The sequence below is a fragment of the Papaver somniferum genome, chromosome 7, assembly GCF_003573695.1.
Source record: "Papaver somniferum cultivar HN1 chromosome 7, ASM357369v1, whole genome shotgun sequence".
NCBI lineage: Eukaryota > Viridiplantae > Streptophyta > Magnoliopsida > Ranunculales > Papaveraceae > Papaver > Papaver somniferum.
Window position 1 is genome coordinate 32,417,532 of NC_039364.1, and position 72,089 is coordinate 32,489,620.

At 37.2% G+C, this 72,089-nt stretch overlaps 2 protein-coding genes and 1 long non-coding RNA gene across 3 annotated transcripts; 2 read left to right on the plus strand and 1 right to left on the minus strand.

Annotated features, from left to right (window-relative positions):
• The first annotated feature begins 25,879 nt into the window (after positions 1-25,879).
• Positions 25,880-31,433, plus strand: LOC113296896 (methyltransferase-like protein 6). The gene is made up of 7 exons (XM_026545257.1): positions 25,880-26,150; positions 26,260-26,369; positions 28,141-28,352; positions 28,495-28,586; positions 30,024-30,126; positions 30,304-30,446; positions 30,921-31,433. The coding sequence occupies exons 1-7, from the start codon at positions 25,959-25,961 to the stop codon at positions 31,017-31,019; spliced, it is 951 nt and encodes a 316-aa protein (XP_026401042.1). The 5' UTR covers positions 25,880-25,958; the 3' UTR covers positions 31,020-31,433.
• Positions 31,434-31,443: 10 nt separating this feature from the next.
• LOC113296895 (protein unc-13 homolog) lies at positions 31,444-35,131 on the minus strand. Its single transcript, XM_026545256.1, has 5 exons — positions 34,387-35,131; positions 33,421-34,284; positions 32,882-33,337; positions 32,613-32,799; positions 31,444-32,528 (listed from the first exon to the last, which is right to left on the minus strand). Exons 1-5 carry the CDS (start codon positions 34,963-34,965, stop codon positions 31,549-31,551), a joined length of 3,066 nt encoding a protein of 1,021 aa, XP_026401041.1. The 5' UTR covers positions 34,966-35,131; the 3' UTR covers positions 31,444-31,548.
• An 832-nt stretch (positions 35,132-35,963) lies between these two features.
• LOC113293534 lies at positions 35,964-37,194 on the plus strand. Its single transcript, XR_003332351.1, has 3 exons — positions 35,964-36,013; positions 36,700-36,820; positions 36,912-37,194. It is a non-coding gene; the product is annotated as an uncharacterized LOC113293534 (long non-coding RNA).
• The last annotated feature ends 34,895 nt before the right edge of the window (positions 37,195-72,089 follow it).

Genomic DNA, 72,089 nt, shown 5'->3' on the forward strand with positions numbered 1-72,089 from the left:
TTATCTTTCTTGTATTTAATCGAGACTCGCAGATTGCTTGAGTAAGATTTAAATCAAAAGATAGAGATATTAACTCGTTGATATACTTGTTATTAACATTGAGTCAGACTGTCTAGTTGATTCTCTTAAAAGTATATTAGAGTTAGTCCATACAGATTGTTAATCGAAATATTGGGTGAGGTTGTTAGACCCCCGCATTTTCACTACAGTAGAACCTCTGTAAATTAATACTCGCTAAAATAATAATCTCGCTAAAATAATAAAATTTCTTGGTCCCATCTTGGGCCTATAATACTAAAATAATAATTTAGATAATATAATAACTTAATACGTTTCAAAAATCTCCCTTAACTATTTATAGGTCCCAAATATTATATAAATTAATAATTACTAATAAGAAAATTGAAAAGTTTTTTATACACATCAAACTTTATGAAAATACGAATCAATAGTTGCTTGTTTTTCTTTGAAGTTCAAATCTAATTGTATTTCATCCTTAATTACGGTGATTGACCGACCAACAATTTAAATGGTTTAATTATGGTTATTGACCGACAATTTCCAATGGATGAATATCTAATTTTCTGTAGTCAATAATCAATAGTAGAATACTTCAAATTCCAAATCGTTCAGATTAAATAAGTCAAATTCAATTTATTGACGTTATCAATAGGAAATATTCTCTAAATTAATATATTATTAATTTATCTTTAAAATAATAAATTATTAATTTATCAATAATTTAATATATCTTTAAATTAATAAAATCTAGTGGTCCCAAAGCTATTAAATTATAGAGGTTTAACTGTATCTGCTTCACCCTCCCCAACCACCTTTTTTTTATTTTCTCCCCAACCGCCTCTTTATTTTAAGAAGTGAGCAAAATTGTATTGTATAAAACTTTTTTTTCTCTAGTTTCTGCAGTTCAATATGAAGAAACGAGGGACAAATAAATCTAGCATTTTCGGGTCTCGTCTATCTCTGATCCTATCTCTGTTTAATCTTTAGATCCTTTTTGATGGCCTTAAATACCTTCTCCCTCATTTTTCTCTAGTTGTTTTAAGTCTTTATCTTAAATGCTCCTCAATCTGCTTCACCATCCCCAACCACCTCTTTATTTTCGACGAAACCGCCTTTTTGTTTTAGTAAGTGAGCAAAACTGTGTTGTATAAGACTTTGTTTCTCTAGTTTCTGCAGTTCAATATGAAAAAACAAGGGACACCGAAATCTAGCATTTTCGGATCTCGTCTAACTCTGGGCATATCTATGTTTATTCTCTCATATCCTTTTTGTTGGACTTAAATACCTTCTCCCCCATTTTTCCGTAGTTGTTTTAAATATTTAACTTAAATACACCTCTATCTGCTTCACCCTCCCCAAGCACCTCTTTATTTTCTCCCCAACCTCCTGTTCATTTTAAGAAGTGAGCAAAACTGTGTTGTATAAGACTTTGTTTCTCTAGTTTATGCAGTTCAACATGAATAAACGAGGGACACCAAAATCTAGCATTTTCGGGTCTCGTCTAGCTCTAATCATTTCTTTGTTTATTATTTAGATCCTTTTTGCTGGCCTTAAATACATTCTTCCAATTTTTTTCTCTAGTTGTTTAAATCTTTATCCTAAATGCTCCTTTGCCTGATTCACCCTCCCTAACCACCTCTTTATTTTCTCCCCAGTCGCCTCTTTATTTGAAGAAGTGAGCAAAACTGTGTTGTGTAAGACTTTGTTTCTCTAGTTTCTGCAGTTCAATATGATGAAACAAGGGACACCAAAATCTAGCATTTTCGGGTCTCGTCTAGCTCTGAACATACCTCTGTTTATTCTCTCAGATCATTTTTGCTGGCCTTAAAAACCTTCTCCCCCGTTTTTTCTCTAGTTGTTTCAAATATTTATCTTAAATATAATGCTCCTCTATCTGCTTCACCCTCCCTAACTACCTCTTTATTTTCTCTCCAACCGTCTCTTTATTTTAAGAAGTGATCAAAATTGTGTTGTATACTTTGTTTCTCTAGCTTTTCTGCAGTTCAATATGAACAAATAAGGGACACCGAAATCTAGCATTGTCATATCTCGTCTAGCTCTGATCATATCTCTTTTTGTTCTCTAGATCCTTTTTGCTGGCCATAAATACCATCTCCCCCGTTATTTCTATAGTTGTTTTAAATATTTATCTTAAATGCTCCTGTATCTGCTTCACCCTCCCCAACCACCTCTTTATTTTCTAACCAACTGCCTTTTAATTTCAAGAAGTGAGCAAAACTGTGTTATATAAGTCTTTGTTTCTCTGGGTTATGCAGTTCAATATGAAGAAACGAGGGATACCGAAATCTAGCATTTTTGGGTCTCGTCTAACTCTGAGCATATCTTTGTTTATTCTCTTAGAACCTTTTTGCTAGCGATAAATACCTTCTCCCCCGTTTTTTCTCTAGTTGTTTTAAATCTTTATCTTAAATGCTCCTCAATTTGGTTCACCATCCCCAACCACCTCTTTATTTACTACCAAACTGCCTCTTTATTTCAAGAAGTGAGCAAAACTGTGTTGTATAAGACTTTGTTTCTCTAGTTTCTGCAGTTCAATATGAAAAAACGAGGGACACCGAAATCTAGCATTTTCGGTCTCGTCTAGCTCTGAGCATATCTATGTTTATCGTCTCATATCCTTTTTGCTGGACTTAAATACCTTCTCCCCCGTTTTTCCGAAGTTGTTTTAAATATTTAAATTAATTACACCTCTAACTGCTTCACCCTCCCCAAGCACCTCTTTATTTTCTCCCCAACCTCCTCTTTATTTTAAGAAGTGAACAAAACTGTGTTGTATAAGAGTTTGTTTCTCTAGTTTCTGCAGTTCAATATGAAGAAGTGAGGGACACCGAGATCTAGCATTTTCGGGTCTCATCTAGCTCTAATCATATCTCTGTTTATTCTTTAGATCCTTTTTGTTGGCCTTAAATACCTTCTTCCCTGTTTTTTCTCTAGTTGTTTTAAATCTTTATCCAAGATGCTCCTCTATCTGATGCACCCACCCCAACCACCTCTTTATTTTCTCCCCAACCGCTTCTTTATTTTATGAAGTGAGCAAAACTGTGTTGTATAAGACTTTCTTTCTCTATTTTCTGCAGTTCAATATGATGAAACAAGGGACACTGAAATCTAGCATTTTCGGGTCTCGTCTAACTCTGATCATATCTCTTTTTGTTCTCTAGATCCTTTTTGCTGGCTTTACATACCTTCTCCCCCGTTTTTTTCTCTAGTTGTTTTAAATCTTTATCAATGCTCCTCTATCTGCTTCTCCCTCCCCAACCACCTATTTATTTTCTCCCTAACTGCCTCTTTATTTTAAAAAGTGGGAAAAACTATGTTGTATAAGACTTTGTTTCTCTAGTTTATGCAGTTCAATATGAAGAAAATGAGGGTCACCGAAATCTAGCATTTTCGGGTCTCGTCTATCTCTGGACATACCTCTGTTTATTATGTCATATCCTTTTTGCTGCCCTTAAATACCTTCTCCCCTGTTTTTTTTCTCTAGTTGTTTTAATTCTTTATCTTAAATACTCGTCTATCTGCTTCACCCTCCCTAACCACCTCTTTATTTTCCCCTCAACCTCCTCTTTATTTCAAGAAGTGAGCAAAACTTTGTTGTATAAGACTTTGTTTCTCTAATTTCTGCAGTTCAATATGAAGAAACCAGGGACACCGAAATCTATCATTTTCGGGTCTCGTCTAACTCTGAGCATATCTATGTTTATTATCTCAGATCCTTTTTGCTAGCCTTAAATACCTTTTCCCCCATTTTTTCTCTAGTTATTTTAATTCTTTATCTTAAATACACCTCAATCTGCTTCATCTTCTCCAACCACCTCTTTATTTTCTACCCAACCGCCTCTTTATTTCAAGAAGTGAGCAAAATTGTGTTGTATAAGACTTTGTTTCTCTAGATTCTGCAGTTAAATATGAAGAAACGAGGGACACTGAAATCTAGCATTTTCGGGTCTCTTCTAACTCTGAACATATGTATGTTTATTCTTTCAGATCATTTTTGCTTGCCTTAAATACCTTCTCACCCGTTTTTTCTCTAGTTGTTTTAAATATTTATCTTAAATGCACCTCAATCTACTTCACCATCCCCAACCACCTCTTTATTTTCTACCCAACCGCCTATTTATTTCAAGAAGTGAGAAAAACTGTGTTGTATAAGACTTTGTTTCTCTAGTTTCTGCAGTTCAATATGAAGAAATGAGGGACACCGAAATCTGGCATTTTCGGGTCTCGTCTAGCTCTGATCATATTTATTTTTGTTCTCTAGATCTTTTTTCCTGGTCTTAAATACGTTCTCCCTCGTTTTTTCTCTAGTTGTTTTAATTTTTTATCTTAATGCTCCTCTATCTGCTTCACCCTCCCCAACCACCTCTTTATTTTTTACCCGACCGCCTCTTTATTTCAAGAAGTGAGAAAAACTATGTTGTATAAGACTTTGTTTCTCTAGTTTTTGCAGGTCAATATGAAGAAACGAGGGACACCGAAATCTAGCATTTTCGGGTCTCGTCTAGCTCTAAGCATATCTATGTGTTCTCTCAGATACTTTTTGCTGGCCTTAAATATATTCTCACCCGTTTTTTCTCTAGTTGTTTTTAATCTTTATCTTAAATATACCTCTATCTGCTTCACCCTCCCCAACCGCCTGTTTTTTTTTAAGAAGTGAGCAAAACTGTGTTTTATAAGACTTTGTTTCTCTATTTTCCGCAGTTCAATATGATGAAACAAGGGACACCGAAATCTAACATTTTTCGGTCTCGTCTAGCTCTGAAAATATATCTGTTTATTCTCTCAGATCCTTTTTGGCAGCCTTAAATACCTTATCCCCCGTTTTTTCTCTAGTTGTTTTAATGCTTTATATTAAATGCCCCTCTATCTGCTTCACCTTTCCTAACCACCTATGTATTTTCTCGCCAACCGCCTCTTTATTTTAAGAAGTGAGAAAAACTGTATTGTATATGACTTTGTTGCTCTGGTTTTTGCAGTTCAATATGAAGAAACGAGGGACACCGAAAATGAATAAGATTATACTAACTAGGTATATAAGGAGCAAAGTATAGAGGAATACTTTTTTCTTCTTCAAAATTTAGCTTTTCAAATATTTTAGTTAAAAATCTTGTTTGAGGGTAAAAACTGATTCTGTTGTTTTTGGTAAACTTGGGTGTGTTTATGAGAAACGAATTCAAACCCTAAACAATGCATTGCACGGGAGTACTTTTAGATTCGAGAGATCAATCGGTAAGACTCTGGCCTAAACCAAGAAATGGCCGTTTCAGATTCAATTCGGTCACAAGATGAAGGAAAAAGATTGATCTTAGGGAGGGAAGCAAAGAAGGTGTTTGAGATTATGAAGGTGTTGGCTGTTTATGACTTGCTATCAGAAAATGGTTTCTAGCTACTTGTGTTGATAACACTTGTCCCCCGTGTTGAATATGTTGAAAATCTATTTATACAAGTCATTGAGCGCACCCTGATCTCTTAGGAAGTGGAGGAAGTGAAGTAGTGGAGAAGTGGGTTTTGTACGGAAGGTAGTGATCGTCGTGTCTCGTTATGAAGGATGACTGATCACACGTTCTCCCACTAATCTCATTACTGATAACCGTCTGCCTTTCCTGATATGTTCTCGTAATGGACGCGTTGCACGCCGCACGCTGTAAACCGCCAGACCAATACCCCAGTAAGCATCCCCTAGTTTGTGACATGTTTGATGTCTCGAATAAGTGGGTCGTGGGACCCACCGCAGAGAATATCATGGTGATATTAGGTGAAACAACTAAGTTGTTTATGAGGCCAATATAAAATATTGTATGTATTCGATGCATGTGAAGCATCGCAATTAAGCAGCTCAAGCTAATCGATGTGTATGAAGACTCATTGTTTTAGAGCCTGATTGCATAAGTCGCGGATTGGCGTCTTAAAGGAGGCATGATCGACCACCTTTGGGTGATCGTTTGAGGACCTTACAGTCAAGTCATCACTTGGTCGATCGCCTCATGTGAAATAAGGATGGCCGGTCTTCACAATGTTGCTTTGCTTGTTTTCTAAAAATAAATCTATACCATCCAACTAGGCTGGCGAAGTTGGATGGTCGTGATCATTTGTGGCAGTTCCAAACTGCCATTGACGTAACTTTAGGGTTTAGGGGGACGCGCGGCCAACCCTCTTTGGGCGAGCGATTTCGAGGCTTCGATCGTCAGTTCGAGCAGGTCGGTCGGTCATACGTGAAGGTGGGCCGACAGTGATCACGTTGATGTCTTCGAGGCCGCTTGAGGTTAAATCTAAGCCACTCAAATCAGCTGGCGAAGATGAGTGGTCGAGATCGATTTGCGGCAGTAATGTATTGCCGCAAAGTAATTTTAGGTTTTTTGAAACAGTGAGTTCACGCTTCTTTGGGCTGGCGTTTTGATGCGCTTTAGTCTTTCTATGAGCAAGTCGATCGACCACGTGTGGAGTAGGTTCGACATTGAACGCGTTGGCATCTCCTTGATAATTTGAAACACGATGTAAGCCGTCCAATTAGGCTGGCGAAGTTGGACGGATACGATTGATTAGTGGCAGTTGTGTTACGATGCTTATTAAATTTAAGGTTTTAAAGGATGCGCGATCACCCTCCTTGGGGCCGGCGTTTTAATGTGTTTTGGTCCCGTTGGGGATAGGTCGATCGACCAAGGGAGAGCTTGGGCCGATGGTGAACACATCGACATCTCTTTGATTACTCGAGATGCGATCCAAGCCGTCCAACTAGGCCGGCTAAGTTGGATGGACGTGATGCGTTTTGAGACAGTTTTTGCAGGTCTCAATTCGTTTTAGTTATGTTATGCAGCGTGAATGCCCATGTTTGGATCAGTGTTCGAAGCACTTGTGAACAAGCTACATAGGGATCGATCGACTAAGGCATTAGTGGGCCCGTCAGTGGTTATTAAGGTGATTACCTAGTTCTGTTAGGAGTAATCCAAGCTTGTTAAAACGCGCGGACAAATTGTGTTGCCGCGATTATTTTTGAGACTGATATTAACAGTCTAGATTCTATTTAGGGAATAAACATGCGTTCGATCGCACTATCTTTGACTAAAAGGGCGTCAATACGAGATCTCTTTGTCAGAGAACAATGCAGCATGTGTGAGTACTTTCATGCAGACTTCAATACTGACACTTCGGGAGATTCAAGCTACTCTTGTGAGAGTAAACATTAATCTTCATGTCATGCCAACATTGAGGGTTCTCTTGCGGAACATAGCGTAGGAAAATACAAGGCACACAATGCATTAAATGGATAATGCTACTAGGAAAATTCATAGAATATTCGGGATTGTTGCACCATTCTGAATGAATTCCATACATATTCAATTGCTCAATGAGTAAAGAGGTTTTTTGCACTCATCTCTTCTTAAATGACTTTATACCCTTGCAGGGCGTTACAGGGTTTTACAATTTTAGCCCTATTCTAAAAACCACCATCAACATTAAGTCCCCTGCTTAGCACGTAACAGTGACATTGTTGCGGGGTAAGAAATGGATGGTGACAGTTAAATATAAAACTTATAAGGCAAGGTAAACAGATGTTACCAAGATAGAGGCCGGCTAGGTCTTTGAGCAAGATACGCTTAACAAAGTATCAAGGCTTGCAGTGATCGTCCTCCTATCATACGTCAATTGCCTCCAGGTAGATTTCGAAATTTGCTAAACTCCATTGCGCTCGATTGCGAGAGGCCTTGAATTAAGTTGCTTGGAGTCCGGACTGCTGAGTCGCAACGAAAATCTTCTTTAAACTCCTGAACATTGACTGTAATAAAATTGCGTTCATTCTGACCCTTTATCTCATAGGCTCATTCTTTCCCTTCTGATTGCGATGGTGAAATGCTTGGAATGCTTGTATCGACAAAATCTTCCGGAGTCTTTGAGTGAAGTAAACGAGCTGAGAGGCGTTCTGTTGCCGACGTGCTGCTATCAAGTCTTCAAGGACTTTGTTCTAAGCAACATCCTTCTTTGAACCATCCTATGAATCTTGGATGGTTGTATGGAATGGGATACGATGATCAGTCCCCAGTTACACTTCATATTCGATGGCGTGGCTGGACACGTGAAAATATCTCCGATTTGTACTTTAGAGTCTTTGATGCACATACACATGTACGTCTTCATGTTGAGAATTTTCCGCGGCTCGTAAAGCTTCAACAATGATGATGCTGATATTAGAAATAAACCGGTTGAGGGACGTGAAGGCATCCAAGCAGTCCCCAGGTGTAATTATCCCAAGCTTATTTTCTCTGGAAAGACGTACTTCCATTGCATTTGATGGAAAGGTGTTGAAGCAGCTTCAGCCTTTGAAGAGAGCGCTAAAGTGGCTTCGAGAAATAGTTCTGACACGGCTTCGAGAGAGAGCATTGAAATGGCTTCTTCTGGAGAGAGCGTTGAAGCGTCTTCAGGAGAGAGCGTGCGTTAAAGCGGCTTCTGGAGCGTGCGTTAAAGCGGCTTCTGGAGCGTGCGTTGAAGCGGCTTCAGGAGAGAGTGTGCGTTGAAGTGGCTTCTGGATCATGCGTTGAAGCGGATTCTTCTGGAGAGAGCGTTGAAGCGTCTTCAGGAGAGAGCGTGCGTTGAAGCGGCTTCTGGAGCGTGCGTTCAAACAGCTTCAAGAGAGAGCGTTGAAGCACCTTCTTATGGAGAGAGCATTGAAAAAGCTCCAGGAGAGCGTCCGTTGAAGCGGCTTCTTCTGGAGAGATCCTTGAAGCGGCTCCTCCTGGAAAGAGCGTTGAAGCGGCTTCTCCTGGAGAGAGCATTCAGTTTGATTTTCCCTTGCAAATTACATGCTTCTTGATTGACCGTCTCTCTTGTGTTGAAGAAATCCTTGACTGATGGTGAAGGAATTTCATGTTGAGTCTCAGTCTCCAAGCGTGAGTTACATGACTCTATCTCTGTCCGTAGTGGTTTTTGCTATGGTAAAGCTCTGGCGAGCAACAACGATTCTTGGCAGCAGTTATGATCAGAAGAGACTGGCAGGAAGAGGCATGGTAGCTACTTGCACGAACTTGGCAGTCTTCATATATGAGATTTCAACTTGATAGATGTTGTCACGCTGGGTCTCTGAAGAAATAATTTGGGAGAGAGTTGGAGTTGAACCCAATGTTGATGAGGAGAGTACGAGTTGCTGATCATGAGGTCGTCTTTGCGTCTACATTGCGTTTTATAGACATCCAGGCATATCGTTGGTCTTTAAACAATAGATATGCTCCCTCGAATACATCTACGTCTTTGGGAATCTTGGAATCATAATGACAGCGGGCTTGCGTCTCTCCAAATTCAGCATCTTTGAGTGGGTAGTGCTAAGCAGTCTCCAGTGACGCTCCTTTTCCTTTATCATCTTTGGATCGTGTCTTTGAGGAGTAGGGAAGTCCCCTCATGCGAATGACTTAACTAATAGGTTCTGCAAATATGATGAAGCTCTTGACATGGGGAGTCTGCGTGTACCTTTTAAGTTCCAGGCGCAACCTCCTCTGGTGACGCAACTACTTCTTCTAAGGGAGACGAAATTCTGAAAGCATCCCTCATAGATGTTTCTGCGGTCGAGCCAGATATGGAATATCTTGGACGTTGTTTTTTTATCATTATGATAGTCGTGCATGTGGTACTGAGGTTGGAGTTGGTGGTTTTGGACGCGCATGATATTGTATCTCGGTGGTTTTTCTCTTGCTCAGTGAAACCGCTTACATAAGGTTTGAAGGTTGTATTGCCTGTTGGTCCGACGTGTCGAAGAAGCTTTATCCTCCATTCATGTCATGAGCAGCGTGACTGGGTGCACTGAGGAGGTGGTTTCAAACTGGGAGTTCCACTGAGATGTGTTTATGAAGTTTGAATTCAATTCTTCCTGGTTCTATGAAGGGTTTTCTAAAATCCAGAAGTTGCAAGATGAAACAAATGAAGTTCCCTTCGTGGACTTCATTTCTCGGCAAGAGGAGGGGATCGAGAGGCTATCCTTGGAATTGAAGATGAAGCAGGTTGTTCTCCGCAAAAAGAATGAGTTGTTGCTTAAAGACTTCCCTTGAATACTTGCGCATTTTCTTTTATATTTCCCTTTTAGGTGTCTTGAGTGATGTAAGGAATTCCTTTCACAATTTGATTTTCTTGTTTTGAACTAGTAGGTGACTGAATTTTTTGAATTGGCTTATTTTTGAGATGATTTTATGAATGACTTTCTGAAAGGAATTATGTTTGAATCGGCTGAAAGTCGTCATTCTGGTTTTGAATTCGATCATTCTAAGTATCTCTTGAAAATTAAAAAGGGAAACATGTAAAAGGAAGATAATGTGGTATCTAAGAACAACTACATCATTGACTTCCTTCCTCGATGTGGGACGCATGCGTCAAGTTCCCAACAGGCTTTTTAAATGTAAAATTGTTTAAAGAAACTTACTTGTTCACAAGATCTCAGTTGAACGAGACTTGAATTCTCCAAGGGTGATCGCTTCGAATCCAAGTTGTTATGGCGCGCCTCAAGAAACCCGTAGTTGGTTCGATCACTTCGATGAAACTGCGCACGTTAATCTTCGGAGAAAGAGGGTAACTCTCCTGAGTTAATTTTTCTTTGGAGAATATGCTTCAGGCCGTTGCATTCACTGGTAAAGCGATGAATGAATCTGCGACAGTGGAAGTTCCTCGGGTCCGTCATCTCTTGATCATTTGGATGTTCGTTGTTTCGCTGAAACATTCTTCCTAACAGAGTGATTCGCCCAAACTACGGATTCTTTGTCGACATGATGACGCGGGCATCATTATCTTCTTGAGGCTGCTCTCTTGAGGTGTCGGCTCCAGTAGACCTGAAGATGTCCCGGGATCACTCCTATCCGGGTTGACATAATAGGCGAACCCTTTATGATGATTTGAAGATGTGTCAAGACTCCTTTGTTACTGTAGATGTACGAATTCTTGGAATTACACCATATTCTGAATCTACACGTTTTGTTGATGAAGTGATAGCGGGTACTCCTGATCTTAAATTGGTAGCAGTGGTGGAATAGAGATAGACCTTTTCTTTTGAGACCTCTGCAGGTGTCTTCCCAGGACTCCACTGGTGTTGAATTTGTTGTCGACTATCTCCATACTGAAACAACAGCTACGCGAATCTTCACTTCGTCTTTCTGGGTGTGGACCCTTTGAGGCATTTCTGGCTTGCTCCATACAACACTTGTGGTGTTGCAGAAAAGGTGATTCCTCCATCCGGATCTCGAGACAAGTCGTTGCGTTCTTCTAAGTAGTAGTTGCGTCTTGTGTATCCACGCGGCTTTCCGGTCCTTTCATCTAGGAGATTTTTACTGGTACTCAGCTATCCAAGGTATTTCCAGTAGCATTGCTTGAAAAAGCGTTTTTGTGAAGCTTCTTAGTGAATGGAACACCGGAATTGAAATTGGTTGTTGAACCTAAATTGAATTTAATGATTGAATTGAATCTAAGATCTACCCTTTTGAAATTGAGAAAATTGGAATGAATCTTGAGAAACTGATTTTGCAACTGAGAGATCAATCTCCCACTGTGGTTGCCAATTGTTTGAGGGTAAAAACTGATTCTGTTGTTTTTGGTAAACTTGGGTGTGTTTATGAGAAACGAATTCAAACCCTAAACAATGCACTGCATGGGAGTACTTTTAGATTCGAGAGATCAATCTGTAAGACTCTGGCCTAAACCAAGAAATGGTCGTTTCAGATTCAATTCGGTCACAAGGTGAAGGAGAAGGGTTGATCTTAGGGAGGGAAGCGAAGAAGGTGTTTGAGATTATGAAGGTGTTGGTTGTTTATGACTTGCGTATCAGAAAATGGTTTCTAGCTACTTGTGTTGATAACACTTGTCCCCTGTGTTGAATAGGTTGAAAACCTATTTATACAAGTCATTGAGCGCACCCTGATCTCTTAGGAAGTGGAGGAAGTGAAGTAGTGGAGAAGTGGGTTTTGTACGGAAGGTAGTGATCATCGTGTCTCGTTATGAAGGATGACTGATCACACGTTCTCCCACTACTCTCATTACTGATAACCGTATGTCTTTCTTGATACGTTCTCGTAATGGACGCGTTGCACGCCGCACGCTGTAAACCGCCAGACCAATACCCCAGTAAGCATCCCCTAGTTTGTGACATGTTTGATGTCTCAAATAAGTGGGTTGTGGGACCCTCCGCGGAGAATAGCATTGTGCTATTAGGTGAAACAACTAAATTGTTTATGAGGCCAATATAAAATATTGTATGTATTTGATACATGTGAAGCATCGAAATTAAGCAGCTCAAAGTAATCGATGTGTATGAAGCATCATTGTTTTAGATCCTGATTGCATAAGTCGCGGATTGGCGTCTTAAAGGAGGCATGATCGACCACCTTTGGTTGATCGTTTGAGGAACTTACGGTCAATTCATCACTTGGTCGATCGCCTCATGTGGAAGAAGGATGGTCGGTCTTCACAATGTTGCTTTGCTTGTTTTCTAAAAATAAATCTATACCATCCAACTAGGCTGGCGAAGTTGGATGGTCGTGATCGTTTGCGGAAGTTCCAAACTGCCATTGACGCGACTTTAGGGTTTAGGGGGCCGCGCGGCCAACCCTCTTTGGGCGAGCGATTTCGAGGCTTCGATCGTCAGCACGAGCAGGTTGGTTGGTCATACGTGAAGGTGGGCCGACAATGATCACGTTGATGTCTTCGAGGCCGTTTGAGGTTAAATCTAAGCCACACAAATCAGCTAGCGAAGATGAGTGGTCGATATAGATATGCGGCAGTAATGTATTGCCGCAAAGTAATTTTAGGTTTTTTGAAACAGTGTGTCCACGCTTCTTTGGGCTGGCGTTTTGATGCGCTTTAGTCTTGCTATGAGCAAGTCGATCGACCACGTGTGGAGTTGGTTCGACATTGAAAGCGTTGGCATATCCTTGATCATTTGAAACACGATCTAAGCCGTCCAATTAGGCTGGCGAAGTTGGACGTATATGATTGATTAGCGGCAGTTGTGTAACACTGCTTATTCAATTTAAGGTTTTAAAGGCTGCGCGATCACCCTCCTTGGGGTCGGCGTTTTAATGTGCTTTGGTCCCGTTGGGGACAGGTCGATCGACCAAGGGAGAGCTTGGGCCGATGGTGAAAACATCGGCATCTCTTTGATTGCTCGAGATGCGATCCAAGCCGTCCAACTAGGCCGGCTAAGTTGGACGGACGTGATGCATTTTGAGACCATTTTTGCCAGTCTCAATTCGTTTGAGTTATGTTATGCAGCGTGAATTCCCATGTTTGGGTCAGTGTTCGAAGCACTTGTGAACGAGCTACATAGGGCTCGATCGACTAGGGATTAGCGGGCTCGTCGGTGGTTATTAAGGTGATTACCTAGTTCTGTTAGGAGTAATCCAAGCTTGTTAAATCGCGTGGTCAAATTGTGTGGCCGCGATTATTTTTGAGACTGATATTAACAGTCTAGATTCTATTTAGGGAATAAACATGCGTTCGATCGCGCTATCTTTGATTAAAAGGGCGTCAATACGAGATCTCTTTGTCAGAGAACGATGCAGCCTGTGTGAGTACTTTCATGCAGACTTCAATACTGACACTTCGGGAGATTCATGCTACTCTGCTGAGAGTGAACATTAATCTTCATGTCATTCCAACATTGAGGGTTCTCTTGCGGAACATAGCGTAGGAAAATACAAGGTACACAATGCATTAAATGGATAATTCTACTAGGAAAATTCATAGAATATTCGGATTGTTGCACCATTCTGAATGAATTCCATGCATATTGAATTGCTCAATGAGTGAAGAGGTTTTTTGCACTCATCTCTTCTTAAATGGCTTTATACCCTTGCAGGACGTCAGCGCATTAAATACAGGGTTTTACAATTTTAGCCCTATTCGAAAACCAGCATCAACAAATCCACAATGCAAATAATTTTTATTTAAATACATTGTTAGGTATTTATTTATTTACCCCAATCCCAAAATTAACCGATGTTAAATAAATGTGAAACTCTACTGAATTAAGATAAAACCGATAGTAAAATACAACGATTAGAAGTTGATAATAATTATGACAATGAAATCATCGTGCGGCTTTTTTTTTTTTTTGTAAAATAAACTTTCGAAAACTGTTCTCGAAATGTTGGTCAATAAAGCGTATCGGGTCGTAATCGTATGGTTACAGGAAAAAAAGAAGACATTGTTATGTTCAAAAGAAGAGCGAAAGACCATATCTTGGTAGAGAGCATGTTGAACATTAACAACAACTACTAAGCTCCAGACCAGTTTCTGACCGGCACAAAATAACACCCTGGCCCGGTTGCTTTTGAATTATGCCCTGATTATCTCTGCTATAGCGGTGAAGCCCACATCATTAGCATATAAGGTAAGCAACTCATAAAACCCATTATCTCAGTGGCGATAAGAGAAATAAAAAATAAGTAAAAATTTCTAAATGAGCTACCTCAAAAGAGAGCTCGACAAATTAAGGAATAAAAATGAGCTGCAAAGTAGACGAGGCTGATTAAGCTAATTATGCATATATATATAATCTAGATGTAAAGCCGCCAAAAAAAAGCAAAGCTGATTAAGCTAACTAAAGCCATAAGGATACAGACAAAAACGAGCGGCACGATAGCTAGAGCTGGCAAAGCTAATCAAGCCACATAAAAATAAGATGGTCCAACAACTAAATGACCTGAGAATATTAAGGCCCAAAAAATATGTAAGACTTAAAAAGTCAAGAAGATAAAAAAGCTCGACCTCAACAATACAGGCTGTGAGCAAAAACTAGAAAATAAGAGTAAAATAAAATAGAGTGAAACACCATGAATTGAAAAACTGAGCCAACCGAAACCTGGGTTAAGAAAATAAGAGTTGAGGTCAAAAGACCCAAAAGTCAAACAATGTATATTGAAAGACTTAAAGAAGAAAATTTTTAAAACAGGTCGACGTTCCCAAAGAAAAAATAACAAAATACGAGCTCGAATAAGATCTGAAGTCAGGATGAGTGCCACATCAAATTTTATCCCCTTGATCCCTTCAATTGAGATTAGTAAGGGCACTTTTGTGTGGCATTAGACCACCATCTCCATGACACCTGGTGGTGGAAAATTGTGGGGAAAAATTAATGGCTGAAGTGTAACACTGATCATGACGTTGATCTGGTCTTGTTCGAAGATACTACGTACCCCCATAATGTCTCCCTCACTTTCTCCCCCAATAGGTGGCATCATCTCCCGCTATTGATTTAGCAGGGGGGATTATAATGTGAATGTGAGTATGGGAAAATTAATTGGGGGAGGGATTTTGGGGGATATCTAGCATTTTCGGGTCTCGTCTAGCTCCGAGCATATATATGTTTATTCTGTCAGATCCTTTTTGCTGGCCTTAAATATCTTCTCCCCCGTTTTTTTTCTAGTTGTTTTAAATCTTTATCTTTAATGCTCCTTTATGTGCTTCACCCTCCCCAACGACCTCTTTATTTTCTCCCCAACCGCCTTTTTATTTTAAGAAATGAGCAAAACTGTGTTGTATAAGACTTTGTTTCTCTAGTTTCTGCAGTTCAATATGAAGAAACAAGGGACAAAGAAATCTAGCATTTACGGGTCTCGTCTAGCCTCTGATCATATCTCTCTTTAATCTCTAAATCCTTTTTGCTGTCCTTAAATACGTTTTCCCCTGTTTTTTTCTCTAGTTGTTTTAAATCTTTATCTTAAATAAACCTCTATCTGCTTCACCCTCCCCAACCTCCTCTTTATTTTCTTCCCAACCTCCTATTTATTTCAAGAAGTGAGCAAAACTGTGTTGTATAAGACTTTGTTTATCTAGTTTCTGCAGTTAAATATGAAGAAACGAGGGACACCGAAATCTAGCATTTTCGGGTCTCGTCTATCTATGAGCATATATCTATGTTTATTATCTCAGATCTTTTTTTTTGGCCTTAAATACCTTCTCCCCCGTGTTTTCTCTACTTGTTTTTAATATTTATCTTAAATAAACCTCTATCTGTTTTACCCTCCCCAACCACCTCTTTATTTTCTCCCCAACCATCTGTTTATTTTAAGAAGTGAGAAAAATTATGTTGTATAAGACTTTGTTTATGTAGTTCAATATAAAGAAACGAGGGACACCAAAATCTAGATTTTCGGGTCTCGTCTAGCTCTGAACATATCTCTGTTTATTCTCTCAGATCCTTTTTGTTGGCCTTAAATACCTTCTCCCCCGTTTTTTCTCTAGTTGTTTTAAATCTTTATCTTAAATGCTCCTCTATCTGATTCACCCTCCCCAACCACCTCTTTATTTTCTCCCCAACTGCCTCTTTATTTTAAGAAGTGAGCAAAACTGTGTTGTATAAGACTTTGTTTCTCTAGTTTCTGCAGTTCAATATGATGAAATGAAGTACACAGAAAATGAATAAGATTATACTCACTAGGTATATAGGAAACAAAATAAAGAGGAATACTTTTTTTTTTCAAAATTTAGCTTGTTAAATATTTTAGTTAAAAATACACAAGGCAAACAATTATTATTTAAATACATTGATAGGTATTTTATTTATTTGCCCAATCCCAAAATTAGCCGATGTTAAATAAAAGTGAAACTCTACTGAATTAAGATAATACCGATAGGAAAATACAACGATAAGAAATCGAAAATAATTATGACAATGAAATCATCATGCCTGTTGGTCATTAAAGCGTACCGAGTCATTAAGAAGTCGAAAACAAACTTTCAAAAATTGTTTCTCGAAATGTTGGTCATAAAAGCGTACCGGGTCGTAGTCATATGGTTACATGGAAACAATGACATTTTTATGTTAAAAAGAAGGGAAAAATACCATATCTTGATAGAGAGCATGTCGAACATTAAGACCAACTACTAAGCTCCGGACCAGTATCTGACTGGCATAAAATAACATACTGGCCCGATAGCTTTGGAAATATGACCCGTGGTGAAGCCCACATCATTACCAGATAAAGTAAGAAACTCATAAAATTCACTATTTCAGCAGCGATAACATAAACAAAAGATAAGCGAAAAATTCTGAATAAGCGACCTCAAAAGAGAGCTCGACAAATTAAGAAATAAAAATAAGTTGCAAGGTAGGCGAGGATGATTAACCTAATTATGTATCGCTATACATATATACATATATAGCGAGTTGCAAAGCAGCCAAAGAAGGAAAAGCTGGTTGAGCTAACTAAAGCCATAAGGAAACAGACAAAAACGAGTTGCATGATAGCCAGAGCTGGAAAAACTAATTAAGCCATATAAAAACAAGATGGTCGAACAACTAAACGACCCGAGAATATTTAAGGTCGAAAAATGGTCACAAAAATATATAAGACTTAAAAAGTTAAGAAGATAAAAAAGTTCGACCTCAACAATACAGGTCGTGAGAAAAAACACTCAAACAAGAGTAAAATAAAATAGAGGCAAACACCATGGACTGAAAGACTGACCCAACGCCAACCTGGGTTAAGAAAATAAGAATTGAGGTCAAAAGACCCAGAAGTCAAACAACGTAGATTGGAAGACTAGAAGAAGAAAATTTCCAAAAGAGGTCGACGTGCCAAAGGGAAAAATAACAAAATAAGAGATATAATAAGTTTTGAAACCAAATAAAAATTGACTAAAAATAAAATAAGAGCACGAATAAGCTTTAAAGTCAGGCTGAATCCTGCATCAAATTTTAACCCTTTGATCCCTTCGATTGAGATTAGCATGGGCTCTTTTGTGTGACATTAGACCGCTATCTCCATGACACCTCGTGGTGGAAAATTGTGGGGGAAATTTAGTGGGAAAAGTGTAGCACTTGTTAGAGCATTGCTCGGTCGAACTCGCAAGCTTGATATATGAAGCTTGTTTGTCAAGTTTAGTTGATCAAAACTATAAGTCTTGATTTCTAGTCTACTTATACCTATGTCTCGGATTAGGACAAAATGTGTAGTTAAGCTTTAGACTTCACGACGTTCATCGATTGAAGACGAAGATCTACTGAGGATAGCTTGGAGGAACTTTATCAACAAAAGGTATGTGGAGACTAAAACTTATCTATCACTCAGAAGTCTATTCCATTTTATCTCCTAATGAGACTAAGTCGTAAACTATATAGACTTTTATATTATGCACATTTGATATTTTGTTCTGAGTTTAACTCGGTTATCTATTTATCAAAATATATATTGGAAGCTTTTTTCTTTAGATACGTTCATCATATTCTTGACGACTTTAGTTGGAAAGTAAATAATAAGCCATGTGAAAATTGCCTTGAAGCATCTTATATGATTTGTATGAGACAATCATTTGATATCGACTCGAAATGTTTCGTATTGATCATTCGATCACTTGAAAATTACTTATAAGCTAATATTTTATGTGAGACAGCTATTGTCGTCTTATAAGGATGTTTCAATGATTGAAATGGGAGTTTAGAACAAAAACTTTTGTCTGGATACAACACAGTATACGTACCTAGTATGCAAACTTTTTTTGTATGATTCAGGTCCGTAACCTTGTTTGCATACCTAGTATGCAAACGGTTTTAAATGTTAAAGTCCGGGAACCAAGTTTGTATACCAGTATGCGAACAGTTCTACCCGAGTTAAGGTCCGGGACATCATTATGCATACCCATTTGCAAACTTTTGGACAAGACCAAAGTCCGGAAGCTATAGTTTGTGTACATGTTTGCAAACTTAGTGGTTAAAGTTCTAAAACCGGTTAAGTATATTTTCATACTCATGAACAAATACATTTATAAATTAAGGAATGCAATCTTTGCAAACCGTGGAGTAATGTTCATTAATTGATTCTTACGAATCACTTCGATTTTGATTCAATTGGTTCATATATATTTCTGTGAAATAGTGAACAATTGAACAACTCTATTTGAAACACAATTAGATTCATTTGATTATCTTTCATGATTTATTGATCATCATAGTTGATCTAGAAGTGTTAGATGAATTTGGTTAAGACAAAAGTGTTCATATGGCTAACCTCGGTTAACTATTATTGAGCCAACTCAATATACACATTTAGGTACGGTTACCCACATCTAAATGAAAGTATATTTCATTTGTGTGTAACAAGCTAAGACCATCTAACAATGGAGAGATATTGCTTTAGTTTTAAGCAGACTTAGCTTGAATCTTAAATCAGGTTTTCATCTAATGGTGAATATTGAATGCTTTGTTACTAAGCTATCTTAGCTTTGATTGAAAGCAAACCCTGATTTGAAAGACTATATATGGGAGAACTCTAGCAACTGGAAAACCTAATCCCGACACTTTCCTGTGTCCTAGTTGCGACTAGAGTCGATTCTCCTTTAACCTAGATTTTTTCCAAAACCGTTATAGGTTAACGACTTGAAGACTTCATTTGGGATTCGTGAAGCTAGACCCAACTATTTTCTCTGTAGTTGCGTGATATGATCTTGCTTGTTCTATCGTATTGAGTACTATCTTCTCTAAGATTAACTCGAGATTTATCTCCGATAGGTAAGATATAAAAAGTAATCACAAAGCTCTTCATCTCATTCTTTGTGATTCCCCAATAACTTCTTGTAATACCATATAGTTAAGTTATTGTGAGGTGATTGATATTTCTAGGCTGCTCTTCGAGAGTATAAGACCGGATTATCAATTGGTTCATGTTCACCTTGATTTATCAAAAGACGAAACAAAACTTCATAGGTATTTTTGTGGGAGACATATTTATCTATCAGAATAGACTTATTTGTGGGAGACAGATTTGTTTATAAATCTTCGACTTTGGGTCGTAGCAACTCTTAGTTGTGGGTGAGATCTTCTAAGGGAATCAAGTGCGCAGAATCCGGCGTGGTTCAAGAGGCGTAAGGAACGCGACTATACCTTAATCGGTGTGAGACTTGGTTAGGGCTCAACTACATTCCAGTCTAAAGTTAACTTGTAGTAGGCTAGTGTCTGTAGCGGCTTAATACAATGTGGTGTTCAAATCTGGACTGGGTCCCGGGGTTTTCTGCATTTGCGGTTTCCTCGTTAGCAAAACTGTTAGTGTCTGTGTTATTTCTTTTTCGCATTATATTTGTTTATATAATTGAAATATCACGGGTTGTGCATAGATCAATCAATTAGTAAATCCGACCTTGATTGTTGGATAGTAATTGATTGGCACTTGGGCATTGGTCTTTGGTACCGTCCAAGTTATTTCTCATATCATTTGGGCTCACAGATTACTATCTGTTCGATTGCAGATTGTATTGAGAATTTGAGATATAACTCTTTGGTATATTTCTTGATTGAGCTCGCTTTAGAAGTTGATGCTCTAGGAATTATATTGGAGTTAGTCCATACATATTGCCGAACGAATTATTGAGTGTGGTTGTAATACCTCCGCTTTTCAGCACAGATGATGACGTCAGTCTGGTCTATTCCGAAGCTGCTTCGGACCCCCAGAATCTCTCCCACACTTTCTCCCCCAATAGGTGGAATCATCTCCCATCATTGATTTAGCAAGTGCCCTCACCACATGGAGAAAACAGGGGGGGTCATTATTATGTGAATGTGAGTACGGGGGAAAGTTGGGGGAGGGATTTTGGGGGTTATCTAGCATTTCCAGGTCTCATCTAGCTATGAATATATCTCTGTTTATTATCTTAAATCCTTTTTGCTCCCTTTAATACATCCTCCCCTGTTTTTTTCTCTAATTGTTTTAATTTTTTATCTTAAATGCTCCTCTATCTGTTTCCCCTTCCCCAACTGCCTCTTTATTTTAATAAGTGAGCAAACCAGTGTTGTATAAGACTTTGTTTCTCTAGTTTTTGCAGTTCAATATGAAGAAACGAGGGACCAAAAATGAATAAGATTGTACTCACTAGGTATATAGGAAACAAAATAAAGAGGAGTACTTTTTTTCCTTCAAAATTTAGCTTGTTAAATATACTAGTTAAAAATCCACAATGCAAACAATTTTCATTTAAATACATTGGTAGGTATTTTATTTATTTGCCCTAATCCCAAAATTAGTCGATGTTAAATAAAAATGAAACTCTACTGAATTAACCGATAGGAAAATACAACGATTAACAATGAAATCGTCGTGCGTTTATTTTTAAACAAACTTTCAAAAACTGGTTATTCCATACGCACAGTCCAAGTAAATCAAAACCGTGCTTTGATACCAATTGTAACAACCCGGGATCGATGTTCAACCCGGACTCTCTATCCCTATTGGTTTTCCATTCCCTTACTAGGGGATCGTTTTATTCCCCTACTAGATTATCGATGTTCAACCTTGAATCACCATCCCTATGGTTTTTCATTTCCCTACTAAGGTATCGTTCTATTCCACTAGTATGTGATCGAGTTACAACCTTGACTCACCATCCCTATGACTTTTCCATTCTGCTACTAGGGTGTCGTTCTATTTTCCCACTGGGGGATCGATGTTCAACCTTGACTTACCATCCCTTTGGGATTCCATTCTCGTACTAGGAATCGTTGAATTCCTTATTAGGGGTCGATGTTCAACCCAGACTCACTGTTAGAGCATTGCTCGGTCGAACTCGCAAGTGTTTCTATCTCAAGCTTGTTGTCAAATTTACTTATCAAACCTATATCTTGATTTCTAGTCTATTAGTTAAGTCTCAGACTAGGATAGAAATGTAGTTGAGAAACAATGGATCACAACAGTCATCATTGCGTTCTACCATTTGAAGGCGATGATCAACTGAAGCTTCTGGATAACTTCATTAAAAAAAGGTAAGTGAAGACTGAACCACCTATTTCTCAAGTTATATCCACTTTTCTATTATTTGAGACGATGTCGCATAACTAATTAGCCTATTATGCATAGACAAGAATTTCGAGTCAAGTTTATCTTGGTAATTAGTTCTCGAAATATAATGACTAAGCTTAATGAACATTTGTTCATACTTGATGAATTTCGGTTAAGGACAATTTATTATTTAGAATCAAAATCATAATTCAAGTTTTATCATTCGAAAATATCATTGAACAATGATATGTGTCATTGATGTAATAAATGTTTCGAATCGATTTAGAGAGAAATACAAAACTACTATATATTTAGATATAAGACAGAGTTATCAGTCTTACAAACTGAGAAAACTATTATAATTTTGAACCCCTATTACATGTACTCGTATACGTAGTGGAGTAGCTATATATCGACTTACAGATTTGTGGTACGCATATTCTTATGCACATCATGTGAAAATCTGTTTAACTCGTGAACCATATCGGTACTCATACTCGTATGCAAACCATTTTGGAACTGTGGTTACGGAACCGGGATTAGTATCCAAACCGGTACGCAAACCAAAATAGTTCTATGTTCTCGAACCCGGGTGTGTATCCAAACCGGTACGCAAACCAAAATAGTTATGTGAATTCCGAAACCGGTGATAGTCTTAAGGTATCTCTACCGGTACGCATACATAAATAGTTCTGCTAACTCCGGAACTTGGTTTGGCTCGTTAGCTCATAAACTGGTACACGTACCGTGACTGAACCGACTCACGAACGACAATATTATTTGTACCTTGTGCATCTACTAACCATGTCGATTATTTTCAAGTGCGATTGAAATTATTTCTATGAGATAATTATCATTTGATTAACTCTCTAAAACACTGGACTTATTTGATCACATGTTTGTGGCTCAAGGTTAATATCTTATGTGTTAGTATTAATCTTTTAAGTTCAAATTGGCTAGTTTCGGCTAACCACGTTGAAAATAGTCTTTATGCACGGTTCGGTTACGGTTTCACCTAACCAGAGTGTATATTTTGTTTATGAAAATCATATTCAAAGATTCATCTATCGTGGATATTGATTGCTTGGTTCCAAAGATATCTTAGCTTAAACCTAAAGCAACCTATGCTTTGAATGTCTATAAAAGGAAAACTTTTCAAGCAACTGGGATCTTTGAACCCCGACACTAATTTTTGGTATGTCTTAGTTGTAACTAGAGTCGTCCCCTTCCTAACCCTTTCAGGGTTTAGCGATTACAAAGACTTCACAAGGATTCGTGAAGCCAGGTCCAGTTATCTTTCCTTGATAACTCGTGTATCCTGATCTTGATCGATTTTTTAGCTGCTCACTTGATCAAGGTAGATAGAAATCATCAAAGTTCTCTTCGTCTCAAACTTTATTGATTCCACAAGTTTTATACTTGTGAGGTGAATTATAATATAGGCTGCACTTTGGGTTGCATAAGTCCGGATTTTGAGGTTAGTTAGACTTTGTCTATTGCTGTCGATTTCTATCACCTTTGATCAAACTATTTGATTGTAAAAGGAAATCATGTATATGATTAATTTGTTGGAGGCAGATTGGTTCAAAGTCTTGAATTGAGTTGAACCAACTCTGAGTTGGTGTGACGTCATCTAAGAGAATCAATTACACAGAGTCCCGCTGGGATTCAAGAGGTGTAAGGAGCGCCAGTGTACCTTAATCGGTGGGATCCCAAAATAATTTTTAGTAGTCTAGTTTTTGTAGCGGCTTAATACAGTTTGGTGTTCAATTTGGACTAGGTCCCGGGATTTTTCCGTATTTGCAGTTTCCTCGTTAACAAAACTTCTAGTGTTTGTGTTATTTATTTTTCCGCATTATATTGTTTTATATTTGTAATTAAAATATCACAGGTTGTACGCTAATCAATCATAGTAGATACATCCGACCTAATTTTTTGGATACGACTTGATTGATTCTTGGACATTGATCTTTGGTACCGTCCAAGAAATCTCTTTGTGATTAGGTTCACAGATTTGATTCTATAAACGTTCTAATCGCAGGAGAGTGAGATATAACTCTATATACTATTCCTTGATTGAGTTTAACTCTCAGATTTGTATTGAGTTTGTCCATATAGATTGCCTAAGAAAAAAGTGGTGGCGTATTTTGGTACCCCCCGCGTTTTCACTCACCATCCCTATGGGTTTTCTATTCCCTTACTAGGAGATCGATGTTCAACCCGGACTCACCATCCCTATGGGTTTTCTATTCCCTTACTAGGGGATCGATGTTCAACCTAGACTGACCATCCCTATGGGATTTCCACTCTCCTACTAGTGATTCCTCTACTAGGGGATCGATGTTTAACCAAGACTCACCATCCTTTTGGGATTTCCATACCCTACTAGGGAACGTTTGATTTCCTACTAGGGGATCGATGTTCAACCCGGACTCACCATCCATATTGGTTTTCCATTCCCTTACTAGGGGATCGTTCTATTCCCCTACTAGAGTAGCGATGTTTAACCTTGACTCACCATCCCTATGAGATATCCATTTTGCTACTAGGAGATCGTTCTATTTCCTATTAGGGGATCGATGTTCAACTTTGGATGACCATCCCTATGGGTTTCCATTCCCCTACTAAGGGATAGTTTTATTCACTACTAGGATTAGGGGTGAGCATTTGGCCCGAAATCCGCGGATTTAGTCGGGACCATCTGTATTTTTGCGGGTATGCCCGAACCGTTCGCTAATGGGTTGGATGAAGATGAAAATTTTGAAATCCAACGAATTATAGATTGGGCCTGGATGCGATCTTTAAAATTCATTGGACATCCATATCCATTCATTTTTATCAAACGTCATCGGTACAAATACGAAGTTAGTATTATTTTTTTTGTCAAATTAGGTATTCCTTTCATGTCATACTTTGATGAGCTTACAAGATACAAAACCAATATATGTATAGGTGGACATACTTGATCCCCAGTCACCAAAAACATCTTATTTTAAAGGGGTTATCTTGTTCGTCCTCTTCAAATTTCTAGTAACTTCAAAGCATTATACTCAAATCCAGATTTTAAACCCTTAAATAACGTGGTCTTATTTCTAAAACCATCCGTAAACTTGTTGTATTTATTCCTCTATTATGAACTTTAATTATAAAACAAATCCGTTTGATTATCCGCATCTAATCCGTCCATCCGTATATCCATTGGATGCAAATCCGTTGGATTGGATGCCAAATTTGAAATCCGTAGTGCATTGAATTGGATACGGATGAGGTGAAAACCGGTCCATACCGGCCCATGCTCACCCCTAACTAGGATATTCTCTGAAACCCTGGAAATGAGAGAGATGACACCAGATCGATGGTAAGGTTTATGTATAAATCAGATACACAAGAAGAAATTCAAAACTTTGGTATGAGAGGTTCAGTGTTCATTTGATCTACTAGTTTTGATTGATTCGAAGAGTTTTGGATCTTCTGAGGAGATAGTTAGATGTGGTTTTTTTGACTCAAAGGATATGTTGATCAAGAGTTCTTAACTTTAATGGTGAGTTTGGATGTAGAATTTTTAAGGTGAAATTTATGAGTCCAGAGAATTTGGTAGAATTACGTTTCCCTCTGTATGTTTGGTTGCCCGAATCCTTGGAATCACGTTTCCTACGGGATTCAATTTTCCAGCAAATCCTCCGTATGGAGTCCGACCCCTCCCCCATAAGATTTGCTGGGAAACCTATCAAGGGATTTATGGACCCACTTTTTTTTAACTCTAAATCCCATATATATGCAATTTTAAGATTTGAGGGTAATTCCAAACGGTACAAAGACTTTGAAACAAGAAAACCCTAAAAATCCTACGAAATTTAATTGAGTTACCAAACACACAAAGAATTTACAAGAATCAAAAAATTTGTAATCGCATGGAATTATAAATTCCTGGAAACTCTGAATTCCGCGAACAAACCCACAATAAGGTAATTTGATTTTTCTTGAATTTCATTATGCTTATTGACTATATCTCTTTCGGTCCCCTTTCTTATGTGGGCTCAAAAATTTTAAAGCCTTCTCAAGCCCAGAGCTATGAGAGTAAAAGAGGGCCAAACAACACTTAGATCCCACCCCCAAAAATGCGTTCGTCAGTAGCATCTCCATCATCAGTCGTCCTGGTCTGCGACGCTGCAGAGTTCGCAAAAGAGTATGGAACTCAAGGAGGCGCAGTATTTTTCGAAAGATTTCGAGTGGGAGAAGCTCAGAGAAGAAATCGAAAATGATATTTCTCTTCGTTACCATCTAGAATCCCCTCCATCATCATCATCTTTTTCTCTTTCAAAAGATTCTGAGGCATGGCAAAATTTCCACAGTCGTCACTACTCTGGAAGGTTCTTCAAGGTATCAAACTTTCGATCCTTTTTCTTTACTCCCTTTCGTTTTTTTTTGCTTAGTTAACTTTTCTGGTGTTCTTTTGAAGCCTCAGCTGAATAATTTCTTTGATTGTCAGGAAAGGAGGTATTTATTGAAAGAATTTCCAGAATTACTTGATTGTGATGAAAATTCTAAGGTTTTGGAGATTGGATGTGGGAATGGTAGCACTGTTCTGCCCATTTTACGGTACTACTCGTTTCTCCTTCTTCCCCTTTTAAGTTCATTGTCCGTAAGTGGGTTCCCCATTCATTTTGACCTAATTAGATTAATTATCCACAATCGCCTGATTCTGAAATTTGGTGTTAATTGCTTGTCATACTTGTGTTTGTTGTTAATTGTGTCTCTGTCTGTTCTTGATTTTTTATTTCATTATCTACATCTTTAGGCTTATAAATGCGGTATTACGGTGAGTCGAGTGATTATCATTGATGGAAAGGTTGAACATAGAATGACTCAAAGATTTTTTTTCTTGTAGATTTAATGTAGTAGTTCCTGAAAGAGGGTTGCATAGCAGTAATTTGGTGGAGGTTTAAGCTGTAAAACCACTCACATTTTGTGAGCGTCTATCCGGATTTCATTTTATGTGTTTTTGGTTTGTTCAAAAGAAATACGGGATTTCAACTTAAGAATAACTTCTTACATGTAGTTGGGAATGCCATTTGAGGAGTGGTGCAACTGAAACTAATAACGAGCGCCTGGTGATTCTTGTCAACCTTTTCACCATACTTTTTAAGTTTTTCCAATTAATTTTTACCCCCTCATCCATAATGGATGCAAAGAAAAAACAAAATAAAACGTGTGATTTAATATACAAAATTTGTATAAACTTTATGTACATTTGGAAAGCTCTTTAGTGTTGGGTCAATCTATGAAACAAGCTCAAACATGGACATCGAAATCCTGGTTTTCTGGATAATGCACTAATGACTGCGTGAACTACTTTGCATTGCTGAAACTACACATGTTTGTCTAAATGTTCAGATTCAGGGTTTGATAAGATTTTGGGTAAAATCGATAAGACTAGAGTTCATTAAGACAAAATATGTGTATGAAACTATGAAACTGGGTATCACTACTTAAGACAAAATATGTGTATGGGAATTAGTGATTTAGGGTAATTTTGTACTGCCAAGTTTATTTGTCAGCAACTCCGACAATCTTGGGTTTTGAATTAGCTTAGGTTATTTCTGTGAAGTTGTAGTACTCGAAACAACGGTTCCTACATGGTGTTTCAACCAAAAAGGTATACTCGAATTAGTTAATATAGGGAATTTTGAGATAGTCTTGAAAAATGACTCAAGTACTGTTTCCTCTCTAGTTTAGCTTCTCCATGATTTTGACGACATCGGGTCATTTAGTAGTTCAAAGAGCATAAGGTATGCGTAGTGGATTGAGGTTGGAACTTATATAATTTTATCTGCCACCAAGGATGGTTTTAAACTCATCCTCCAAATAGTCCACTAAAGTCATTCATCTATCATATTGATGCATGAGAAACACATACTCTTGCTATCAACTTATATTTTCTGACTTGTTCTGCTCAATCACTTCTCTCCATCGTGTGGAAAGGTGGTGTTCTGTTGATGTACTTTATGTTGGAAGTGGAATTCCCAATTGTTCGAATATATAGCATTCCTCAAGGTTACGGTTGTGATCATAATATATAATGTTGCAAGTATTTATGATTTACTAACATTACTGTAGGAGAGGAGGTTGGAATATACATAGATTTCATTGCCTCTAAATAGTACTGTATAATTTATACTTCAACTCTTCTCTGCTTTTTCACTTGGTTCATTCAAATTTTTTGGATCATATGTACTCGTCTTTTCTGCTTTTTTTCTTGAATGGATATTTTTATATATATTTCAGTTTTCTTAGGATCTTGAGCTGTTTGGATAACTTCATCCATCATCAGAGTCTTATATGCCTAACAAAATGTCTTTTTCTTCGGCAGTGGCAAACACAGCACCATTGTATATGCTTGTGATTGTAGCATGGAGGCTCTTGATAGAGCGAAGGAAATAATAGAAACAGCTGATGGGGTCTCAGCCAAGCATCGGTTTTGTCCATTTGTCTGTGACTTTTCTGTGAATAAATTTCCAAATTGGCTGATTTGTAATACCTGTCGTAGAATATCTATGAAACAGCTGGTGGTTTGTGAAACAGGTAGCTCACTCATCATATGTCGCTTATCTTTCGATTCAAAGGCTAATCATCAATCATTCACATTTCACATTTGTTTATATTTTTGTTTTTATCCATATGGGTCTCATGGAAAGTTCTATGCTGCTTCAAATGGTTTTGTCAGATGTTAAAGATGACAAAGATACAGATTTAGGTGCATCAACCGCCTTGAAGGAAGCCCAATGTTGTGTAGGTGGGGTTAATTTTGTTACCTTGGTTAATATACTTCTTTCGGCAACTGTTGTTAATTACTATTATACACTTCTTTTATCTTTGCTAATCTAGTTCAGATGACATCCTACCAATCTTAGTTCTTGAAGGTCGTCTGCATTTACATGTTTACCTTTTCTTTTCTTGTACTTTTTTTATTGATTATATAGTAAGCAGTTGAAGAAAAAGTACCTTAGAATTGGCAAGGGCCTCTTAAGCAGCTGTTTATTCTAGATTCTTAGGGCAATGTCCTTACTTTTTTTTAATTTTTTTTTTTTTTGACTCATAGTTTCATGACCTATATGAGTATTAGGTAATGATAAACATCTCATTCTCTTAAATGATTTATTGGTATGTGGCATACTCATAATTCAGCATACTAGGAAATTGAGTTTGAAGTAGAAAACTAAAACCAATTTTCGCATTTGTTGCTCCTTAGAACTCGTTTGGAAGTGCCTAGGCGTCTCTATAATACTTTTTTCTGAGTATTATATTGTGGGCACAACTTCAAGTGTGTCGACATAACACTTGATTCTTAATGGTCGGTTTAACTTAGGTATGTAGAGTGTTGGTTTTCAATCCGAGGGATGAGTTTGTAAGCACGTGGGTACTAGGGCTAGCGGTCCTCTGGATAATTACTTACTGCAGAACCCGCCATAAAGAACCAAGTGTCAGTACACCTTCCACGAAATAAAACTCTTCTTTTTCTTGCGATATTCGAGACTCGAGAGATGTTGACAGGGGTTGTTTATGGGATACTGGTGTTGACTAGTAGGCGGGATATCAATATGTGTTGTTAATAACCAGAACTTGCATTGTATTTCGTTGTCCTTAACTAGTGTGAGGTGGTGGTTTCCGACACTGATGCAAGGTGTCTAACACAAGATTTTGGGAAAAGGTACCGCGTGAGAGTGGTGTACATGTAAATACATGCTTGTCTCTGTGCTTTATTTTCAGTTGACTTTGTATTTAATATCTAAAACAGCTACACATGCAAAGGCCAAAATGTAAACAACAGCTCATGTGTTTATCTGCAAGTACCCACTGGTCTGTTCACATGTGTCGTACACTACTATCTCTTTGTAGATACAGCCAAAAGTGTAGTGTCCTTGACATATAGATATAGTCTGATGTTTAAATTAGTATATGTATTTTTTTGTTGGTGATGAATTTTTATTTATGAGATATAGTTTAGTAAGAATTACACAATAAAGGGAAAAGTACACCATAATCTACAGCCTCATCTTACAAATCCTAGAAGTAGTTTAAATTCCACATGTCCTTATGGTCTAAGACTCTAAATATTCTGAAGAGATGGCTTTTAATATGTTCTTCTAGAGTAAAGATCAACTATGTTATCTTCTTGTGTGTTATATTATTTTTCTCTCATTATATGTGTTAATTCATTTCGATGTAATGAGCTCCCTTCATGCTATTTTCTAGATGTTCACATTATCAGCTGTACCATCTGAAAAGATGCCACCAGCAATTGCAGAATGCCTTGCTGTTCTAAGGCCTGGTGGCGTGCTCCTATTCAGAGATTATGGTAAATCTTCTCAACTATTATGGAAATTTAAACTAGAGCTTTCCACCTAAACAATCGCTCTTGTTAGTCTTGAAAATTTCTTTTTTTCAAGTTCTATATAGTTTGTTTTCCACTACTTTTCTTTGTGTGACACAGGTTTCTGGTCCTTGCTGGAAACTCTTTTCTGTTGAACCTCAGGTCTTTATGACATGACAATGCTTCGATTTCCAGCAAACCAAAGAATAGGATTAAGGGAGTACGTGCGATCTGATGGAACACGTTCTTACCTCTTCTGCCTTGAAACAGTGAGGGAGCTTTTTGTTGCTGCAGGTTTTATTGAGGTATTTGTTAAAACTGAAATACAAAGCAGATAATCTGATTATAATACATTGTGGAATCACCTCACCTCTTTTAGTTTTGTGGTGAACTGCCGCTAACACCTATCATGTACCTCAATTCCACCTCGCTTTTCTTCATCTTGGCCTTTTTGAATTTAAGATAAAAATGTAACAACGTAGTATGAAAAATTTAATATTTAAGCATCTTTGAATTTCGGATGATTTTGGAGCGCCCAGATTAAGATTTTGTTTTTATACTAGTATCCCATGTAGCATCTGTACCAGAGGCTTCTATATGTGGTTCTGTTTATTTTTGTTTGTGACGTAAACATGTTTAGTCGCATAGATGCCCATATCCCGATTACCTTTACCGGAGGTTTATCAATTTCTTTGGTGTTGAGGCTTCTTAAGTACTTTTCTTAATGAAAAGTGGAATCCTTATTGCATGTGATGATAATTTTCTTTTCTTGGGTGCAGCTTGAGCTTGATTACTGTTGCATCAACTCAGTGAACCGTCGAAATGGGAAGAGCATGCGGAGAGTTTGGGTTCATGGAAAGTTTCAAAAGCCCATTTGATACGTAACACATTGAGGTGCATTTACATGGAAAACGGGAGAACAATATTTAGTTTTTGTTGTAGCTTTAGTTTTTCTTTTTTAATTACATAAAAATATTACACGTGTAATGTTTAAGGACAACTGAGATTTTCTAGTTTAGAAGTTATGATCTTGATTGAAGTAGAAAATCATGAGTACGGCACCAAAATTCTGTAATGTTCTACCCAGCAAGTCAGATATTCTGGGACGTTTGAGAACTAGAAGTCTAATTTCTTTTTTACAGTCCCAACCATAACAAAAATGTATTTTTGTAAACCACATTGTACCTAAAGCATTCAGGTTAGTAGATAAATGTATTTCTTTCTCGTTTCTTTTTGTTCTTCTTTACATTGAAAAGTTTTTCCTGCTTAATGAACCAAAGCAAGTAATTTAGCCGTTAAGAATACCATGAATATAGGCAGTTGACAACAACAGTTATAACTTGTTTATTTGCATTGTTAATGGCAGCACACTGGTTTTTACAGGTGAAAAAATAATAATCTTTTTCCTTAGCACCTCTTTGCTAATTGAAAAGTAGTTTTCAAAAATCTATTTGCAATGCCATCATTTCTATGGCACAAAACCCTCAAGATAGTGTTTGGATCAGCTCTATTCCACCTTCCTGATGTAGGTGGCATTGGCAGTTTTTGCCCTGCACCCACCACACCCATGCCGCTCGTTTCGCACGCAACAATTGAGAAGTCTTCAACCAGCTGTTCTGTAGATTGTCCCATTAATCCTACAACCCCTTCAACTGTTTCTGCTTCCCTCTCCACAACATCTTCTGCAACAACTCCCTCTCCACAAGTACAAAATACACGTTTCAGACTCTCAAAATCCTCTTCAAGCATTTCATGATCCGACCTCGTAAATATCCTACTACTTCCTCCAGCAAGTAACACCATGAGATAAGCTTCAAATGTAGCTTTCATTACTTCTTTTATAGCTAAAGGCTGAGCTTTATCAGTGACCATTGCGGATAAAAGCACAAGATTTTGCTTTAGAATGCGCACAGCAGGACGGACTCTAGCATTCACTACGTCGCCTACGTAAAGGCTATCGTAGAAAACTGAGTTTGAGTCGAGAAAGATAAGCCTGTAAGCGGCAACTTCAGAGACATTCTGAGTGGCGGTCTGAATGGTGGAACGAGCATGGTCAAAGTATGAAGGGGAAAAAGAAAGGTTGCGGCGGCAATTAGGAGCTCGAGATCGGTGAGAGGGAAGTTGATGCCTAGGAGACAAAGAGAGTATTTTATCCAAGGAATGCAGTTCATAAAGAAGGTAATGGAGAGTGTTAAGGCGAATATAAAGTCGTTGTGTTCCACGGCTTGTAGACGGACGAGGGTGGTGACCGTCTGTTATCCCACCTCGATGCAAATCCTCAGGGACCATCTTACATGGACTTGCTTTCCTCCACAGCTTCAAGAATCTCGAGTCTCTGTTGCATCTGGTCAAAGGGGGAAGAGATGGAATGTAGCTTTGTTTTGAGCCTGCAATATAATCAACATATTTGAATTACATTTTGTAATGTTAATACCAACAATGTTCGAGAAACTTGAAATGCAACATCTTACCGCAAGACGCAACGAAGTTGATGTAATCTTGAAAGTGATGTTCTAAGCCATCTGCAAGATCTTGAATTATATCCTCAGAAATACCAATTGGGATTTCAAAGAAATCATTTGCAATCTCCTTGGCCAATCTCATTATGTCGACGGCAGATTGAGTATACGGTTCCGTTTTAGATTTTGGGTTCCATGTCTGTCAAATGCAAATTCATAACCATGCTTAAAAGAAGCGGCAAGAGTTGCATTACTTGCAAATTTACACAAAAAAGAATTACCTCAGTTTCCTTAGCCCTTTCAAGATATTCATGCAATTTTTCCAATCTTTCACCGATCCAAGTTTTCAAGAGGTTTAAAATGATAGAGTCGACTTCGTACGGGACCATTTCCCTGACAACTGCCTTTCCTCCATCTTCAGAATCAACAGAGTCTTCCACCACCATTTGAACCAAAATCTTCTCTAGTTTTCCCGCTCTTTCAAGAACTCTTATTACCTCATTTGACAATGTGGATACCCCGCTTAAGTATTGTCTTAAGACAGCTCCATAACAACTATGGAGAGTCACAGAAGCAACACCCGTTGGTATTGGGTGCCATCTCTTCAATGTTGGACTAAACGTAAGCTTTTCTTTCGCGGCCAGTTCTTCAGTTTCTTTAGCTAGTTGGAGCAGCGCTTCACTTGTATCATCTTCTTGTTCCTCGTTAGTCAGACTATTTGCCCCAGTTTCCAACATCTGCTTAAAAACATAAGAGATGTCAAAATGAAGATTCAAGCATGATTTTTGCACGGATGTCGCATGCACAAATAAACACCTACCTTTGAGAACGCATTTCTCAAGGACGACCTTATAAAAAAATCCACTTTGCCGTCTGATTCGTCTACTGCATCCCCCCTCTCTTGCACCACATTAAGGTCATCCAAGGTTTTTGAAGCAGTTAAGGCAAGCGACAGAAGGTTTTCCATCATTCCAGATATACCTTTCTGAAAGCTCCCATGGTAATCAACAAGTCTCTTTTCTGCCCATGCATAAATTGATCCCAAGACGGACGATAGCGTCTTAATATACATAGCGTCTCGATTAGCTCTCTTCACATCGTTCTCCACTTCGGCCAACATTGCAATAGAAGCACCTAAAAGGTCTTGCTCCGTCTGCGAAGTCGCTACGTATTGTTGAAAAAACACCCATGTGAAACAAATATTATGCATGATTTTGCTGATTCCTAGAGTAGACCATGTCTTTTTCATAAGTTCTAGTAACTCATCAACCTCGTCAAGAACTAACGTTTCATCTTTAATATCAAAGATTGCGTAGAGTAAATATAAGTACAGGTGAATGTTGAATGGTGATCCGTCAGCCCAATGACATACATCTGAAGAGGATCCGTTATTGCTTCGCCATGCTAACGAAACGACGCAGTTGCATAATATTGGCATTGTTTCAGAATTCTTTCCAATATCAATAGGCTTCATTTCACAACCGTCAATGATTTCACGGAGCTTCATCGCCGTGGTGTTTGATCGGTCTAATGGGATTGACGGGTATTGGAGCAGACCTGCTTCAAGGATTTTTAGTTGCCGTTTCTGCCAGAGATGATATTCATGCGCATTGTTGAATTCCGAGGCTTTTAGGTGGCGGAGAAGCTCCAGAGGGAGAATAATGGTCTCTGCTCTCCTGCCCATCTGTTAAGATCGCAACAAAGAACTGATAAATTTATTAGTTTAGTTCATCATACATTTGTGCAGTTAATTAAATCCATTGGGTGCGCATGCATGAAAACACACCTGACCAACAAGTGTTCTCATTAAGGTTTTCCTGAGCCGGTTATCGCTTTGTTCAGAAACTCTCATTTGCTGCCTCATAATCTCAGCGGATGTCATTGGCCGTTTGAATCTGACCGGCAAAGTGGTGAAAGTAGGATGATGATTATTATTATTATTACCATTATTCGGCGACTTCGGTGATCTTGGCGACGACGGATTTGAATTTGTTCTCCTTGGTGACATTCGTTTCACCGACTTCAATCCAAGAGTTCGTTTTAATCTACTGGTGGCCACCAAACCAGACCCATTATTATTCCTCCCATTTCCTCCTCCACCAAAACTACCACCATCCCCATTGCTGTTGTCATGACCAGAGGGGTAATATGACAATGCATTCCTCCCACCGAACCCTGGCGAAGAACGGCATGACGTGAAGAACACTTCGTATGCAGTTTCTCGAAGATCATCTTTATCGACACCCTCTACTTTACCGAATGGCCAATCAAGGTCGACAGTTTCAAGCAATTGATCAAAGTCTGATCGGGTTGAGCAGAATGATGACGTTCCTGCGTAGGATTCCCGACGAGAATGATATCCCATATTGGCGTATGGGGTGGCTGTAAATCTTCACCATGTATCATGCGGGAGAGAATGTTTGAATCTGTGGCATTTGCTGGTGTCCAGAGAGAAAGAGAAAGAGAGACCAGAAGCAATTGGGGGTCTCAGTTGGTTTTGCCAGCTTTTTTTAGTACGGACATCCATGGGTGCGGATCTGACAGCTAATTAAGTAGCTGCCAATAATGTATGGAAGGAATTCGTGAGAAAAATTTGGAACTTCAGAGTGGGAAAAAGGGCTATATTTGAACGGTCTTATTTGGTAAAAATGATTTCAAACCGTTTTCCCTTAATCCTCTCGTTCTATATATTTCTAAATATTGTTTGCTCCTACTTTTTATCTCAAGCGCACAATTACAGCAAGAACAAAACCAGACCTGAGAGGTTTTGGAATGTAGGAATTACCAATAGGTACCATTATAGTGTTCTTAGTTAGTGGCAGGTCCACCCATTAAAACCCAGTAATCAGAGATCCATAATTAAAAGAAAACATGAAAATGGACCAAATTTTTTTAGCCCAGGTCCTGCACACGTGCGAGATCAGGTGTACGTAATATGAAAATACCACAAATAACCTTTCCTATTTAATATGTTAAAAGCACGAGAAATATTTTTCACATTTCATATTCATTTTCTTCTTCTCTTTCCTCTCACCATTGTTGCAGATGAAGATGAAGATTTGTTTTTGTTCTTTCTCGTTTCTACCGAATCAGATGATGAAGATTTTCCATTGTAATGTTTCTTTTAAGGTTTTGGCGATCTAATCATTGTTGTGCTTGATTATGTTTTCGATCTCCATGGTTGATTTGTCGACTATATATTAGATCTTGATGAATAATCACATTTTTTGTTTATTTCGTTGCTAGATTCGATTATGCCACTTCCATTTTAGATGTTTTAGACGTGTTTCAGTTCTTTTTTGTATATGAATCAACAGTACGTATATCCCGTACTGATAGAAACTTAGTTTATTTTTGAGAAGAAGAAGATGCATCGTTATGATTTACGACGAGAAGATTGTTTGTGTTTCCAGGTATGTATATTAACAATGATTTTCGGTTTCCATTCTATTTTTTTCATAGATTCGTTACTAGTTTTTCACATGCAGCTGAAGTTTAGATTATGAATCAGCAGTACATATATGATGTACTGAAAAATTATGCTGTAATTTTGTTATTTTTGTAGTTTTTGATATTTTTCTTCTTCGATCTAGAAGTATATATATGGAATATTGAAGAAAAAAAGTGTTTCGATTCTGGTTTTTAGAGATTCATTACTTGGTTTTCACATGCAACTGATTTTAGTTTCATTTTGGTTGTTTTTGATATGCTTTTAAGTTGTTTTTGTGTATTAATCATCGGTACGTATATGATATATTGTTGGATTTTGATGGAACAAGTTCAGATCTAAATAAACAATCATGTTTTTTGTTTATTTCATTAGTAGATCTGATACTTTTATGGTTTGTTTTTTCAGTTTTCTTTTGTTATTATCAATTGTTGATAAACATCACTGTCCAGAGTTCGTCCTAAATTTTATACTTCTCTTGCTGTTTTAAAAGTTTGTGGGGATATAGTTGATGAAAAGAATGTACACAGTTGGGTTTTGCTTAGATTTGTTTATAGACCTTCTTTGATTCATATGTGTAGTATTTGAATTTTATGTTTGTTAGTGATGTTGTGAAGTGTTTGATGAATAAGTGTTCTTGAAATGCATTAGAAGCGTTGGGTATCTTTAGAGAGATGAGAATTGAAGGAGTTAAATTGGAATTGCATGACTGTATCTTGCTCATTGCTGGTGCTCCACTTGGTGAAGAATTGAAGGGGATTTTGATTCATGTGTATGTGCTCTTCCTCTTATGTGGTCTTCCTCTTTTCTGTATTTCCTTTTAAGATTCATGATACAATTTGTATCTTATCTATCACGGACAGGTGAAGGTGGGAACCGGTTCTGCGTTACTCAACTTTGGATCACCAGTGGATGCATCTCAGCTATATAAATTACTCCATGCCCTTCATCCACATCCTCAATAGAAGAAAAATTAGCAGGCAGAGGTGCACCTGGAACATGTATGTTGCTCGGATTTTGTTGCTTTTGTCATACATACCAAAATAAATAGAATAGTAGCTTGGTGCATCTTCTCGATGTTGTTTACTGCTCTGGAACTGTTATCCTCAACTGGATAGATAGACCTCACCCTGTGTAGTTTCTTAAATGCCAAATGGCCTGATGTAGGCTCATGGGCATGCGGATAAGTAAAAGGTTAGCCTAATATTTACAGTTAGATAATGTGATTTTGTTAACTGATACTTTTTTTTGAAAGCTTTATCGTTCTCCCAAAATCATGTAGACCTCTGAGGCAGAAAAATTCTTTTTTCTACCACAAGTTTCCTGACTACTTGCTGCTGTGCGATATTGCTGTCTCACTGGAATACCCATTTCTTGCTTCATGCTACAAACAGACACCACCTGATACACAACTGTTTTTTTCACCCTTAGTCACTATGTGGAAATGATAATCTATAGAGTCACAAGACTCATAAATTGTTATTATCAATTGTTTTTCAGTTTTCTTTTGTGTATTACCTATCAGTACATATATGACGTTTTCTAATTTATTTATCATTGATTCTTACAGATTTGTACTCTACCTGGAAGCAGTGCAGCAAATATGTACTCGAATTTGTAAGCATTCAGATATATAATCGGATTTGTAAGCAATACGACAGATATGTACTCAGATTTCTAAGCATTGCGACAGATATGTACTCAAATTTGTAAGCAGTGTAGCAAATATGTACTTGAATTTTTAAGCAGTGTACCAGATATGTACTCAAATTTGTAAGCAGTGTAGACACACACGTTTGGTAGTAATGGGCATTATGGACATTTCCATGTTTTAATTAATTTTGGATCTCCGGATATAAAAAAAATCCGATTGGACCCTACTATAAATAACTATATGGGCCTAGGACCAAACAAGAAATTTTCCTTTTGGAATTCACCCGAGCAGTTGCATGCAGCAGGACTGCAAGATTAGTTTCTTCTCTATTTCTCTGTCAGCAGTTTGGAGTTCATGAGCATTTTTTGTGCAAAAATAAAGAATTCTCGCAAGTTTGACAATTTTATGCAAAATGTTTCTCAAAATGAGAGAAAGAAAAACTGTAGTCAAGTTGCACAGACATGCACACAGGCTACATAGATGAAGTACTCTTCCCTGAGGTGCTTTCACTCACAGTAAAGTCAACGAGTCATGTTTTCAATAGAATTTTTCTCATAAACTTAAACTCCATCTATATACATCATAACAAAATGGACTAATCTTGTGTATGAATGTAAAGAATAATGGAAATATTAGTAGGAGTTTTTCCTTTCTTGGTTGCTTAAGCGAATTTCAAAAAAAAAAAGAAAAAAGAAAAAACGAATCAAATGTAATCCTACAAGAAGATGTACATGTGATGGGTAGATATGTATATATGATTATTTATTTTATCTTTTATTTTATTTTGAGGTTCTTCCTTGCTGTAACTCCTGATTATAGTTAGTTGACTTCGTTCAGGTTTTTACTGTGTACTTTTGGAGGCAAAGCAATATCAGGGGAATAGAAGAAGAAGGTGCTCATGTAGAAACCCTAAAATTATAATGTCAGGGTTCTTTTTTTTTTGTTTGTTTGCTTTTTATGATTGTTTGATTCAAGTTTATACGGTATTCATTATTTGGGTTTTGGTTTAATTATACTTAGGGCTTTCTTAGTTGGTGTTTACAGGTTTTTGGTCGGTACAAATCATATTGTTTTGATTTTGTATTTTTCGATTCTTGATATTGTTCCTTCTTCTTAGCACTTTGGTCGGTGTTTTATTTTGATTGCAGGCAGTGACGGAGAGCCGAGCAGATGAAATACCAAACGGGTTATTATTCAATTTAGATATTTAATCTGATAATTTCTGCAGCTCATCAGTCGCTTAGGTTTATATACGTACCTCCAATTTTCGCCCTTGGATTGAAACATTAAGGAAAGATATGTTCACCCTTAGTTGATGCCAGTGCCAAAGAAGAACCGACCACTACTCCGTCCTTTTTTACAAATCAAGGCCTCCTAAGGTGGAGCTTCATACGTGACACAAGTACGTAGATATAGACACCAAACGACTACGTTGGGAGGATTTTAAGTATTTTTTCTTTATATACAAGTATTTTTTTTTCTGCATTTGGTATTGCGCCTTCATATTTTCTTTATATACAAGTATTTTTTTTTTAACATTTCAATCAAGGGGAATTGTACAGCAAGACCTGCACTTGGGATTAAGCCGATGAGAAAAGATGTTGGATTAGATGAGGTTAGGAATAGTGGATCATTTGCTTCAAAGGTTAAGGGCGGAATGCAGGTTAGTAGTACTAATATGTTAGCAGAGGAAATAGTTTCTCGAGTTCTTTTTCTCAGTACAGATAACGATGAACATAATTCTGTCGAAATTAAAGAAAAAATGGTAGCCACGCATCATATGTTCTTCAAGTTATATGTCCTTATATATAGCTTTATGTTCTCCATCATATTCATCTTTCTAAGTTGTTATATGTGGCGTTAACAAATTTAGCTACATCATTTTGTGGGAACTTCCCACATACCTGTGGCAATTTATCCATGATATAATGGTAGTTGTCTTAGTATTAGACAACATAAATGTTAGTTGCTCTAAAATAAATGTTATTATTTTTATTAAATTTTTTAAGAATTTTTAATAGATCAAATATTTTTATTGACATATTTATTTTTTCCAAAATATCCTGGCCCGTGCAGAGTACGGGCGTGACACCTAGTATAAATAAAGATGTTAAATGATGTTAAACTCTATTCTTTAAGGGTATAATTGACAAACCAACTTCAACATAACATAATTCTCACAAACCATACGTAGGAATTTGACAAATCTTATATATTTAGAAAGGTTTTTGAAAGACCAATCCAACGAGCGTAAATAAATAGTTGTACAAATATCAAATATATTTAGAAAGGTTTTTTTCTTATTTTTGAGTATGTAGATATTATCACATAATTTTTTAAAGTACAACTATTTATTCATAATATCTTTTTTAATGTGCAGATATTATTCACGACTTTTTTTAGTGTGCAGTTATTATCCACAGTGTTTCTTTTTTTTGGTCAATCAACAAATTTCAATAAATTCAAATCAAAATAGTGATTACATGTTCGCTTAAAAGATTAACAAAAACATCAAATTACATAAAAAATATCAACATAATCAAAACCCTAATACAAATAAGGATATCGAAGAGAAAGAGCGATAAACCGCAGAGATACCCGATTTTTGATTATGTATAAGGGAGAGATGATGGTATATTCCGGAAATAATTTCGACCATTTGATTTGATTGTATTCTTCTTTGAAAAGAGATGCTCCTGGAAGGAAGGAGTATTTTGCCCATAACTTATCCACAGTGTTTTTCTTGTGTGCATATATTATCCACAATGTTTTTTTTCTTGAAAAAGAATTGTTATATTAACCTTTCATAATTTAATATCCACAATGTTATATTATCCATAATGTTAATCAACCTTTCATAATTGTTTATACTATAGTATGTACATTAAATAAGTTTAGAAAACCATTTTTTAAAGATGAACAAACACATTAATAATGAAGTTGTGTAGAAAATATGCACAACTAGAATCTGTGCAGGGAATATGCACAACTAGAATATGTGCAGGAAATAATTTGTATAATTATTTCTATGACCCAAGGGCCAAGTGAGTAAGACCCATGTTTTCTAGGGTCATAAGAATAATTAACCTATTTTGGAACATATTCCCAATTTTCCCTTAATGTAAGGTGTTTTTTCTCACCAAAAAAACTAGAGCCTAAAAACCAAGTCTAAAAGTGTTATACCCAATTGTAGCGGTTCATGCCGTTGGTGTCGCACATAACTACTTGTCAACTGAACAATTACCAAGTACACTAGCTTAAGAATCTCCACTTTATTTTCTTCACATTCACCGGCGCATGCACGTCAAGAATCAAAGGGTAAACTTCTTCAAGTTGTTTATTAGCTCAAGGAATCCACTCTATGGATTCTTCACATTCACTGGCAAGAATTTACTACAGATATTCTTCACATATGCATGTCAATAATTGACGTTAAACTTCTTCAAGATGTTTAATTCGAATCCAATGTTTTATAATTGTCTCAAAGAATCCACACTAGGGATTCTTCACAGTCACTGGCAAGAAAATACAACCGATGTTCTTCGCATACGCATTTCAAGAATTGACGGTTAAACTTCTTCAAACTTGTTTGGATTTTTCTTCTTATAAATATATATCAATAATCGTCTCTCTTTTTGTCACTCATATTTTATTGCTTCTCTCACTCATTATAATCTCAGAAATTTAGCGATTCTATGTACAAAAATGGTTTATTCAAAAAAGACCAGAGTGACTAGACAAGTTGATGCTTACAATGGAAGAGTTGTTCACGATGAGGATTCGCGTTCAGAGAGAGTTAAGAGATATGTTGTTCGCTACATCGGCCCTACTAACTCGGTTGATATGCAGCTATCTGTAACTAGTGACCCTGGTTGTTTTGGGGATTGGCTGAAGGAACTTGATAGGAATTTGAATTTCGGGTTTTCTATCAAGCCAGAGTCTCAAGGAACTTTCTATCATTTTACAATGGAACAGGTGTGTGGTCTTTCGTCTTTCAGGAGTGCTCCCTACAAATATTAGGAATTTCTTTATGGATCAAGCATTCCAGTTTTACGGTATGTGTTGGGTCAAGGAAAGTGTGAGGTCAACCTTGAGAGATGTTTACGGGTTAACCCTGAATGATAACCTCCACTTTTTTAATAGAGAAGACATTTTGGCAAGGTTGAGAGATGAGGAAGTGGCTGAAAAGTTTGGTTTTAGTACTAGATTAAAGAACAAGCTGAATCCACGACAACAAACAACAAGTGGAATAATCTTGAGTTGCACTTTCTCTTGAATGTCAAGGAACCGTTAAATAGTCAATTTATCTTAAATGTGTTTGAACTTTCTCTCTAATTCCTTCGAGGTTTTTGCTATCTGAATATGTTCCCGAACCTTATAAAGGTGTTAATATATAATATATTTGTTTTCTAATTCGTATACGTAATCCCAAGTGTGTGCGAATATTGACTACTTAACGGTTTTGGATGGAATTTCGGACGGCTGGGGCATATTCCCGAAAACTGGAATCCTGGGGCATATCCCCAGATGACAGTCGATTTTGGGGCATATCCCTAATTTTCCCTTAATGTAAGGTGTTTTTTCTCACCAAAAAAACTAGAGCCTAAAAACCAAGTCTAAAAGTGTTATACCCAATTGTAGCGGTTCATGTCGTTGGTGTCGCACATAACTACTTGTCAACTGAACAATTACCAAGTATACTAGCTCAAGAATCTCCACTTTATTTTCTTCACATTCACCGGCACATGCACGTCAGGAATTAAAGGGTAAACTTCTTCAAGTTGTTTATTAGCTCAAGGAATCCACTCTATGGATTCTTCACATTCACTGGCAAGAATTTACTACCGATATTTTTCACATATGCATGCCAAGAATTGAAGTTAAACTTCTTCAAGTTGTTCAATTCTAATCCAATTTTTTATAATTATCTCAAAGACACGCTGGGGATTCTTCACAGTCACTGGCAAGAAAATGCAACTGATATTCTTCGCATATGCATTTCAAGAATTGACGGTTAAACTTCTTCAAACTTGTTTGGATTTTGCTTCTTATAAATATATATCAATAATCGTTCCTCTTTTTGTCACTTATATTTTATTATTTCTCTCACTCATTCTAATCTCAGAAATTTAGCGATTCTTTGTACAAAAATGGTTTATTCAAAAAAAAACCAAAGTGACTAGACAAGCTGATGCTCATAATGTAAGAGTTGTTCACGATGAGGATTCGCGTTTAGAGAGAGTTAAGAGATATGTTGTTCGCTATAGCGTCCCTACTAACTCGGTTGATATGCAGCTGTCTGTAACTAGTGACCCTGGTTGTTTTGGGGATTGGCTGAAGGAACTTGATGGAAATTTGAATTTCGGGTTTTCTATCAAGCCAGAGTCTCAAGGAACTTTTCTATTATTTTCAATGGGAACAGGTGTGTTGTCTTTCATCTTTCAGGAGTGCTCCCTACAAATATCAGGAATTTTTTTATGGATTAAACATTCCAGTTTTACGGTATGTGCTGGGTCAAGGAAAGTGTGAGGTCAATCTTGAGAGATGTTTACGGGTTAACCATGAATAATAACCTCCACTTTTTTAATAGAGAAGACATTTTGGCAAGGTTGAGAGATGAGGAAGTGGCTGAAAAGTTTGGTTTTATTACTAGATTAAAGAACAAGATGGAATCCACAACAACCAACAACAAGTGGAATAATCTTGAATTGCACTTTCTCTTGAATGTCAAGGAACCGTTAAATAGTCAATTTATCTTAAATGTGTTTGAACTTTCTCTCTAATTTCTTCGAGGTTTTTGATGTCTGAATATGTTCCTGAACCTTGTAAAGGTATTAATATATATTTGTTTTATAATTCGTATATGTAATCCCAAGTGTGTGCGAATATTGACTACTTAACGGTTTTGTATGGAATTTTGGACGGCTGGGGCATATTCCCGAAAACTGGAATCTTGGGGCATATCCCCAAGATGACAGTCGATTTTGGGGCATATCCCCAATTTTCCCTTAATATAAGGTGTTTTTCTCACCAAAAAAACTAGAGCCTAGAAACCAAGTCTAAAAGTGTTATACCCAATTGTAGAGGTTCATGCCATTGGTATCGCACATAACTACTTGTCAACTGAACAATTACCAAGTACACTAGCTCAAGAATCTCCACTTTATTTTCTTCACATTCACCGGCACATGCACGTCAAGAATCAAAGGGTAAACTTCTTCAAGTTGTTTATTAGCTCAAGGAATCCACTCTATGGATTCTTCACATTCACTGGCAAGAATTTACTACCGATATTCTTCACATATGCATGTCAAGAATTGACGTTAAACTTCTTCAAGCTGTTTAATTTGAATCCAATTTGTTATAGTTATCTCAAAGAATCCACACTAGGGATTCTTCACAGTCACTGGCAAGAAAATGCAACTGATGTTCTTCGCATATGCATTTCAAGAATTGACGGTTAAACTTCTTCAAACTTGTTTGGATTTTGCTTCTTATAAATATATATCAATAATCGTCCCTCTTTTTGTCACTTATGTTTTATTCTTTCTCTCACTCATTCTAATCTCAGAAATTTAGCGAATCTTTGTACAAAAATGGTTTATTCAAAAAAGACCAGAATGACTAGACAAGCTGATGCTTATAATGTAAGAGTTGTTCACGATGAGGATTCGCGTTCAGAGAGAGTTAAGAGATATGTTGTCCGCTACAGCGGCCCTACTAACTCGGTTGATATGCAGTTGTCTGTAACTAGTGACCCTGGTTGTTTTGGGGATTGGCTGAAGGAACTTGATGGAAATTTGAATTTCGGGTTTTCTATCAAGCCAGAGTCTCAAGGAACTTTTCTATTATTTTTCAATGGGAACAGGTGTGTTGTCTTTCCTCTTTCAGGAGTGCTCCCTACAAATATCAGGAATTTCTTTATGGATTAAGCATTCCAGTTTTACGGTATGTGCTGGGTCAAGGAAAGTGTGAGGTCAACCTTGAGAGATGTTTACGGGTTAACCCTGAATGATAACCTCCACTTTTTTAATAGAGAAGACATTTTTGCAAGGTTGACAGATGAGGAAGTGGCTGACAAGTTTGGTTTTATTACTAGATTAAAGAACAAGCTGAAATCCACGACAACCAACAACAAGTGGAATAATCTTGAATTGCACTTTCTCTTGAATGTCAAGGAACCGTCAAATAGTCAATTTATCTTAAATGTGTTTGAACTTTCTCTCTAATTTCTTTGAGGTTTTTGTTGTCTGAATATGTTCCTGAACCTTGTAAAGATGTTAATATATAGTATATCTATTTTCTAATTCGTATATGTAATCCCAAGTGTGTGCGAACATTGACCACTTAACGGTTTTGGATGGAATTTTGGACACGACTGGGGCATATTCCCGAAAACTGGAATCCTGGGGCATATCCCCAAGATGACATTCGATTTTGGGGCATATCCCCAATTTTCCCATAATATAAGGTGTTTTTTCTCACCGCAAAAACTAGAGCCTAGAAACCAAGTCTAAAAGTGTTATATCCAATTTTAGCGGTTCATGCCGTTGGTGTCGCACATAACTACTTGTCAACTGAACAATTACCAAGTACACTAGCTCAAGAATCTCCAATTTATTTTCTTCACATTCACCGGCACATGCACGTCAAGAATCAAAGGGTAAACCTCTTCAAGTTGTTTATTAGCTCAAGGAAACAGGAGCAGGACCCCATATATCACAATGAACCAACAAAAAAGGAGAACTAGAAATAAAATCAGTGGACTTAAAAGGTAAATATATTTTTTTGGCTAACTGACGTGAACCACAAACAGAGGAAACAACTGTACTAGATAGCTCGGAAGCATCAGCAAGCTTCTGGACTATCTTCTGAACAGGATGGCCTAACCTTGAATGCCAAATAATTAGTGATGCTACAACAACGGTAAATGCAGCATGCTTAGGGGTAGAGCAGGGAATTTTTCGATAGAGTCCATTTTGTACCTTTCCTCTAGCCAATATAAGGTTGTTCTTCAAAGACTTATTTCATATCCACGTGGATAAAAAATGAAGGCACAATGGTTATCCAAAGAAAATTGAGAAACATATACTAAATTATGTTGAAGACGAGGAACATATAGAACTTGATGCAAATCAAAGTTATTAGTAGAAATAGAGGAACCTGTGGGAGAGATTGTGATAAGCTTACCATCCCCAACCATTTATTTTTCTGGACCATTGTAGGAACTAGAAGTATTTAATAATGATGAATCATTTGTCATATGACTAGATGCACTAGAATCAGGTATAAGAACTATGTTCCCAATAGCCACCAGACTCAAAATCAGTAGGAGGAAGTTGAACATTATAAGCAAATTCATTGGAAAACCAAGAATTATGCTCACTATTATTTCCTACATTAGTATCAAGACCCATAAAAGCTTTCTGCAAATGAGGTCCTCTATTCTTTGAAGTTGTATATCGAAATCTACATTTGTTAACAAAATGACCAAGTTTGTTGCATATATGACAAGAAATGTGAGCATAACATACAACTTGTTTTTGGTTAGGGTCGAACTCAGCTTTCCTAAAACCAGAATGTGGCATGGAAGAATTTCCAGTAGAGTTATGAGGAAAAAAAGAGTCGTAAGAAGAAAAATCTTTTGGAATAGGCTTTCTAAGAGATGAGTTGTAAGACGTGTTTTGTTTCTTGACATAAAAGGCTGAGTTTGTTGAATCGCTGACTAAAGAAGTAAATAACTCAGATTCTTGTTCTCTTAAAGGATGTTCATGGCTGATTAGTCGAGATCGTAATTCAGAGAATTAGGAAGAGGAGGCTCACGATTTTGCACACTAACAACAAAATGAATGAAATCTTTTCCTAAGCCTTTAAGTGCATAAATTACCAGATCAGCATTTGGAACTGGTTCTCCAATTTCAGCAAGAGAATCATCAATTGACTTAAGCTGATGAAGAAACTCACTAATTGTGTAAGAGGCTTTCTTAATTGAATTAAGTTAAGATCTGAGCATCGATTTTCTGGCAAAGAATTGTTCAGCGAATAGTTTGGCTAGATGTAACCATTTCTCCCTTGCCGATTTCTTTCCAAGTAATTCTGAAGATAACGATTTATCAACTGTAGCACTGATACAAGATCCAACAAAGTTATCGATGTGTAACCATTCAAGATAATTAGGATTTAAAACATGAACATTATTAATTAAGATCGTAAGTAATTCTTTGGATAATGAATCCATCAACAAAGCCAAAAAATATTGGTACATATCAAGATTGAGTACATTTGATCTTTCAATACAAGAAAATTTGAAGCATCTAATTTTGCAGAAACAAAATTTGTGATATTCTGAAAAGGAGTATTAAATCGACTTTGAAAACCAAAAGGATTGTAAAATTGTTGTGGATGTTGTAATGAAGATGGAAAAAGAAAATGTAGAGGTTGTTGAGGATATTATTGGTTGTGTGGTTGGCGTTGTTATTGTTGTTGTCGAAATTGTAATTGTGGTGATGATGTATGATGTATGATGTGGATACAATATAGGTGTGTTGTAGATGAAATTGTGGGGAATGAGAAGATGGTTGTGGCGGTGGTGGTGATTGTTGAGTTAATAATGGTGGTGGTTGAGAAAAAGATGATGAAGGTTGTTGTTGTCGTTGTGCAGAAGGTAGTGGTGGAAAGACTTGTGAATTTTTAGGGACAGCATAAGTAGAAGAAGAATAAGAAGCAACTTGATTTTGAGTAGTTCTAACCATCGTCAGATGATAGTTGCAAGTTTAATGGTGGTATGAAGTTTTCAGGGAAAGGATCAGAGGAAGTCAAAATTCCCCTTCGGTATATGTTACCATGTAAGAAATAGATTGTATTGATTGTTAAAGGTTAACCTACAACTGTTCCAAGACTTGTCTTTATATAGACAATGACTTTTCAAGAGAAGAATAATACCATAACGGAGTTGTAAAGAATTAAATGAAGTAAGATAAAAAGAACCAATTGTAACAGAAAATTGTTTTTGTTATACATCTGTATCCGCTGACATTAAGACACGACTATTGGCCGAGAAGGAGAGCATACAAATTGCCAACACATAGGAGTTCTTGATGTAGTTTTTAAGTGGTAGTAAAGTTCGTTCAACTCGGATTTGATAAGATTGGGTTCTAGACTTAAAATAAAAATAGAAAATATATATACAAAAGGTTTTTCACAATGTCGAGAGAGACTGAGACTCAGGATTCCACCAAATTCCATTCATGTGATTCAAATAATAATTCCAATCAATTATAGATCAAATATTAAAAATATGGACTCTTATTCTTTGCCAAAAAGTATATTTTTGAAAAGCAATGATTGTAAATCAAAAGCATGATTATCAAAAATACATAGACCAAGCATACACCATCAAACGAAATCACACCCATTCAACAAAAATCATAAATCGATTAAAAATCAATGCAAATAGTCATAAAAGAATTATTAGAATTACCAAATGCGTGAAATAGGGCTTCCTCCGTCATCCCAGTGTTGGGGTTTAGCTCCTCATATTAATCACTTACTCAAAATACATGTTTATAACCCAAAAGTTGATTAAAAGAGTGAAAAGAATAAAAACAGTGAATCTGAGACGCACAGAAAGCGTCCAGAGAAGAACGATAAAAAATAAGTGCGTCTGTTGCTGTTGTTTTAAGACTGACAGACGTTTTTCCTTGTCACAGTTGAAGAACGACTGTCTGTGGAAGTATGTTCTTCGTGCTCTTCAATGGCAGCAGCAGCAGTGTACAGAAATCTCTTGATTCACGCCTCCTGAGATCTCCTCTCGACCCCAAACTCTCCGTTAATTTTCTTAGGACTCTCAGCAACCTATTTATACACCACAGGACGATTAAATCTCTCCCAAATCGCTTCGAAATCTCTTCTTTCCTTCCTTGGCAGTCACGGCAATAATCGCTTCCCAAATTTGTTTCACACGTTTCTGAGCTCTCCCACTCATCTCAAACTCTTCCTTAGATATATATGTATCTTTGGAAAGAGTTTTAGGTCTTTATTCTCTCTGAATTTCCTAAAACAAATCCGCATAGCCGTATTTCCTTATTCACCTTTGTTTCCTTTTTCCGGCCATTCCAGCCCAATTTCATCGATCCAAACACATGTATTAACCCTGTCTAGCCATGAGAAGTCCAGCCCACTCTAGCTTAGCAATTAAATATCCATAAAATAGCTCCAATAATCGAGTCCAAAATTTGCCAGGCGCTGCACATAGTTTCCCGCCAAAATTTCTAATTTGAAACGTGAAGAAGGTGACCTCCCCCTTATCCATTCCGGGGGTCCCTTTAGCAATTGGGGTGGAAATAGTAATTTCTGGGCTTAAACAGTAATTTTTCGGGGTTCCTCCGGGGTATTTCTGGGTTGTCTCCAACATACTTCTGGTACGTCATATACGGAGGTTCAAATGCCACATTTTGAGCCAATTTCGCCGCAAAAGCTTTTTCCAAAAACACCTACAAATACATAAAATAAGAAAATAAGTATAAAATCGAGTACTAACAATATATACAATTGAGATATATTAGACACATAAATGCGTCTATCAAATACCCCCAAACTTATTATTTGCTAGACCCGAGCAAATCAAAACTACAAAATAAAATCCTAACTCACTGTCGCAGGCATCGTCGATTGCATTTAGCGTATGCAATAAGCCTTTAAACCCCTAGGTGTCCCTAGTGGCCGAGGTATAGTCTCGGGAGGGCTTACTAGAGATATACCCACAAAACCTTAATACTCCAGACCTTAGCTATCTACGCAGAACCTTGGAAGGCACTAAAGAATCTCCTTGGTTGGCATACTTATTGACTACAGGAAGAAATACCCTGATGCGAAATTCCAATTGTTGTACACGAGTTTGAACTCAATCATACTAAAATTCATATAAAGTGACAGAGCTCTACTCAGATAGTTGCACTATGGACATCAATATCCGGAGTCAAAACTAATCACATGGATAGATCAAGAAGATGGATATAGAAAAACATAGATGGTTTTGATGTTTACTAAGTGAACGACGTTTCTCATATCTGTCTGAAGGCCTCCGCCAAAATGAACCTATCCTAATGTATTGAGATATTAGTCTGACTAATATCAACACACTGGCATATACAAGGGAACCAGTGGTCGATAACCTAACTCTAGGTCAACACAACTGGCATATACAAGGGTACCAGTGGTCGACTTTATTGAATTTGTTCCTTTTGGTCAAATAGTCTGGTCTCAATTTATTTATTTTCATGGTATCTCAATCACTCTAATTCACCCTAGCATTGATAACAACTTGAATCGTGGGCCCCACCTATCACTTAGAGAAACATAGTTTAAAAACAAAATAAAATAAAAATAGAAGTGAAAAGGACTCAACGAGATATGGTGAAACTATCATGTTATTTCTAACACCTGAGCTCTGTGCTTTTATGAATAGACTCTTTCGATGTTTCCATCTAATCATATTGGTTCCTCAACTCCTATAACCAAGATGTTCCCATCCACTTAGATTGGTTAGTGTAAACCTTAATAGGCATAAATTTCTAGGCTCTGGAGTTTACTAATTGCAACTAAAAAGTTTCTCCCATACCCCCAAACTTAAATCTAACATTGTCCTCAATGTTCTAAAGATGAAACTAAAAGCATGAACAAGGAGAAACTGTTACCATTTGAAGCGAAAGAGTTAAGGAAAGATATTACCGTGTTGCATGAGCATGGGATACCTCCCAAGAAGTGCTAAGTTTAAAGTCTTCAGCCAGACTTAGGAAAGGATTAGTCAACTCGAACCATAAAGTAACAGTCGAAATAATTGTGGGTCTTCAAAACTAAATAGAGCTGACCAAAGGAAACTGCAATGAACCAAGAAAGTGAACAAGACTATCATGCCCTTACTTAGTTTCCTGATTAAGAAATTTATATCTAATTGTGGTTCAGGTTCAGGTTCTACGAAAGGGTCTAAATAGAAAATTTTCATTGGTTGCGTTTCTTCATAGGTGGGATCCGAATCATTAGGTCCTAGAGTCTGGAAAAACTCAAATATGATCTTAGAAGCGCACAATAATAACCTAAATAACTGAGGATCCTCTAAGTCAATAAGATTTGACTTACGTAATTGACCACAATGAGAGTAGTGGTCATTCTTACGCAAATGTGTCGATTCTAATTTCCTAATGCATTTAGGTTTAGTCTCACAACTTAATATTCGACACATTTGGAATATAAACGTTCCCACAGTTGGAAGAAAACTATTTGGTGGGAAAACAAAGCCAATCTGGGTGTTATTTCCTGGGCTAACCACATCAACCAAAGGATGGGTTTCTAACGACTGAACTTCTTCCTGGACATCATTAGGTCCAGGAAAACGTGTATGAAGATAATCCCGTAAAATGGTTGAGGCATATATGTCAAGTCCCAAGTGATGGACCTCTGTAAGATCTAAAGGTAAAGCACATGGAGAATGATAATCACCCCCAAACTTAGAGGTTTTAGTGTCTCTAGATAGACTAGTCACAATCTCCCTAATTTCTAGGTCACCAGATTCTTGAAAATGGTCAATTGATTCTTCTAAGTTATAATCGGAAGGTGCATCCTCACTCATCATATTTGAAAGCTCTACGAGTTCAACCTCTTTGTCTAAGACTAATGTTTCTAAATCGCTAGACTCTAAAACAATATTCTCAGAATAAACTCGTTCCTCTAAACCATCATTAGCTTCGTAATCAAAAGGAAATACTACATCGTCTAAGACGGGGGTATCTCTAGTCAAATCCTCGTCCTTTTGAATAGGTGAATAATTGTTAAAATTATTTGGATTCAACTAGAAATAATATTATCATTGTAAAGCTCAATTGGAGTAGCAAATTCCTGATCACTATTTATTTCAAATTCTTCATCAATACTATCCTCATCATAATCATCATTATAATAACATGAAAATGGTTGAACCTCTTGTAAAGTAGTGTTACCAATTCTAACCTCGTCATCTTGATTATGTAAATAACTATCCTCATTTTCAAGGGTATTATTAGAAACATTGTATTGGAAATTAAGATTATTTCGAGAAATTCTTTCGTTTATCTCAGCCATCAGCTTGAGGGATTCCTCTATAGAAAGTTCACTCATTATTGTAGTTCTTTCGTCTAGAATTACACTATTCATCTCAGCTAACTTACGCGTCGACTCAGCTAACTCCCTGAGGGACTCTTCTAAAGGAGGAATGGGAACAGAGGGATCATAAAAAGGACTACTTTTCAATAGTTTGATTGTATCCTCTAGAGACGAAGAACTAGTATTATAATCTTCTTGCTCGTAAGACTGATGCATGTGTGGATAGTAATTGGGCTCACCAGGGTATGACCCATATCCTTCCAAATGATGGCGTTCCCAACCACTATTCCCAACATGGTCATAGAAAGGATGATGTCCATATTCAAATTCAGGTCGATAATCATTGTATTGGCTTCTATCATACCAGTTCGACATTCTTAATTGCAAGGGAATTCTACACAATCACAAACAAGGCTGACTCGACCAAATCAAACCTATAAAATATAGCAAACAACAAGCATGATGGCTCCACTTAGATTGTTTCTAGACCAGCTTCTAATCCTTCGAAAGGGAATTCGTTACAATTTAAGCAAACCCCTCTGGAATCAATCCGAGTCAAAGTAAGTTAAATTGAGGCGAGGGAATCTCAGTGGAGCTTTGATACCCAAGGCCTCACCGCTATCACAAGGCGGCGCAGTCACGCATTCAACTCACAGAAACCATCATGAACTTCGAAGTATGCTAAAAAGAGTAACCAATATTTTTCGAAAGATTTTCCTACCAAGCTCGTTATCCTATCGGTCTCGTTCTAATCAAATTTTAAGCTTGGGTTCGCGTTAGATTTCGTTTTCCTAAGGCGGCTAAGAAGGGAGCGGTGATGAAATCTGAACCCTTATCGTGTATGGCCAGTCCTTGCCCTTTACTAGGAATTAAAAGCAACCGTATTCAACTCCTCAGCATATATTCACCTTAAGGAATACAGTAAACCCGCTGACAGGGGATTCGCGGGTGTTTCGAAAAACTTACCTCACGTACCAGACGGGGGAAGAACCGTTGAAGTCGACTCGGGCCACAACTCCTATGTTATGTACGAACCCGAGGGGCCGAGGTGATATCGTAATCACCGTCCTTCCCTGCATACAGTTTGTATTTAAACCAACCCTTCCTTAGGGTTTAAAAATAATAATGTCCAAAGTCCAATGTCCAAGTGTCCAGAAAGAAAAGAAAAAATTACAAAAATAGCAAACCCTAATACAGTTCTCTCTCTCTCTCTTTTTTTTTTAATAAAGAAAAATAAACAAACCCTAAAAAAATAAAATATCTAAAAATAAATTGTCTTCTTTTCCGTTCTTTTCGCTTTAATCTTTTGCTCCAAGTCTTTATGCTTTAAGTTCCAGTCTTTACGAAATCACCAAACTCCTTGGCTCAATTCGCTTTATGATCCAAAACCTGTAGACAAAAGACAAATACCCAAAAACGTAAAAAAGAACAAAAATAATAAAAACCTAAAAAAAAAAAAAAAAAAAAAAAAAAAAAAAACTAAGTCTAAAAACCCTAAAAGCAAATCCCCGGCAGCGGCGCCAAGAATTGATGTAGTTCTTAAGTGGTAGTAAAGTTCGTTCAACTCGGATTTGATAAGTTTGGGTTCTAGACTTAAAATAAAAATAGAAAATATATATACAAAAGGTTTGTCACAATATCGAGAGAGACTGAGACTCAGGATCCCACCAAATTCACTTCATGTGATTCAAAAAATAATTCCAATCAATTATAGATCAAATATTAAAAATATGGACTCTTATTCTTTGCCAAAAAGTAGATTTTTGAAAAGCAATGATTGTAAATCAAAAGCATGATGTATCAAAAATACATAGACCAAGCATAAACCATCAAACGAAATCACACCCATTCAATAAAAATCATAAATCGATTAAAAATCAATGCAAATAGTCATAAAAGAATTATTAGAATTACCACATGCGTGAAATAGGGCTTCCTCCGTCATCCCAGTGTTGGGGTTTAGCTCCTCATATTAATCACTTGCTCAAAATACATGTTTATAACCCAAAAGTTGATTAAAAGAGTGAAAAGAATAAAAACAGTGAATCTGAGACGCACAGAAAGCGTCCAGAGAAGAACGATAGAAAATAAGTGCGTCTATTGCTGTTGTTTTAAGACTGACAGACGTCTGTCCTTGTCACAGTTGAAGAACGACTGTCTGTGGAAGTCTGTTATTCGTGTTCTTCAATGGCAGCAGCAGCAGTGTACAAAAATCTCTTGATTCACGCCTCCTGAGATCTCCTCTCGACCCCAAACTCTCCGTTAATTTTCTTAGGACTCTCAGCAACCTATTTATACACCACAGGACGATTAAATCTCTCCCAAATCGCTTCGAAATCTCTTCTTTCCTTCCTTGGCAGTCACGGCAATAATCGCTTCCCAAATTTGTTTCACACGTTTCTGAGCTCTCCCACTTATCTCAAACTCTTCCTTAGATATATATGTATCTTTGGAAAGAGTTTTAGGTCTTTATTCTCTCTGAATTTCCTAAAACAAATCCACATAGCCCTTATTCACCTTTGTTTCCTTTTTCCGGCCATTCCATCCCAATTTGATCGATCCAAACACATGTATTAACCCTGTCTAGCCATGAGAAGTCCAGCCCACTCTAGCTTAGCAATTAAATATCCATAAAATAGCTCCAATAATCGAGTCCAAAATTTTCCAGGCGCTGCACATAGTTTCCCGCCAAAATTTCTAATTTGAAACGTGAAGAAGGTGACCTCCCCCTTATCCATTCCGGGGGTCCCTTTAGCAATTGGGGTGGAAATAGTAATTTCTGGGCTTAAACAGTAATTTTTCGGGGTTCCTCCGGGGTATTTCTGGGTTGTCTCCAACATACTTCTGGTACGTCATATACGGAGGTTCAAATGCCACATTTTGAGCCAATTTCGCCGCAAAATCTTTTTCCAGAAACACCTACAAATACATAAAATAAGAAAATAAGTATAAAATCGAGTACTAACAATATATACAATTGAGATATATTAGACACATAAATGCGTCTATCAAATACCCCCAAACTCATTATTTGCTAGTCCCGAGCAAATCAAAACTACAAAATAAAATCCTAACTCACTGTCGCAGGCATCGTCGATTGCATTTAGCGTATGCAATAAGCCTTTAAACCCCTAGGTGTCCCTCGTGGCCGAGGTATAGTCTCGGGAGGGCTTACTAGAGATATACCCACAAAACCTTAATACTCCAGACCTTATCTATCTACGCAGAACCTTGGAAGGCACTAAAGAATCTCCTTGGTTGGCATACTTATTGACTACAGGAAGAAATACCCTGATGCGAAATTCCAATTGTTGTACACGAGTTTGAACTCAATCATACTAAAATTCATATAAAGTGACAGAGCTCTACTCAGATAGTTGCACTATGGACATCAATATCCGGAGTCAAAACTAATCACATGGATAGATCAAGAAGATGGATATAGAAAAACATAGATGGTTTTGATGTTTACTAAGTGAACGACGTTTCTCATATCTGTCTGAAGGCCTCCGCCAAAATGAACCTATCCTAATGTATTGAGATATTAGTCTGACTAATATCAACACACTGGCATATACAAGGGAACCAGTGGTCGATAACCTAACTCTAGGTCAACACAACTGGCATATACAAGGGTACCAGTGGTCGACTTTATTGAATTTGTTCCTTTTGGTCAAATAGTCTGGTCTCAATTTATTTATTTTCATGGTATCTCAATCACTCTAATTCACCCTAGCATTGATAACAACTTGAATCGTGGGCCCCACCTATCACTTAGAGAAACATAGTTTAAAAACAAAATAAAATAAAAATAGAAGTGAAAAGGACTCAACGAGATATGGTGAAACTATCATGTTATTTCTAACACCTGAGCTCTGTGCTTTTATGAATAGACTCTTTCGATGTTTCCATCTAATCATATTGGTTCCTCAACTCCTATAACCAAGATGTTCCCATCCACTTAGATTGGTTAGTGCAAACCTTAATAGGCATAAATTTCTAGGCTCTGGAGTTTACTAATTGCAACTAAAAAGTTTCTCCCATACCCCCAAACTTAAATCTAACATTGTCCTCAATGTTCTAAAGATGAAACTAAAAGCATGAACAAGGAGAAACTGTTACCATTTGAAGCGAAAGAGTTAAGGAAAGATATTACCGTGTTGCATGAGCATGGGATACCTCCCAAGAAGTGCTAAGTTTAAAGTCTTCAGCCAGACTTAGGAAAGGATTAGTCAACTCGAACCATAAAGTAACAGTCGAAATAATTGTGGGTCTTCAAAACTAAATAGAGCTGACCAAAGGAAACTGCAATGAACCAAGAAAGTGAACAAGACTATCATGCCCTTACTTAGTTTCCTGATTAAGAAATTTATATCTAATTGTGGTTCAGGTTCAGGTTCTACGAAAGGGTCTAAATAGAAAATTTTCATTGGTTGCGTTTCTTCATAGGTGGGATCCGAATCATTAGGTCCTAGAGTCTGGAAAAACTCAAATATGATCTTAGAAGCGCACAATAATAACCTAAATAACTGAGGATCCTCTAAGTCAATAAGATTTGACTTACGTAATTGACCACAATGAGAGTAGTGGTCATTCTTACGCAAATGTGTCGTTTCTAATTTCCTAATGCATTTAGGTTTAGTCTCACAACTTAATATTCGACACATTTGGAATATAAACGTTCCCACAGTTGGAAGAAAACTATTTGGTGGGAAAACAAAGCCAATCTGGGTGTTATTTCCTGGGCTAACCACATCAACCAAAGGATGGGTTTCTAACGACTGAACTTCTTCCTGGACATCATTAGGTCCAGGAAAACGTGTATGAAGATAATCCCGTAAAATGGTTGAGGCATATATGTCAAGTCCCAAGTGATGGACCTCTGTAAGATCTAAAGGTAAAGCACATGGAGAATGATAATCACCCCCAAACTTAGAGGTTTTAGTGTCTCTAGATAGACTAGTCACAATCTCCCTAATTTCTAGGTCACCAGATTCTTGAAAATGGTCAATTGATTCTTCTAAGTTATAATCGGAAGGTGCATCCTCACTCATCATATTTGAAAGCTCTACGAGTTCAACCTCTTTGTCTAAGACTAATGTTTCTAAATCGCTAGACTCTAAAACAATATTCTCAGAATAAACTCGTTCCTCTAAACCATCATTAGCTTCGTAATCAAAAGGAAATACTACATCGTCTAAGACGGGGGTATCTCTAGTCAAATCCTCGTCCTTTTGAATAGGTGAATAATTGTTAAAATTATTTGGATTCGAACTAGAAATAATATTATCATTGTAAAGCTCAATTGGAGTAGCAAATTCCTGATCACTATTTATTTCAAATTCTTCATCAATACTATCCTCATCATAATCATCATTATAATAACATGAAAATGGTTGAACCTCTTGTAAAGTAGTGTTACCAATTCTAACCTCGTCATCTTGATTATGTAAATAACTATCCTCATTTTCAAGGGTATTATTAGAAACATTGTATTGGAAATTAAGATTATTTCGAGAAATTCTTTCGTTTGTCTCAGCCATCAGCTTGAGGGATTCCTCTACAGAAAGTTCACTCATTATTGTAGTTCTTTCGTCTAGAATTACACTATTCGACTCAGCTAACTTACGCGTCGACTCAGCTAACTCCCTGAGGGACTCTTCTAAAGGAGGAATGGGATCAGAGGGATCATAAAAAGGACTACTTTTCAATAGTTTGATTGTATCCTCTAGAGACGAAGAACTAGTACTATAATATTCTTGCTCGTAAGACTGATGCATGTGTGGATAGTAATTGGGCTCACCAGGGTATGACCCATGTCCTTCCAAATGATGGCGTTCCCAACCACTATTCCCAACATGGCCATAGAAAGGATGATGTCCATATTCAAATTCAGGTCGATAATCATTGTATTGGATTCTATCATACCAGTTCGACATTCTTAATTGCAAGGGAATTCTACACAATCACAAAAAAGGCTGACTCGACCAAATCAAACCTATAAAATATAGCAAACAACAAGCATGATGGCTCCACTTAGATTGTTTCTAGACCAGCTTCTAATCCTTCGAAAGGGAATTCGTTATAATTTAAGTAAACCCCTCTGGAATCAATCCGAGTCAAAGTAAGTTGAATTGAGGCGAGGGAATCTCAGTGGAGCTTTGATACCCAAGGCCTCACCGCTATCACAAGGCGGCGCAGTCACGCATTCAACTCACAGAAACCATCATGAACTTCGAAGTATGCTAAAAAGAGTAACCAATATTTTTCGAAAGATTTTCCTACCAAGCTCGTTACCCTATCGGTCTCGTTCTAATCAAATTTTAAGCTTGGGTTCGCGTTAGGTTTCGTTTTCCTAAGGCGGGCAAGAAGGGAGCTGATAGACGCATTTATGTGTCTAATATAGCCCAATTGTATATATTGTTAGTACCCATTTTTGTACTTATTATGGTATTTTATTTATTTGTAGGTGTTTTTAGAAGAATAAGGTTTTGCGGCGAAATTGGCTGAAAATGCGGCGTTTGGACCTCCGTTGATAGAGTACCGGAAGCACCTCAGAAATACCTCGGAGGAACCGCGAAAAAGTGCGGAAAATGTCCCAGAAAACTCACTATACGAACCCTCAATTTTGGATAAGGGCAACCTAATTACTAAGGGGTGACCCATTTCCAGGCAGCTGCTAAAGGGACACCGGAGATGGATAGGGGGCATCTCTTCTTCATATTTCAAATGAAGTTTTGGCGGGAAAGTGAGTTTGTTAACTGGCAGTTTTTGATCGGAATTTTTGAAGGAGTTATAGTGCGATTAAAGGGCTGGAAATGTTTGGGCTTACTCTATGGACTTATAGGAAGCTAACAGGGGTGATTTTAAGGGACAGAAGTGGCTGGAATGACCGGGAGAAGAAATCAAAGTCCAAACAGGACACGTATGTTGTTGTTCACGTTCAAATATTTTGTGAGAAATTTTTGGGAGACTTTCACGCTGGATATACATGTATTTGGTCCTGTTCAAGTCCTAAGAATAGTTTGGTTGCTATTTCATAGCTAACAGCACGCGCATAGAGTCACAGGAGAGATTTTCTCTCAACTGCATGCGGAGAAGAATAAAAAGAATGGTCGCTGTTAGTAGAGATTTTTGGGGGATTTGAGGGCTATATAAGAGTGGGTTTACGTCATAGAAAGGGGATCAAGAGTTTGGGGAAGGTTTGGGACGCAGAGGAGCGAAGAAGAAGGATTAACAGCAATTCCCACCTGCTGCTGCTGATGCTATTAGAGGACCTTGAAGAACACGAAGAACAGACTGCACAGAGCAGTCTTATTTTCCAGCGTCAACAGCAGCAGCGGAGTGTCGTTGTTTTACTGCAGTTTCTTGGTATCGTTTCTTTCTGGACGCTTAAAGAGGGTCGTAGTTTCACTGTTTTATATTTTTCACTGTTTTAATCATATTTTGAGCATCAAATATGTATTTTGAGAACATGATTATTATGAATAGCTAAACCCCAATACTGGGATGATGGAGGAAGCTGTTTTTCAGCCATGTGGTTATTTAAATAATTCTTAATTCACTTTTTGCACCGATTTTAATTGATTTGTGATTTCAATTAATTACTTGTGATTTTGTTTGATGGAACATGCTTAGTCCTAGGGATTTTTGATGTGCCATGCTTATAATATACAAGTAATATTTTATGGAATCTAATTTGGCAAAGATAGAGTTAATATTTGTTTTATTTTGAGCTATAATCGCCTAGGATTATTTTCTGAGCCACTTGAATATGAAACACATTGGAATCCTGAGTCCTGGTTCCTCTTGATCTTGTGACATATTTTTTGTATATATTTTTATGTTTTTAATCTTTACAAGTCCGAGCAACGAACTCTTATTTACCGCAATCGAAATAATACAAAAAAATGGCGACGCCGACGCGGACTTGTATATAGATTTGTTTTTAGGTTTATTTTTTTTATATATTATTATTTGTTCCTTTTTACGTTTCTTTTTGTGTCTTTGATTTACAGGTTCGAAGTGGAATACTAAGGACTTGGGAACAAAAAGCTTAAAGCTTAAAGCTAAAAGCTAAAAGAAAAAGAAAAAAAAAAAAGACATAATTTTTTTTTAGGATTTAATTTTTATTATTATTTTTTTTTGCATAGAGCTTTTATTTTTTTTAGAATTTGTAAATAGGCTTTATTTTTCATAATTTTTGTAATTTTTGGACTTTTTTTGGACTTTATTCTGGACTTTTGGACATTTTTATTTTTATTTTTAAACCCTACGGAAGGGTATCCTTAAATACAAACTGTTTGCAGGGAAGGACGACGATTACGATATCGACTCGGCCCCTCGGGTTCGTACATGACATAGGAGTCGTGGCCCGAGTCGACTTCAACGGTTCATCCCCCGTCTGGTACGGGAGGTAAGTCCATCGAAACACTCGCGAATCTCCTGTAAGCGAGTTACTGTGTTCCTTAAGGTGATTCATTGATTGAGGACGAATTTGGACTGTTTTTAAATTCCTAGTAAGGGCAAGGCCTGGCCATTACAAGATAAGGGTTTGGATTTCATCACCGTTCCCTTCTTGCCCGCCTTAGGAAAACGAAACCGAACGTGAACCTAAGCTTTAAAATTTGGAATAGAACGAGACCGATAGGGTAACGAGCTTAATAGGAAACTCGTTCGAAAAATATTGGTTGCTCTTTAAGCACATTTCAAAGTTCATGATGGTTTCTGTGAGTTGAATGCGTGACTGCGCCGCCTTGTGATAGCGGTGAGGCCTTGGGTATCAAAGCTCCACTGAGCTTCCCTCGCCTCGATTCAACTTACATTAGCTCGGATTGATTCCAGAGGGGTGTGCTCAAATTTTAACGAATTCCTTTTCGAAGGAATAGAAGCTGGTCTAGAAAACAATCTAAGTGGAGACATCATGCTTTTTGTTTGCTAGATTCTATAGGTTTGATTTGGTCGAGTCGAACTTGTTTGTGATTGCGTAGAATTCCCCTGCAATTAATAATGTCGAACTGGTATGATAGAAGCCAATACAATGAATATCGACCTGAATTTGAATATGGACATCATCAGTATTATGACCATAGTGAGAATAGTGACTGGGGACGCCAACCTTTTCAAGGTTATGGTTCATACCATGGTGAGCCCAATTACTATCCGCACGCGCATCAGTCATACGAGCAAGAAGATTATAATACTAATTCTTCGTCTTTAGAGGATACAATCAAACTATTGAAAAGTAGTCCTTATTATGATCCTTCAGTTCCTATTCCTTCTCTAGAAGAGACTCTCAGGAATTTAGCTGAGTCATCACGTCAGTTAGCTGAATCGACGTATAAATTAAATGAGGTGAATAATGTAGTTATGGACGAAAGAACTGCAACAACAACTGAATCTGTAGAAGATATCCTCAATAGATTAACTCAAAACTTAGATCCTACACTAAGGGAACTTTCTTTGGAAGAGACCTTGAGAGGATAGCTAAATCGACACGTAGACTTGAGTTAGAAACGAACGAAAGTATTGCTCGAAATAACTTGAATTGCCAATATAGTGTATCCAATAATACCCTTGAGAATGAAGATACTTTTTCACATAATCAAGATAACGAGGTTATAGTTAGTAACACTACTTATTTAGATAAGGTTCAATCATCTTCGTACTATGATGATGAGGATAGTATTGATGAAGAATCTGAAATATGTAGGCATAGTGATCAGGAGTCTAGTAATCCAATTGAGATGTATAGTGATTATATTATTTCTAATTCAAATCCAAATAATTTTTATGATTATCCACCTATTCAAAAGGACGAGGATTTGATTAGGGATACCACCGTTTTAGACGATGTAGATTTTCCTTTTGATTACGAAGCCGATAGTGGTTTAGAGGAACGGGTTCATTTCGAAAATACTTTTTTAGAGTCTAGCGACTTAGAAACAATAGTCTTGGAAGAAGAAGATAGACCCGTAGAGATGAGTAAAGATGCACTACCTGATAATAACTTAGAAGAATCTCTTGAATATTTTAAGGACTCTGAAGATACGGAAATTCAAGAAATAATTAGAGGTCTATCTAGAGACACTGAAAACTCTAAGTTTGGGGGTGATTATCACTTCCCTAGTGCCTTACCTTTAACTCTCAGAAAGTCCCCACACTTAGGACTTGATATCTCTGCCTCGACCATTTTGCAAGATTACCTTCATACTCGTTTTCCCGAACCTAATGATGTCCAGGAAGAAGTTCAGTCGTTAGAAACCCATCCTCTGGTTGATGTGGTTTGCCCAGGCTATGATCCCCAGATTGACTTTGTTTTCCCACCAAATAGTTTTCTTCCAACTGTGGGAACGTTTATATTCCAAATGTGTCGAATATTAAGTTGTGAGACTAGACCTAATTGCTTTAGGAAATTAGAATCGACACATTTGCTTAAGAATGACCACTACTCTCACTGTGGTCAATTATGTAAGTCAAATCTGATTGACTTAGAGGATCCGCAATTATTTAGGTTATTACTTCGTGATTCTAAGTTCGTATTTGAGTTTTTCCAGACTCTAGGACCTAATAATTTGGATCCGACCTATGAGGAAATGCATCCGAGGAAAATATTTTATTTAGACCCTTTCATAGAACCTGAACCTGAACCACAATTAGATATAAATATCTTAATCAGGAAACTAGATAAGGGCATGCTATCCTTGTTCACTTTCTTGGGTTATTGTAGTTTCCTTTGGTCAGCTCTATTTCGTTTTGAAGAGCCACAGTTATTTCGACTATTACTTTATGGTTCGAGTTGACTAATCCTTTCCGATGTCTGGCTGAAGACTTTAAACTTAGCACTTCTTGGGAGGTAACCCAACATTCATGCAACATGGTAATATCTTTCCTTATCTCTTTTGCTTCAAATGGTAACAGTTTCTCCTTGTTCATGCTTTTAATTTCATCTTTAGAACATTGAGGACAATGTTAGATTTAAGTTTGGGGGTATGGGAGAAACATTTTAGTCGCACTTTTGAAACTTCTAGCGTCACATGGTATCCGGTTAGCTAAGTTTACATACTGTTTCTCACCGAAAAGATAGAAATTGGAATGCTAGAGATAACAACTTATTGAGACATTAGAGAAAAAGACATTGAGATCCTTGAAATTCAGGAGAGAACTTGTTCCTTTTAGAGGGTAACCGTGATGGACCTAACAATACATGATGGAAAGGCAAGTAGGTCAGAAGGAAATGCCAGAAAGACAAAGCAACCTCACAATGTAGTCTTAGTTACTGGATTACGACTCTCTCTCAGTAGAAACTTATCATCATCAACAAGCGGAGTGACATCAAAATTTATGACAAAGTTGAAGACGTTTAAGGTTTAGAAGCAACAATAGAAAAGAATAATTCAAAAATCAAAGTTGAAGACTTAGTTACAAGAAGTTAAAAGAGCAAATGATATAAGTTGTTGAAGTTCATGATACCAAGACATCACAAGTTGTAAAGATCCAAGTTATAAAGTCCTTCTCTCATGGCCATTTAAATTTTTGTCTTGTAATATTTAAAAAAAAAAAAAAATGAATGGAAAAAAAAAATAAAAAAAAAAGAAAAAAAAATGAAACATCATTACGTTCTTTTTGTTCAATAAGGCCATAGGGAAGAAGAAATTTATAAGTCAAGCAAGAAATCGAAGAGAAGAGTTGATTGTCAAGGTTCTATGAGGTTCGAGAGTTTATCATCAACAGTTGAATACCGAAGAAGGCGTTGTTTCTACCGGGCACTGTGAGAGAGTCGAAGAAAGATGCATTTTGGTTGCTTTGTTAGTCTGCTTTCAATCTGACACAAGATCTTTCTAGCACTGGTTTAACTCATCACACGTAATTAGTCCAGCTGTATAGCAGATGTCCCTCTCATTTTTATCTCTCTCCTAATCTTATCCAGCTGTAAAGCAGCGGACGCATCTTACAATGTTTATCTAGCTATATAGCGGATATCTCTTTATCTAGCAGTCGTGTGGATGTGTCTCCCCTTTTCTTCAGTTAGCTTTAGAGCTGACACCTTTAATTTCTCTGGCATTCTAGTTACTTGGAGATAGGTTGAGAATATGTATGTCCTCATAGCTCTTTGGATACTTGTGACCAATTAGGAGTACAGGTTTTGTGGGTATATCTCTGGTAAGCCCTCCCGAGACTATAACTCGGCCACTAGGGCCACCTAGGGGTTTAAAGGCTTATTGCATACGCTAAATGCAATCGACGATGCCTGCGACAGTGAGTTAGGATTTTATTTTGTAGTTTTGATTTGCTCGGGACTAGCAAATAATAAGTTTGGGGGTATTTGATAGACGCATTTATGTGTCTAATATAGCCCAATTGTATATATTGCTAGTACCCATTTTTGTACTTATTATGGTATTTTATTTATTTGTAGGTGTTTTTAGAAGAATAAGGTTTTGCGGCGAAATTGGCTGAAAATGCGGCGTTTGGACCTCCGTTGATAGAGTACCGGAAGCACCTCAGAAATACCTCGGAGGAACCGCGAAAAAGTGCGGAAAATGTCCCAGAAAACTCACTATACGAACCCTCAATTTTGGATAAGGGTAACCTAATTACTAAGGGGTGACCCATTTCCAGGCAGCTGCTAAAGGGACACCGGAGATGGATAGGGGGCATCTCTTCTTCACATTTCAAATGAAGTTTTGGCGGGAAAGTGAGTTTGTTAACTGGCAGTTTTTGATCGGAATTTTTGAAGGAGCTATAGTGCGATTAAAGGGCTGGAAATGTTTGGGCTTACTCTATGGACTTATAGGAAGCTAACAGGGGTGATTTTAAGGGACAGAAGTGGCTGGAATGACCGGGAGAAGAAATCAAAGTCCAAACAGGACACGTATGTTGTTGTTCACGTTCAAATATTTTGTGAGAAATTTTTGGGAGACTTTCACGCTGGATATACATGTATTTGGTCCTGTTCAAGTCCTAAGAATAGTTTGGTTGCTATTTCATAGCTAACAGCACGCGTAGAGAGTCACAGGAGAGATTTTCTCTCAACTGCATGCGGAGAAGAATAAAAAGAATGGTCGCTGTTAGTAGAGATTTTTGGGGGATTTGAGGGCTATATAAGAGTGGGTTTACGTCATAGAAAGGGGATCAAGAGTTTGGGGAAGGTTTGGGACGCAGAGGAGCGAAGAAGAAGGATTAACAGCAATTCCCACCTGCTGCTGCTGATGCTATTATAGGACCTTGAAGAACACGAAGAACAGACTGCACAGAGCAGTCTTATTTTCCAGCGTCAACAGCAGCAGCGGAGTGTCGTTGTTTTACTGCAGTTTCTTGGTATCGTTTCTTTCTGGACGCTTAAAGAGGGTCATAGTTTCACTGTTTTATATTTTTCACTGTTTTCATCATATTTTGAGCATCAAGTATGTATTTTGAGAATATGATTATTATGAATAGCTAAACCCCAATACTGGGATGATGGAGGAAGTTGTTTTTCAGCCATGTGGTTATTTAAATAATTCTTAATTCACTTTTTGCACCGATTTTAATTGATTTGTGATTTCAATTAATTACTTGTGATTTTGTTCGATGGAACATGCTTAGTCCTAGGGATTTTTGATGTGCCATGCTTATAATATACAAGTAATATTTTATAGAATCTAATTTGGCAAAGATAGAGTTAATATTTGTTTTATTTTGAGCTATAATCGCCTAGGATTATTTTCTGAGCCACTTGAATATGAAACACATTGGAATCCTGAGTCCTGGTTCCTCTTGATCTTGTGACATATTTTTTGTATATATTTTTATGTTTTTAATCTATACAAGTCCGAGCAACGAACTCTTATTTACCGCAATCAAAATAATACAACAGGAGCGGTGATGAAATCCGAACCCTTATCTTGTATGGCCAGTCCTTGCCCTTTACTAGGAATTAAAAGCAACCGTATTCAAGTCCTCAACATATATTCACCTTAAGGAATACACTAAAACCGCTGACAGGGGATTCGCGGGTGTTTCGAAAAACTTACCTCCCGTACCAGACGGGCGAAGAACCGCTGATGTCGACTCGGGCCACAACTCCTATGTTATGTACGAACCCGAGGGGCCGAGGTGATATCGTAATCACCGTCCTTCCCTGCACACAGTTTGTATTTAAACCAACCCTTCCTTAGGGTTTAAAAATAATAATGTCCAAAGTCCAATGTCCAATGTCCAAGTGTCCAAAAAGAAAAGAAAAACTTACACAAAATAGCAAACCCTAATACAGTTCTCTCCCTCTCTCTTTTTTTTTTTAATAAAGAAAAATAAACAAACCCTAAAAAAAATAAAAAATAAAATATCTAAAAAGAAATTGTCTTCTTTTCCGTTCTTTACGCTTTAATCTTTTGCTCCAAGTCTTTATGCTTTAGTTCCAGTCTTTACGAAATCACCAAACTCCTTGGCAATTCGCTTTATGATCCAAAACCTGTAGACAAAAGACAAATACCCAAAAATGTAAAAAAGAACAAAAATAAAAAAATCTAAAAAATAAAAGAATAAAAAAAAATTAAAGAAAACTAAGTCTAAAAACCCTAAAAGCAAATCCCCGGCAGCGGCGCTAAGAATTGATGTAGTTTTTAAGTGGTAGTAAAGTTCGTTCAACTCGGATTTGATAAGATTGGGTTCTAGACTTCAAATAAAAATTGAAAATATATATACAAAAGGTTGTCACAATGTCGAGAGAGACTGAGACTCGGGATTCCACCAAATTCCATTCATGTGATTCAAATAATAATTCCAATCAATTATAGATCAAATATTAAAAATATGGACTCTTATTCTTTGCCAAAAAGTATATTTTTGAAAAGCAATGATTGTAAATCAAAAGCATGATGTATCAAAAATACATAGACCAAGCATACACCATCAAACGAAATCACACCCATTCAATAAAAATCATAAATCGATTAAAAATCAATGCAAATAGTCATAAAAGAATTATTAAAATTACCACATGCGTGAAATAGGGCTTCCTCCGTCATCACAGTGTTGGGGTTTAGCTCCTCATATTAATCACTTGCTCAAAATACATGTTTATATCCCAAAAGTTGATTAAAAGAGTGAAAAGAATAAAAACAGTGAATCTGAGACGCACAGAAAGCGTCTAGAGAAGAACGATAGAAAATAAGTACGTATGTTGCTGTTGTTTTAAGACTGACAGGCGTCTGTCCTTGTCACAGTTGAAGAATGACTGTCTGTGGAAGTCTATTCTTCGTGTTCTTCGTGCTCTTCAATGGCAGCAGCAGCAGTGTACAGAAATCTCTTGATTCACGCCTCCTGAGATCTCCTCTCGACCCCAAACTCTCCGTTACTTTTCTTAGGACTCTCAGCAACCTATTTATACACCACAGGACGATTGAATATCTCTCAAATCGCTTCGAAATCTCTTCTTTCCTTCCTTGGCAGTCACGGCAATAATCGCTTCCCAAATTTGTTTCACACGTTTCTGAGCTCTCCCACTTATCTCAAACTCTTCCTTAGATATATATGTATCTTTGGAAAGAGTTTTAGGTCTTTATTCTCTATGAATTTCCTAAAACAAATCCACATAGCCGTATTTCCTTATTCACCTCTGTTTCCTTTTTCCGGCCATTCCAGCCCAATTTGATCGATCCAAACACATGTATTAAACCTGTCTAGCCATGAGAAGTCCAGCCCACTCTAGCTTAGCAATTAAATCTCCATAAAATAGCTCCAATAATCGAGTCCAAAATTTGCCAGGCGCTGCACATAGTTTCCCGCCAAAATTTCTAATTTGAAACGTGAAGAAGGTGACCTCCCCCTTATCCATTCCGGGGGTCTATTTAGTAATTGGGGTGGAAATAGTAATTTCTGGGCTTAAACAATAATTTTTAGGGGTTCCTCCGGGGTATTTCTGGGTTGTCTCCAACATACTTCTGGTACGTTATATGCGGAGGTTCAAATGCCACATTTTGAGCCAATTTCGCCGCAAAAGCTTATTTTTCCAAAAACACCTACAAATACATAAAATAAGCAAATAAGTATAAAATCGAGTACTAACAATATATACAATTGAGATATATTAGACAAATAAATGCGTTTATCAGTTCTAACATGTCTAGTAGTAACTTGTTTTTGGGAGCTATTAGAGTCCCACTGCTGATAATGTTTGTTACCTACTTGCAGTGTGTGAAAATGGTCACAATCGATAGCAAATTATTACCTAAGCAGTATAGAACATGAAAATTTATCTGGGTTTCTGTAGGAAAAACCAAAAGTGTTCGTCATGATCGGCCCTTCATGTGCATACATAATATTACCTCGGTTTCTAAAAAGTAAACTACCATAAAAAAATAAAAAGTGATAGTATTTCGTTTCCACAAATGAACAGAGTATAAGGCCGGTTCCTATGGGTGTGGAAAACTTGAGAGTTTTCCATTTTTGCACCCACTATGGAGCTGGCAAATTTGCCACTTAGTCAGGCCAGGTCAAGTTTCTACCGAGTCTCGACCGCTCGGTGTCGATAAAACCGGTAGGTGTAGCTTCCACCGCCAGCGGTCTAGACTCGACCGCTCCTATCATCTCATCTAACGATCATAATTTCATCGTCCTATAAATACAATATCAAATTTCATTTCAACTCACACCATTTCTTCAATCTCCATTCTTCCACTCCACAAATCCAATATGTCAGTTCATGTTCGAGCTCGCAAATTTAGCATAGCTGAAGATGAATCCATTTGCAGGAATTATGTTTTTGTTATACAAGATATGGCCAATGATGAACAACGCCAACATCAAGAGATCGTATGGAGTAGCATATTTCAGAGATTTAAGGAAGAAACAATGAACCTCAATAATCGAAATGCAAATGGATTGTGTCATCGCTTTGGAATAATCATCAATGATGTGAAGTTATTTGTTGCTGCACTTACTGAAGGCTATCGAAACCGACAAAATGGCCAAAACGCATTTGATGTGGAGCGAATGTGTCGTCTCGAATGGCGCAACAGAGTGGGAAAAGATTTTCAATTTGATGGCTGTTATCTTATCTTGAGGGTGTTGCCCAAATATGATCAGTTTAGATTAGCTGTCCAAATATGATGCATCTATCATTTGTATCAAATTTTAATTTTAAGATATTATTAATATAAAACTAGTGCATCTTTCATTAAAAGTTTAGAATTTTAGTTTATATTAGTGCCTTTTTTCATTCATCTAGATAATGACATAACTTATTACAATAAAGACTTTCAAAGTAAAAATTTGGGACAATGTTCTTCATCTTGTTTATCTTCTCAATTTCACCAAACTTCCAATCAATGCGCTCATGAACGGAGTTTCCTTTGTTTATCTTCTTCTTTGCCTTCAAATTTTCCTTCCCTTGAACTTTTCTTTGTCTTTTCTTAGTTGGAGGTTTGATTTGGTTAATATCCAAAACTTGTAGACTTCTTTGGTTTTTACCTATTTCTTTATAACCTTCACGTATCTTACTAACGGCGGCTTCAAGCACCACTCCGGAAAAATCAAGTTGGGTAGCCAAGTCAAGTTGGGATTCAAATTTTGCCATTTTGAATTATTATATAGATCAAGATAGAAAAAAAAAATTGTAAAAAATTTGGTGTAATTTTTGAGTGTGAATGTCACATTTTTATAACATTGGAGAAAGAGCCGTTGGAGGTTTAAAATCAACCGAACGGTGGAGACTACACCGCTAGCGGTCCTGTCTCGACCGTTAGCGGTCCTGTCGCGACTGCTCGGCTAAGACTCAGTCGCTTAACATTTTTACCATAGTAGCTCGGCCAATTTGCCAGGCCAGCTGGCATGGCAAATGGGTGGGTTAGCCACCCCAATAGGAACGGGCCCAATGAAATAATATCAGAAAGAAATATAATAAGGAAAATTTGCTAGTTGGTCCTAAGCCCATTAAGTTAGTTATAGTAGGGTCCAACCGGTTTTTAGACTTATCATTAGGTCCATAATTATTTGAAACTAGTAAAATGACCAGCTTACCCCAGCACTATTCACGTGTGAAATCAACCACCTTCTTGTGGTTTCTCTTTCCCGTGATATTATATAGATTTTCAAAGAGAAAAAATTTTCTCTTCACAGAGAGAATAGAAACCCAAATTCATTTAGATATTTTTGAGACAACAGATCTCAAAAATCATTCAGAGAATAGTTTGCAAACAACGATTCTGATTCACAAGAATAGAGAAAAACCCTAAAACCTATATTCTCTTCCGATAATGGTTAAAACAAGAAAAATCACAAGAACAATCCAAGAAGGAGAAACAATAATGGATGATAGCACTGCTCCTAGAACATCAGAAGACGATTCAAGAATTTCAAGACGAAAATCAAAGAGGAAAAAGATCCACCAGAAAAAAGGTACCATTTCTAACACTTTCAGTATGTTTTTTGTGTTTCTGGGACATAGATCCACCAGTACATATTTGAAGTACTGATTAAAAATTTATGAAAACCCATCAGAGTTTACATGCAACTTCTACTTTGTGTTTCTAGCACTTAGAATTGGCAGTACATAACTATAAAACTGTAGAATAAGAATCAAAAGTGATATGCAATGTGTTTCATTTTATTTCGGATACATAGAGACACTAGTACATATATCAAATACTGAGGTTTTTTCTTAATTAGGTTGTTTTTTGGCAGTACATAAGTCCAGTAGTGAATGGGTAACATTGTTTATGTGTCTATTTACCACTGTTTGTGTTTCTGGCACATAATTGGCAGTACATAACTAAAAAACTGAGACATTGTAGTGTTTATGTACTCTAAATTCATCATTTTCTTTGTTTATGTGATAATGATCTTTGGATATGAAGTACATAAGGCCAATAGTGATTGATTGTGTTTCTGAGATGATGAATGTGTAGTCCATAAATGTTATACTGAAATAAAACCAATTAAATTTTGCAGGTAAGGTTGTGCCAAAATCTGTTAGGAAGTTGTATAAGTCTGGTTTCACAGCATTACATAGCCTGGTTGCCAGAATGAGGGCGAGTAAATATACTTTGAGTGAAGCCACATTGGAAAAGATATCCAAATCTTCTTATGGACAGATGTTTTTGATGTTCTGGCACACTAAGTACTCAGAAAGTCATTGGGAAAAGTTGGAAGGTGCAGTGAAAAAGTACTTGAAGTGTTACAAAAGGGGTCGAGTCAAGAATGAGCTCGCATTTGAGTTTGTTAGAAGAGGTGAAACACACATTATCACGTCGACACCAGAAAAAATGGGTGTAATGCTTGGAATGCCAAGAATGGCAGGAAGAAGAACTGATGACACCTTTTTGATGGGAGGTGGTGGATGGAGGCAGAAACCATTCTACATTAGACACTTTGGTGATAGCAACACGGTTACAAGACCAATGCTACAAGACCATCTTGAAACTGCTCAAGCGTACTGGAATCAAGAATTCTGAATCTGAAGGTGGCGAAGACAGTGATGAAGAAGTACCCGATAGTGAAGATGATGAATGTACAGGATACCAAGAGTAGAAACTGAACAAACAATTGAAGATATGGTTAAGCTATTATTCTTGTTTATGTGTATTACTTTGTTTTTTACAACAAAAGATGCTCATAAACTCAAAGAAAAGTACTTTGGTTTAGTTGATGATCTCGAGAATTCAAAGAATGTCTCTTGGCCTGACCTGATACATAGTTTCTTAGAGAAGAAAATCAATCAGAACTACAACACTCCCGAGGACATCACTGGTTGTGTCGTCTATTTGTTGGTATCGATCATCTGGTACAAGCTTTTTTTTTCCAAGTACATATTTACTCTACTGTCATTTAAGTTTCTGTATTTGATTCTATTGATGTTATTTTGTCATAGTTGTTGTATGCGGAGCATACTCACTTGGTGAAACCAGTGACGTTACCAGATGATCGATACCTTCCAAGAGCGGCAAGGTGGAACATCAAAGAAATATATGTTGAGTTTCTAAAGGATATGGAGGCTTCCCAATACACAGTAAGTCCCTAAGAAAAACAATACATATTACTAGGATAAGTTTTATTTCATTATGCTTCTTGTAATTTTGGTTTAGGAAACAATGATGCACCAGTATATATCTAAAAAACTGATTAAAGTTGATGAATTTAAGTATAATTATTTATGTTTTCATACATATTAAATGATTTGTTTTAGATAGGACACTATCAGAAAAGCAGTTTTCTGATTGACCAAAATGATTGTGTGTGTGTCATATGCACTATTTATTTGAGTACATATATG

Excerpts from the sequence above, each read along its gene's own strand:
- LOC113296896 (XM_026545257.1), top strand. The coding sequence starts at position 25,959 with ATGGAACTCAAGGAGGCGCAGTATTTTTCGAAAGATTTCGAGTGGGAG. Across the intron at positions 26,370-28,140 it reads ACTGTTCTGCCCATTTTACG|TGGCAAACACAGCACCATTG; the intron begins GTACTACTCGTT and ends TTTCTTCGGCAG. Across the intron at positions 30,127-30,303 it reads GCTCCTATTCAGAGATTATG|GTCTTTATGACATGACAATG; the intron begins GTAAATCTTCTC and ends GTTGAACCTCAG.
- LOC113296895 (XM_026545256.1), bottom strand. The coding sequence starts at position 34,965 with ATGGGATATCATTCTCGTCGGGAATCCTACGCAGGAACGTCATCATTC. Across the intron at positions 33,338-33,420 it reads TGAGAAATGCGTTCTCAAAG|ATGTTGGAAACTGGGGCAAA; the intron begins GTAGGTGTTTAT and ends GTTTTTAAGCAG. Across the intron at positions 32,529-32,612 it reads CAACTTCGTTGCGTCTTGCG|GCTCAAAACAAAGCTACATT; the intron begins GTAAGATGTTGC and ends ATTATATTGCAG.